The sequence below is a fragment of the Natrix helvetica genome, assembly GCF_964273705.1.
Source record: "Natrix helvetica genome assembly, chromosome: 13".
NCBI lineage: Eukaryota > Metazoa > Chordata > Lepidosauria > Squamata > Natricidae > Natrix > Natrix helvetica.
This window is the reverse complement of record NC_138557.1, coordinates 3290983-3351930: the sequence shown is the minus strand read 5'-3', so window position 1 is coordinate 3351930 and position 60948 is coordinate 3290983. Positions and strand designations below refer to the sequence as shown.

Below are 60948 nucleotides of genomic sequence, written 5' to 3'. Positions count from 1 at the left end.
TGCAAATATCATCTGCTACCAACAGATTTATTTACTAAACTACTTTTTAAAAAATAGACTCTCTTCAGATGACAAGAAGGATGTTGTTGTGCTTAAAACGGAATTGACTCATCTTTCTTTGGACTGAGGTTTCAAGCATTGCTATGGCTTCTCATTTCCATGTTTAAAATACAACCTTGGAAGAACCTTTTTCTTAGCTGGGTGCAGGAATGAAACATTGGAAGGCAAGGAAGCTTGAGTTGAGAGGATTGTGACCATTTTTCAAGAATGGAGCCATTCAGGGATGTGTTAGGACTGCGGCAGTATTTCTCAACTTCAGCAACTTTTAAGACGGGTGGACTTCAACTCCCAGAATCCCCCACTGGCTGGGGAATTGTGGGAGTTGGCATTCATGCCTCTTAGAATTGGTAAGAGTGAGAAATTGGCCTGCACCATTTGGGGTGCCCACAGGATGGCAGCACAAAGCCAAACATTTTCTGTAAGTCTCTTCTGCCACCTAGTGGCTACTCCTAATGTTTCACTCCAGATATGGTAGCTCTAATAGACAAGATTTTGGGGGTGTGACCTGCCCATCCAGTCAGATAGAATGTGAAAATTATTTCATTCCCAGAAAATAATAACAATGCAGAAGTCCCTTAATGAACATAGAGATGCAATTGACATTTAACCTCTGCATTTTGTTCTGGTTTCCAGATTTCCTCTGCTCCCATGCAAGACAGCTGGGTGGCTTTGGACCAACCTTAACCAACAGAGGCGAGGATTGCCTCTGAAATGGAAAAATAAATGGATACCAAGCGAAGATGAAATAATAAGAAAGGTTATGGACTGTGCCGAAATGGACAAATTAAGAAAAGAAATTCAGGGAAAAGAAGAGACAGAATATTATCAGATATGGGGAAAATGGTATAAGTGGATGGAGGAAAGAAACAAGGGTCAACAAAAGAAGACAATAAACCCCCAAAATAGAAGTTAAGGAGGATTACCATGTATATATGCACTCAAGAGAGTTGAAACTTATATAACTGGGTAATCACCCAGTATATCAGATAGATAAGTAAAATAAGAGGGTTTAAAAATGGTGAAACTCAAATGAAATATATTAGAAGGGGAAATAACATAAGGAGAATTGTACCGATTTGAAACTGCCATAAGAAGGGAACATGAAGATCCAATGTATTTTATGTCTAAGTTTTGTTTGTGTGTATTTTGTATGTTTGCATTTTGTTCTGGCTTCCAGATTTCCTCTGCTCCCATGCAAGACAGCTGGGTGACCTCTCTCATCCTTAAGCAACATTAAATTCTGAGGCAAGATGTCTGAAAAATAAAAACTTCCTTGTGCATCGTATCTTGATTGCTTTGCTACCTGAACTGCAGCAAGGGCCGTGACAAATAAGCAGATTCTGTAACTGTCTGTGCTTCTCCTATCACCTCCTTCTCTGTAAGTCTGTCTTGGATGAAAGAACCTGGTTTGATAGAGAATATAGGCTAGGATTTGGCTTCCCGGTGTTGTCCAAATCCTGCACCAAGCAGGCTGGAGCCCCAAGGCTTCCTGTAGCCCTCAAATCTCGTTTTTGCAGGGTGAAGTATGAGGATCTCCTTGGACCCTGGAAGAGAGGAGCGAGTAAGGACGACATTTAAGATCGCCCTGTATTGATTCTCTTCAGCATGAAAAACTAATCAGGGAGAGGAGCAACTGGAATTAAGGAGAAATTTCCTGAAACGGAGAACAACTAATCAGCGGAAGGACTTGACTCCAGAAGTTGTGGAAGCTTAGGTGCAGAAGTTAGCTGCACCTTAAATGTATTTATTTATTTATTTACTTACAGTACATACCGCTATAGAGTCCACCTGCTCTTGGTCAAACTAGTCTGGTGTGGTTAGCACCATCCCAAGTAGGAAATGTAGCAAAACACTGTTGCAGCCAAAAATGGAACACAAATAGCTTTCATAAGCATAACTCTCAAATCTACAGGAGAAGGAGAGCTTTCAAAGATTCATAGGCAACTAGTCAAGGAGAGAAGCAACCTAGAACTAAGGAGGAATTTCCTGACAGAACAATTAACCAGTGGAACAGAAGTTGCCTCCAGAAGTTGCGGGTGCTCCAACAGGAGAGGTTTTTAAGGTGAGATTGGACAGCTTTTTGTCTGAAACAGTATAAGGTATCTCCTGCTTGATCCAGGGGTTGGACTAGACAACCTCCAAGGACTCTTCCAACTCTATTATTCTGTTAAACTAGAGACAATCTCAGCCAAGCTTTCAAGATTTTATTGTTAACACTTGGCACTAACACTTTGCAACAACAAAGTAGAGTTACAGTAGTTTGTGGAGTCTGTTTCCTGCTACCTGGTTTCCTTTAAAAGGCCCGAGACACAGTTGCTTGCCATGTTGTGGTTGAGACACACAAGGAAATGATGTACAGAAATAGGCTTAAGAGAGTTTTTAAGAAGTATTTTACCTAGAAGGGAAAAAAAAACCCTTTAACACAGAAAAAAGAACTGGGGGGGACGGGGGGAACAGTCCCGTATAGTTTTATCGCTTTTTCAAGTCTGCGTTTCGATGCTTCAGTATAATTTGGGAATCCCTTCAAGGAAGCCTCTGATCTGGATGGATGGATGGATGGATCGATCGATTTGAGGGAGAGCTTGACTGCCAAAATTTGGCCGCCAACTTCGTCTCTTGTAGCGTTTGCCATTTTAACAACTCACAGAACATAGAATAACAGAATTGGGAGGGACCTTGGAGGTTTTCTAGCCCAACCCCTTGCTCAAGCAGGAGACCCTAGACCAGGGGGTCGGCAAACTTAAACACTCAAAGAGCCACTTGGACCCGTTTCCCACAGAAGAGAAAACACCGGGAGCCACAAAGGTCCTAACCGGAAGCCCCCCGTTCAATTCTGTAGCTGACTGGAAGTTCAGTTCCTGCAAACCATAGAGTCTCCTCCTAGCACAGCGTCCTTTTTCCTCTACCTGTCATAACCGAAAGCCCTATCAATGGTGGAGCCAACTGGTGTCAGGAAGCCGCAGCAGAGGGATGAAAGAGCCACATACGGCTCCAGAGCCGCATGTGGCTAATACAAACAAGCCTGGAAAACCCTCCCCTTGCCATAGAGTCTTCTCCTGGTGCACTGGGCTTCTCTCCCCCCCCCACCGGAAGCTCCTCTCAAAATTGTGGCGCCGACCAGTGCCGGAGCTGCAGCAGAGGGAGGAAAGAGCCACATGCGTCTCCAGAGCCGCCGTTTGCTGACCCCCGCCCTGCCCTTTCAGACAATTGTCTGTGGCATGCATGCCATAGGCTCGCCATCACAGGTCTATAGTCTAATAGTTTAGAGGGAAACCCCCCCCCACCCCCCGCTTTAGACTGTGAAGCATCTGAGACGACACATTTGGGATAAAAAGAAGACCACAAAAGAAATAAATTAGAAAGAAAACACGGCACAGGAGTAGAAGCAAAAGCAGCGACGGATATATTGATTTGAAACCAGCCGTCAAAACTTCAGCAGCCGTCCCCTTGTGGCATCTCATTTACCGCGGGAGAAAGACTGTGGCTTCAACCCCCCACTGCTGTTTTTGACCCCGGCTTTGGCTAAGGACAACGCTGATGGAGGGGAAGCCATTACGATGCCCTGCAAACCCAACACTGCTTTGAATTATTAATTCCTTCCTGGGGTCCATCGGCTGGGTCTTGCAGCTCTTGAATGAAAGAAGATCGGAATGCATTTTATCCCAAAATGTGCACGGCCAATGTCAGACCCCCAAGGCAGAAGAGTGCTGGCTGATTCCTTTCAATCCAATCTACTTTGGGCATTTATTTTCCGAAGCCTCCGAAGGCTTTGCAAATTGAACACACTTTTTATGAGGTTGTTTTCCTGCATTGGGAAATAGAGGAGTGTGGGAGGGGGGGAAACGGGAGGGGTAGGAGGTGTCTGGCGCTGCAGAGACCCCCATATCCTGGGGACATGAGAAAGGCAATGGCTGTGAGACTGTTCTCATTGTTTCAAGTTTGTTCCAGTTGTGCTTCCAGGAAGAACAAGGGGATGCCTTTGTTTGGTGCCTTCTCACAAATTTCTGGATCCAACTCAGAAGTAAGGAGAAATTTCCTGACAGTGTGAACAATAAATCAATGGAACAGCTTTCTCCAGAAGTTGTGGGTGCCCCATCATTGGAGATTTTAAAGAAGAGAATGGAGAGCCAGTTGACTGAGATAGTATAGGATCTTCTGCAGGGGGTTGGACTGGAAGACCTCCAAGGTCCCTTCCAACTCTGTTATTCTATTAATTAATCAGTGGAATTAATCAGTGGAATCAGCCTTTGAACTCTGGTGCTGGAGGAGACGCCTGCGAGTCCCTTGGACTGCAAGGCCATCAAACTGGTAAGTCCTGGAGGAGATCAACCCTGGCTGCTCTTCAGAAGGCCAGATCTTGAAGAGGAAACTCAAATACTTTGGCCACCTGATAAGAAGGAAGGACTCTCTGGAGAAGAGCCTAATGGTGGGAATGATTGAGGGCAAAAGAAGAAGGGGACGGCAGAGAAGGTGGTGGCTGGATGGAGTCACCGAAGCAGTTGACGTGAGCTTAAATGGACTCCAGAGGATGGGAGAGGACAGGAAGGCCTGGAGGAACGTTGTCCATGGAGTCATGATGGATCAGACATGGCTTCGCAACTAACAACAACAACAATTAGTGGAATGGCTTGCCTTCAGAGGTTGTGGATGCTCCCAACACTGGAGGTTTTCAAGAAGAGACTGGACAGGCATTTATCTGGAATGGTATAGGAGCTCCTGCTTGAGCCAGGGGGTTGGACTAGAAGACCTCCAAGATCCCTTCCAACTCTGTTATTCTATGTTCTAAATTTTGACAACTTCCAGTCCTCTTGCACTTAGCAGCAGGAGGCCCTCAGAATGCTCAACTCCCAATTTTGTAAGTTTTGGTTTGCCCGGTTAGTGGTTCTGAAAATTTGGAGCTGACCGCTTGCAACCAATTTCCAAAACACCTGGAAATCCGAAAGGGACTTTTGTGAAGAGGTGTTCCACTGAGATGCCATTCCTCTTTTCACTTCTCACCTTCTATTGGGTGTTAATTTGATTTTTCTTACCTTCAATGGGTTGTTAGTAACGGGTTTTTTTTTTGCAAAGTTCCCTCCCTCCCCTCTCCTTCGTCTGACCCTTTTTCAGATCGTTTTTTCCAGCGCAAAGGTGTACTTTTGGGGTCTGTGCGAAGAAAGAAAAAAGGAAGTTGCATTATGTTAAATGTGCAAAAAGAATTTTAAAAAAAAGTTTGAAAAAAACCCATTCGGCTGTGTCAGAGTTATTGGGGCATGAAAGAAACATCTGGTTTAGAGGAGAAAGAAAAGAACATTTTTTTAAACTCATCAGATTCAAGAGAAGGAAGAAAGGAGCAGAGCTGAATGTGTTTCATTTGGGGTATCACCTGGGAGAAGAAAGATGAATCAAATTGGGGGCGATATTGGGGTCCAGAGGCAGTTTTTGGAGAAATTCTCCCATACCACCACCTCTTACAATGCTAGACAACATAGTATCAACAGTAGAGTCCTTCAAGTTTCTAGGTTCTACCGTATCTCAAGACCTAAAATGGACACTTAACATCAAAGATGTCATCAGAAAAGCAAAACCAAGAATGTTCTTTCTGCACTAACTCAGGAAGCTCAAACTGCCCACGCGTTGCTGATTCTGTTCTACAGAGGAATGATTGAGTCTCTCATCTGCACCTCCATAACTGTCTGGTTTGGCTCTGCAACCCAACAAGACAGATGGAGACTTCAGAGGGTAATTAGAACTTGTTGTTGGGAAGTTGTTCCATGGGGCAAACCTCACTGAACCACTTTCGCGCTCAGCAACGGAAGTGTCGGGCTCCATTGTGGTCATAGATTGAGGACTACCTGTACAAAATGGGTGGGGGGAGAGGTTTCTCACAACCACGCATCAGGGTAAGGGGAGCCCGGTTTCATGTATTAACATATTATTTATTAAACACTTTTTAATAGAGGCCGCCAAGTGACACCCGGAGACTCCAGGCGGGATTGAGCACACCATTAAAAAACCCACGGTCAGGGTTCCAAATAGCATCCAAAATTAAATCAGAGCCCAAGGCAAAGTATTCCTCAAAGTTCCAATTGATGAAGAGAGACACGTTGGCACCTCTGGGAAAACCCGAATCTGAAAGCTTCCCGGGTTTTCCCACCCAGTGATCTTGCTCCCACACTCACAAACCCACCCCATGGTCCAATCTCCCACTGCCATGCTGGCAGCTTCTACCCATCCAGTTCCGGTCAGGCTCAGAGATGTAGAGAACAAAAGATGACCTTGGCTTTCTAGAAAGGAATTTTTTTTTTTCAACAACACATTCTACTCCTTGCTATTCCCCCTCCCAATCCCCCACTAATGAAACAGCATAGTAAAATAAGAGAGAGTGTGGCAGGCCAAAGATCCTAAAAGGAACCGGTTGGAGGCCTGATACCCACTTCTTTTTTTCCTACGTTTTAGTTTTTAAACTCTCCTCCTTGAGTAGGGAGTTGGACAGTGGTGAGTTGCTAAGCGCTTTACTACCGGTTTGCTCATGCTTGCACGCAACGCTTCTGCTCATGCGCAGGTGGGTGAGTGGAGCCTCCCACCAACACCACTACTGGTTTGGCTGAACTGGGCCAAACTGGGAGCAACCCACCTCTGGAGTTGGACTAGAAGACCTCCGAGGTCCCTTTGAACATATTCTATGTTGTTCTGAACTCTTTTCCCCCCCCCCTTTATGTAAAATCTTACAAACGGCTTTGGAAGAGGAAATGGCTGTTTGTTTGTTTTTGAGGGGGGATATGTGTTATTTTCAGGGTTTCTGTGGCAACAGGTCTTCTGCCTCTGACAGGTGGCTTCGTTGTTACCTGCAGAGTGTGTGATATGGCACTTTTCCTGAGCCGGCAAAAGCTACGGCTTGGCCGGCAGGGGGCGCTGTATGCCTTTGATAGACTTCTCGGCTGCAAGTTTCCTAAAAAGGCGGGTTATTTTCCTGCTGGAGTCCTGGCAACTGCCAAAGGTTTGGCCAAAACTTTGCTTTCAGAATGCAGGAGAGTTGGAATAAGATCCCGAACAGCCTGTCCCCTGATTTTGAGGCCTGGAGAGAGAGCAAAGATTCTCTTGAAGAACTCCTTTAGGCTCCTTCCGATTCTCAGCATCTCCGAAGGGTCTGTAGGATAAAGCTGTCCACAGCTTTAATGGTATAATGGAGGGAGGAACGAACAGGCATCCCAACTCCCTTTAGGAGGGGTGAGGCCTGCCACCAGGGTCCTTTTCTGCAGAGATCGTTCCCTGTGCTTTGGGGAATCTCAGAGGAAGGTGGTGGTATGGCCCGCCAGTGGCTAGCAGAGCGGGCAGCAGATTCAGACTCAGTGAGGAGGTTGGGGAGGAACATGGGCCAGTCCTGGAGTCTGTGGAAGGCTCGGACGAGGGCTCTGAGTGGGAGGCAGAGATGGGGTTCAGGGCCATCTGACAGTTAACGGCTGTCTTTGGAGTCAGAGATCAGTGGGGCAGACGAACAGCTGGAGCCTGTTCCCAGTGTGCGCACGTGCAGAGTTGCCAGACGAAGGGAACATCTAAAGAACGGGGGTCGACTTCGGAGTAAAGCCACAGCTGGACTGTGAACAGCCCCTCCCATAGGGAATAAAAGAGGAGTGACAGGGGAGTGGAGTTTGCAGGAGACAATTAGTTCGCTCAATTGGTTCATGATTCTCCAAGACTCTTTGCCAAGTTTTGCAGATATCAGCCTGGCAGCTCTCCAAGCCAGATAAGGTCTGTGACCGTAAATGCTGTTTCTTTCGTATCTCACAAAAGCTTGGAACCCAACATCTGCTCTTTCCATCAGCTTATCTTTGGTTTGCTTCTGTCAAGATTTCTCTCCTCCTCTCCGTCAATTTTTCTCTCTTTTCTTCTTCTGTGCTTTGAAGTCTGGGGTAGAATTCCCATCCATCCATCTCCCCTTTCCATGTTCCACTCTTGCCATCACCAACCACGCTCCCTTTGTTGTCAGTATCCACAGTTTTCTTATCTCTTTGCTCATTTTTTCCTTCCGTCTTCTGTCCTCCACTTTCTTCATTTGGCAAACACCCTCAGTTTCTCCGTCCGATTTTTCTGTTTTGTATTCCATGTTCTCCAATCTCTTTTCAATTCTCTCTTGCGCAGAGCAGTTTTTATTGCACTGCGCCTGCGCGCACAGCCACCCTTGAAACATAGCATCGTTGGAGAATGTTTTTTGATCTGTCCAGTTTGGGCGAAGCGATAACGGCGGCTGCTGGAGGCTCTGCCCCCCTGCCCTGACCTAATGCACGAGCACTGCACATGCGCAGACAAGGCATTGTGCGCTCACATTTGCGAGCTGGTAGAGAAGGTAAAGTGAATCCCAGCTCTGCTTTCCATTCCAAATGGCCACACTATTTGCACCATTTCTATCTGCTCCGAGATTCTTGATTTGGCCCAAAAGACATTTGGGTTTTTGAGCTCCTCAGCTTTGCACCTGTCGTAGAGTTCGAAATAACGCTATCCTGTTCCAGGGATAAAGGGGTTAAATAAGAACCTGAAGAAATGATATAGGTGGTCCTCCTTGGCATACAACCCTAACTGAGCTCAACTTTTCTGTTGCTGAGCGAGACGGCTGTTAAGTGAGTTTCGTCCCATTTTGCGACCTTCCTTGTCCCCGTTGTTAAGTGAATCACTGCAGTTTTTAAGTTAGTCCCCGTGGTTGTTAAGGGAATCTGGCTTCCCTGTGGACTTGGCCTGTGAAAAAGGTCGTTAAGAAGGAACACGTGACCCTGGGAACGCTGCAGCTGTCGTAAATACCAGTCAGTTGCCAAGTGACTGAATTTTGACCACATGACCACGGGGATGCTGCAACGGTCGTAAGTGTGAAAAACGGTCATAAATCGCTTTTTAGTGCCCTTGTAACTTTGAGCAGCCATTAAACAAACTGTTATAATTCAAGGGCTATCTGTAATTTATAAAACAAACAAACCTGGAGCTAGAATGGGAGGCCAGGAGGGAGTTTTCTCTGAAAACGAGGTCAGATGTTGGAGTTCGCTCTCGATTACAAGGGGAAGAGGCACTACTTTCATAATCTTTGCCAATAAACTCCGATGATCTTTGAGGCCTTGTTCAGCTGTAAAATCTCCTGAACTTGCAAACACGCCTCTGTGCCAACTGATCGAAAGTGGCAAATGAACTCTCTTGCCCTGGAAGAAGAAAGAAAGAAAGAAAGAAAGAAAGAAAGAAAGAAAGAAAGAAAGAAAGAAAGAAAGAAAGAAAGAAAGAAAGAAAGAAAGGAGGGAGGGAGAAGAAGAGGAAGAAAGAAGGAAAGAAAGAGAGAGGGAGGGAGGGAGAAGAAAAAGAAGAAAGAAGGAAAAAAGAGAAAGGAAGGAAGGGAGGGAGGGAGAGAGGGCTTGTTCAGCTGTAAACTCTCCTGAACTTGCAAACACGTTTATCAATGCCTCTGTGCCAACTGATCGAAAGTGGGAAATGAACTCTCTTGCCCTGGAAGAAGAAGAAAGGAAGGAAGGAAGGAAGGAAGGAAGGAAGGAAGGAAGGGAGAGGTTTCGGTGGGTGGAGAGGTTTCATTTGAAACTCCACCCACATCAGCTCACATGTCTTGCAGCCATAAACCTGGTCAGGAACTACTGTACTTTGGCTGATGAAATCCTGTAGCCATTCCCTTCCTCCGATCCCATTTGATACCTGGATATCCATTCGATACTTGAATATTTGTGGAAAAACCGGTCGGGCGAGGGAGCAGATGGGATTGAGATCATTGTGCAAAATAAATTCAATCTGAGAACGGAGATCCTGCTCGATTCCCAATACTTAACCGGCTGTTGCAGAGAAGAAGGAGGTCAACCCATTCGCCAAAGCACCTCAAGGCAGGACAAGAAGCAACAGATGGAAACTAATCAAGGAGAGAAGCAACCTAGAACTAAGGAGAAATTTCCTGACAGGGAGAACAATTAATCAGTGGAACGACTTGCCTCCAGAAGTTGTGAATGCCCCAAGACTGGAGGTTTTTCAGAAGAGATGAGACAGGCGCAGAACAATTTACAGTGAACTGCGCATGCGCAGTCACTAAAATCCAACATGGCGGCGACATCAGTGGTGGCGAGGGCATGTCAGGCCTAAGTCACTGCTCGTTCTGCGACCTAGGCCTGAATTCCACTATCGGTTCGGTCGAACCGGGCCGAACCGGCACCAACCCATGTCTGCTTTGGAGTCAAAAGTTGAGGAGCCAAGAATTTTTATGGGAACCCATCCTAGGAGTCTTACAACTTAGATCAGGGTGTCCAAACTTGGGAACTTTAAGACTTGTGGACTTCAACTCCCAGAATTCCCCAGCCAGCTGGCTGGGGAATTCTGGGAGTTGAAGTCCACAAGTCTTAAAGTTCCCAAGTTTGGACACCCCTGACTTAGATCTATTTGCTCAACTTCTTGTACCTTGATTACAACAGACACAAGATGCCTCTGCTTACATTATATTACATCAACTTTGGGAGAATCCCTGGAGCAGAAAAAATAATAATATTCTCTCTCTTTTTTTCCCCCCTTGGTCTCGTTATAAGGTTTAAAATGATACGGAGAACTTTGATTCGGTACCGTGCTGGATCTGTAAAAAAAAAAAAAAACACGATAGGGAAGGATATAGAATCCTTTAGAGATTCTATGGCTTAAAAAGGAACAGGAGAAGGGAGCTGAAAGAGGAGGATAATACTCTTGCAGTTATATACATTTGAATAAAATAATAATAATAACCAAGTTTGCATATTTCACCCCTGCTGCCGAGAACGCAGCTTATCAGGTTTTGTACAAAGGCGCCCCATCTGAGCACACTCACTGCGGGTGAATTAATTCATTTCTGGGAGAATTGAAATTTTTTTTAAAAAAATGCCCCCGGAATAGAGAAACCCAATTTTAATATTTGGTGCTGGAATTTCATTTCGTTCAGGGATGAGCATCAAACTCTTCTATACCTCCCACGACGGGTTTGTCATTTAAGGGGATGAGGAGATGAGGAGAAAAATAGCATAGTCCCTTGTAGCCTGTGTGTGTGTGTGTGTGTGTGTGTGTGTGTGTGTGTGTGTGTGTGTGTTGAAAGTTGCTCGTTGAATTTCCCACAATGCTTTGAAGGAATTCTGTAGGGGAAGATGGGCGGGAATTTACAAGGGAAGTAGAGAGCAAACCTCACTCCCTCTGGCACTGATGATGTTACCTACTTGGGTAATGAGATAACTACAAGAAAAGAATCAAGTTCAGAGAGCACCAAGGACCCCCACAGTTCTCTTCCTCCTTCTTTCTTCCCTCTCACAAACTCCCCTCCCCTCTAGCACTGATGATGTTACCTAGTTGGGTAATGAGACGTCTGCAAGAAAAACCCCAAGCTCAGAGAGTACCAAGGATCCCGCAGTCCTCCTCCTATCCCACTCCCTTCTCCTCAGTTCTAAGTTGCTTCTCTCCTTGATTAGTGTCCACCCATTGCTTCTTGTTCTACCCTCAGGTGCCTTGGAGAATAGCTTGACTCCCTCTTCTTTGTGGCAACCCCTGAGATATTGGAACACTGCTATCATGTCTCCCCTAGTCCTTCTTTCTATTAAACTAGACATACCCAGTTCCTGCAACCGTTCTTCATATGTTTTAGTCTCCAGTCCCCTAATCATCTTTGTTGCCCTTCTCTGCACTCTTTCTAGAGTCTCCACATATGCATATATACTGATAGTCACTATATAATGAAAGGGATTAATGGGCACTTTGCGACAACTTATATTTCCATGTTGCCTTTGGGCATTTCCTGGAAGCTCAGGGCTCTGGGTTATAGGCAGGGAAGTTGAAAATGCAGGCCAGAAGAAGGCAATGGGGAGCTCAACACCACAAAGCACACAGATGTTGTCACTACTGGTGACCCCAACTTGAGAACGTCTCACCTTCCTTTAATGCCAGAAGAAGTGGAGATGTTTTGAAGCTGGACTTGACTTAGGTTGGCGTGTTTGCTTTATGGATTGGTTGCAACTTGCCTTGAGTCTATATATATAGACTCAAATGGGGCTCCAGCTGAAGCCAGCCGTGATTACTTAACAAAACACACACTGATATGTGTTTGTGCGTTTTGTTAAGGAAAATAAAACCTTTCGAAGTACTTCATGTTCTTGCTAACAAAGCCGGTACCGAATGGCTCTTGCATAATAAAGCAAGCAAGTTCATCTGACTTCCCAACCTATCGTGTGTCAGTAGGAGGAGCACCAGCTCTCTACCTCTTTTGCAAATAAATATAACAGAAAGTCACATCAGGACTCACTTCTCCAGGCACAGCCAGGCTGACGAAGGATAACCAAGGAACTGTGTGGAGAAGATTGTCCCAGAATTGTCTGTTGAAGGACAGAATTCTAGCCGAAGCTCATAGAGGGATCACCAAGTTAGAAGATCCAAGAATCAAGAATCACGATGGATCTTCTTCCTACCTTATCCATGGAGACATGGCTCATCCTGGCCCTTTTGATGGGACTTCTTCTGCTGTGAGTATCCTACGTTGGCTTTCTTCCTTTCCTTTTTGTTCTTTTTCCTCATTGCTCTGAAAGAAGAAGAAAAGGGTAGCTCCTAATTTTCAACACCGATAGGAGATTTGTAGCTTGAGGTTGAACTGTGGGGTCCTTGGTGGTCTCTGAGCTTGGTGGTTTTCTTGCAGACGTCTCATAACCCCCATAGGCAACATCATCAGTGCTGAAAGAGAGCTGGGTATGCTGTTGGCACAAAGTTCCTGCGCTGATGATATTACCTTTCTGGGTAATGAAATGTCTGCAAGAAAACCTTTGGGGAGAGGGAGCGGTTTATAAATCTAAATAAAGTTAAAGTTAAAGTTAAAGTTAAAACAACCAACCTGTTTTAACATAACATCCAGATTGGGATAATGAATCAAGTCTCACCTTTGAATATAAGCCAGCTGTGTGCAGCAGCTGCTAAAAAAGCCAACACAGTTCTAGGCTGCATCAACAGAGGGATAGAATCAAGACCACGTGAAGGGTTAATACCACTTTATAAGGCCTTGGTAAGGCCACACTTGGAATACGGTATTCGGTTCTGGTCGCCACAATGTAAAAAAGATGTGGAGACTCTGGAAAGAGTGCAGAGAAGAGCAACAAAGAGGATTGGGGGACTGGAGGATAAAACATATGAAGAACGGTTGCAGGAACTGGGGATGTCTACTTTAATGAAAAGAAGGACCAGGGGAGACATGAGAGCAGTCTTCCAATGTCTCAGGGGCTGCCCCAAAGAAGAGGGAGTCAAGCTATTCTCCAAGGCACCTGAGGGCAGGACAAGAAGCAATGGGTGGAAACTAATTAAGGAGAGAAGCAACTTAGAACTGATGAGAAATTTCCTGACAGTGAGAACAATGAATCAGTGGAACAACTTGCCTCCAGAAGTTGTGAATGCTCCACCACTGGAACTTTTAAAGAAAATGTTGGATAACCATTTGTCTAAAGTGATGTAGGGTTTCCTGACTGAGCAGGGAGTTGGACTAGAAGACCTCCAAGGTCCCTTCCAACTCTGTTATTTTATTCCTATTCCTATTCCTTTCCCTTTCCCTTTCCTATTGCTATTTCTCTATTCTATTCTATTCTATTCTATTCTATTCTATTCTATTCTATTCTATTCTATTCTATTCTATTCTATTCTATTCTATTCTATCCAGAATGTTTTAATTAAACATAGTCATTAAGAGATATGTTTTCAGACCTTGAAGCTCCTGGGTCAAATCTTGCTCCAGCGCCATTAATTCTCAGGATGGGTTTCATCTCAGTCAGTTTCTCTGACCCACACTACGGTGAACAATATTTCTCACCTTGAGAATAAGGATAGAAACTGGATTAACAGAGTTCTTCAGGCTGTTTTCAAAGAAAACCCCGACTTAGAACAAATCACAGGACCCCCCCCCCACCAAAGCGGAAGGAGATAATTTAAAACATCGATGATAAGATATTTCAATTACTTTTAAGACATCTCACCCGGGTTTGCAAAAGGAAGCTGGTAAATCATTTACCAGGATAATATCAAGACATTTCACTTTAGAAGCAGGAAAAGGGTGGCTGGGTGCAGGAGATTTCAGTGGGTGGCACTTGATTGCAACCCGCACCAACCTCTCCTCCTCCTGGGTTGAGAACTGTGAGTAGCTACGCCTGGAAATTGAGTCATGGCAGCTAGATTTCTTGTCTCACTGCTTCTCCCAGGAGCTTCCTCAATCTGAGCAAGCAGGTTGGGGGAACCCTATATATGTCTTAGAGGGAGAAGTCCCTTTGGGGAGAGGGGGCGGTATAAAAGTCTTATTTAGAGACTTTTAGTAAAGTAAAGAATATTTACTGTATTGTTTGGAGTATAAGATGCACCTTTTTCCCTCAAAAAAGAGGGTGAAAATCTGGGTGCATCTTATGCACTGAATGCAGCATTTTTTGCCTCCCGAAACCCCCTTTGCAAAAATGACCATGCATAGGCTTTAGGAGGCTTTCAGACTGCTCCTGGGGGCTGGGGAAGGCAGAAATGAACGAAAAATGGGCTGTTTTTTGCTCAATTTTGCCCCCCCCCGCCCCCAGTCCCCAGGAGCACTCCATCAGCCTCCTTTTAAAGGCTATGCATGCCCTTTTTGAAAAAAAGAGGGCAAACTGCAGTGCAAACACTTTTTTTAAAAAAATTTGCCTCTTCAAAATCTTGGTGCATCTTATACTCCGAAAAATACGGTATGAGGTTTTCCTGGCCAATTTGCTCAGACTGAAGAAGCTGTTTGGAGAAGCAGCCAAACGTTTCAAACGAAGAGGGAAAGAAGAGAGGTCCAGTGGCCGTAACTCAACTTTCAAATGACTCCACCTGGGTGACCTTTAATCTTCATCAGTGCAAGAAGCTATCTTTGTTTGCACCTTTCTATTCTTGAACAGAAAACAATACCACTGATGATGTTACCTAGTTGGGTCCTGAAATGTCTGCGAGAAAACAAGCAAGTTCAGAGAGGTCCAAGTTCCCCACAGTTCCTCTTCCTCCTCCTCCTCCTCCTCCCAACCCTCCCACCCTTCTAGTACTGATGATGTTCCCTAGTTGGGTCATGAAACGTCTGCAAGAAAAACCACTAAGCTCAGAGAGTACCAAGGACCCCACAGTAGGTCCTCCTCTTCCACTTCCTCCTCCTCCTCCTCTCCACAAATTTCCCTCCTTTCTAGCACTGATGATGTTACCTCGCAGTGATTTTATTTTTTAAACTTCAGTGCGTAGCCAACCGAGTAAGATTTACTCAACCACGCGCAGTGCAGTAAACAACTCCTGGCTTTCTCTGAATCTCATTTCTTTCTCCTTCCAGATATGGAGTTTGGCCATTTCGCATTCTCAGCAATGTGGGGATTCCTGGTCCGACTTTATTGCCATTCTTTGGGACAATTTTGAATTACCGCAAAGTGAGTATTGATAGATACATAGGGGACCAACTCAACCTTTAGATTCAGGTGTGGGGAAGGATGGCCCTTTTGTGACTTGTGGACTTCAACTCCCAAAATCCATTTTTTTTCTAAACCTTTAATATCTTTTTCTCCCCCCAGGGATTTATGAAATTCGACAGGGAATGCTTTGAAAAATATGGGAAGTTCTGGAGGTGAGCCTTCCATTTATTAAACGTTTCTAATTCTCAACTCAGATCTATGGAGACAAGGAGTGGCCCAAAGAGAAAGGATCAGAAAGAAGGAAATAAAGGAAGAAAGAAAGAAAGAAGGAGAGAGAGAGAGAGAGAGAGGAAGAGAGAGAGAGAAGGAAAGGAAGGAAGGAAAGAGGAGCGAGAGAAGGAAGGAAAAAACAGAGAGGAGAAGGAAGGGAAGTGAAAAAAGAAGGAAGGAAGACAAAAACAAAAAGAAAGAAAGATAAAAAAGGAAAAAGGAAAGGAAGAAAGAAAGAGGGGGAAGGGGGAGAGAGAGAGGAGGAGGAGGAAAGAGAGAAGGAAAGGAAGGAGGAGAGAAAGAAAGGAGGAAAAAGGGAAGGGAAGAAGGAAGGAAGACTGAAAAACAAAAAGAAAGAAAGAGAAAAAAGAAAAAAGGAAAGGAGGAAAGAAAGGAAGGAAGGAAGAAAGAAAAGAAGGAAGGAAGGAAAGGAAAAAAGGAAGAAACAAATCAATAAAAACAAAAACAAACAAACCCTGAATTCGTTTCTGCTTCTCATCGGCTTGATAAAATATTCATTTAAACAGGTTGCAGTTTGAAGTTCTGAGTGAAGTGATCGCTTTTCTTTATTACGCCTATATTTACAAGGTTCTAGAATGGCCTGCGGAGGCTCTAGCCATCCCGGGGTCTTTGGCTCTCGCTTTCCCAGCTACCACAGCCCTCCCAAATGATAGCATAAACCAGAAATCCAGATGTTCCTCTCTTCTTTTCGGAGCCCTGGTGGGTATTTTCCTTCGGACGCCTTTTCCAGCTATCCATCCCCTCGCAGACCTATTGAGGGGGGAAAATCTGCACCGTTTGTACAATAGCTTCACACACAATGGCTTTTTGTCGATAAGCTCCCGGGCAGAAGAATGTTTTGTGGCTGGTGCGACAACAAAGCAAAGGGGTTTGCCCTTTTCAAATATGATTTTTCTGGGAGATTATCCTCTCCGCTGTTAAAGGAGCAGAGAAAGTAAGCAGATCTAAGCGCAGACTGTAAACAGCTTTCGCTGCCATGGAAAGCTAAGGCGGAGGGCAGGAGGGCTCATGAAATGATCCACGGCAGACATTTCTGGTCTGCACACCCCTATTTTCACTCATGAGAAAGAACAGAGTAACAAGAGTTGGAAGAGACCTTGGAGGTCTTCTAGTCCAACCCCCTGCTTAGGTAGGAAACTACACCACTTCAGACAAATGGTTCTCCAACATCTTCTTAAAAACTTCCAGTGTTGGAGCATTCACAACTTCTGGAGGCAAGTTTTTTCCACTGATTCATTGTTCTCACTGTCAGGAAATGTCTCCTCAGTTCTAAGTTGCCTCTCTCCTTGATTAGTTTCTACCTGTTGCTTCTTGTCCTGCCCTCAGGTGCCTTGGAGAATAGTTTGACTCCCTCTTCTTTAGGGCAGCCCCTAAGATATCGGAAGACTGCTATCACGTCATCCTTGATCCTTCTTTTCATTAAACGAGACATATCCAATTCCAGCAACCGTTCTTATGCTTTAGCCTCCAGTCCCCTAATCCTCTTGCTTGCATTGGAGGTTGTGTAACCTGTTAGTACCATAAAATGTAAAAATGTCCTTTGAGTCAAACGTTTTCCTGATTATGTCATGGACATATTCATTCATGGCAGCTCCTTGACAACAGGAAATAAGTGGTTTGACTTTGCCTTTGCCCAGAATGATGTCATCTTCTCTGTCTAGGTTGCAACCATACAACTTGATGACCCAATTTAGCTTTTCAACATGACCTGAGGTTGACTTGGTTCCTCTGTGGGATCTCAGTTAGATTAAATCTATTCAGAGATGGGCAACTGAATGGTTGGTACAATGGTACAAGTCTTTAGGGAAGAATTAATTATTTCCATCAACTCCATCGTCTAGAAAAGTGTAGCCGAGAACCCATCAGCAACTAGGAACTCTTCCTATTACTTGGGTTTTCTTTAACACATAACCATCGGTCATTCCATTTTAGATTCTCCATAAAGACTACCAGGACAATAAGTCCTTCCCAACTCAAGATGCTTCAGCAACATCAGTCTACACATCCCATCCTCCTCAAAAATGCTGGATGGGGATGATGGAAGATTTAGTCAACAAATCAGGGCAGGCGCCAAGTAGAAAAGGCTACACTGTAAGCTCAGAGAATATATATATATTCTCTGTCCTTCGGCTCATTACAGAGGGCCATCCAGGCAGAAAACCGTATGGGTTCGAATCCCAGTAAGGGTATGGCTAGCTGATGAGAGCTAAATAGCTTGAAATAGATCTATACTAGTCTCCCTTTATTTATTTATCAGCACAAATACAACACACACACACACACACACACACACACACACATACACACACATATGCGCTTATAGCATTTCTTTGTGCTTCTTTCTTCTGAATGCAGGCTTTATGATGGTCGTCAACCTATTATTGCTGTATTGGATCCTGCAGTTATCAAGGCTGTCCTAGTGAAAGAATGCTACAGTACTTTTACCAACCGGCGAGTGAGTCTTTTGCATCTTGTACCATCAGATAGCAAAATATATGGCTGTATGTTAAACCAGAAGATAGGAAGAAGAAGTTTGGAATCCACCCCCCCGCCCGCTCTATCGTATTTTGAAACATGTGAAATTGAGTCTGGGTTGAGATTTTTGCTTAGATCAGTTTTAAGTTGGGCCACAGTTGGGAGTAGGTGGTAGATGCCTTCAACACACACACACATACCCAAAATATGAGTGAATTTATCACTTAACCATCATGGTATCTGGTGATGTTTTGCATCCAAGAGTTTCTTCAGACATGGCTGAGTTGTTGAAATCTGAATATGGTGTAATGTTTTCTTCCTGACCTCTAGGTTTTCCCTGCCCCAGACATCTTAAAAAATGCAGTCTCTATGACCCAAGACGAACAGTGGAAGAGGATTCGCACGGTGCTTTCTCCCACCTTCACCAGCGGGAAGCTGAAGGAGGTAACAAGAAAAAAACCTTAAAAGAACAGAGGAGTAGAGAGGAGGAAGAAAAAGTGGGAGGGAGGGAGGGAGGAAGAAAGGAGGAAGGGAGGAAGGAAGGGAGGAAGGAAGGAAGAAGGAAGGAAAGAAAGAAGGAAGGAGAAAAGGAAGAAAGAAAAGGTGGGAGGAATGAATGAAGGAAGGAAGGAGTAGAGAGAAGGAAGAAAAGGTGGGAGGGAAGGAGGGAGGAAAGGAAGGAATGAAGGAAGGAGGAAGGAGTAGAGAAAAGGAAGAAAGGGTGGGAGGAAAGAAGGAAGGAAGGAAAGAAGGAAGAAAGGAGTAGGGAGAAGGAAGAAAAGGTGGGGGGGGAGGGAGGAAAGAAGGAAGGAAGGAAAAAAGGAAGGAAGGAGTAGAGAGAAGGAAGAAAAGGTGGAAGGAAGGAAGGAAGGAAGGAAGGAAGGAAGGAAGGAAGGAAGGAAGGAAGGGTCATTTGTCTGAAATGCTATAGGATCTCCTGCTTGAGCAGGGGCTGGACTAGAAGACCTGCCAGGTTCCTTCCAGCTGTATTCTGATTAAATATGGACCATGAGGGCCATACATCTCAAGAGACATTTTACTTCCACAAACAGCCCTAAAAGATCTCCAAAGAACATCAATCCAGGACCAGATTAGACGCCCTGTCCAATTTCAGCCCTAAAATGCCCCAAGGAGAAAGAGAAATAAATTTTGAGGAACCCATCAATCAAACTTAAGAAAGACGGCCACTCTCTTCATCACAGTTGAATTTGTCATTATTTATATATTAACCAGCCACTGGCTTTGTTGCAAAACATCAGCAACTCAGAAGGGGAACTGCCTATCAATGTTTAAAACTGTGGTTTTGTTTTCCAGATGTTTCCCATCATTAAACACTACGGGGATATTTTAATTCAAAACGTTCAGAAGAAAATGGAGAACGACGAGCCCATCAACGTGAAAGAGTAAGTTCTTTGGAGCAGGAAGACTGCCCAGCGCTGTCACAAGAAGGAAGGTGGGAGAGACACCCTTAGTAAGGCCGCATGGGAAAATCTGCTTCTCATTTCCTGACTGCTACCCAGAGTAAAATGCGGCTATCGTTGAAAACGTGTATCGTCGTGATACATTTCATATGCTTGGGACAAATCGGGACAAAAAGTGCATCTGTGGATGAAAATAATATAGGAAAAGGGCATATCTACCTACCTACCTACCTACCTATCTCTACAGCAGGGGTGTCCAAACTTGGGAACTTTAAGACTTGTGGACTCGGGGAGAGGGGGCGGTTTATAAATTTAATAAACTGAAAACTGAACTGAACTAAACTGGACGTCAACTCCCAGAATTCCCCAGCCAGCTGGCTGGGGAATTCTGGGAGTTGAAGTCTACAAGTCTTAAAGTTCCCAAGTTTGGACACCCCTGCTCTACAGCATCTATCTATTCATCCACCTCTATATCTTATCCTCTCTCTCTCTCTTTCTTCCTCTCCTCCCTCTCTCCATCTGTATCTAATCCTTCCTTCCTTCCTTCCTTCCTTCCTTCCTTCCTTCCTTCCTTCCTTCCTTCCTACCTACCTACCTACCTACCTACCTACCTACCTTCATATCTATCTATCTATCTATCTATCTATCTATCTATCTATCTATCTATCTATCTATCTATCTATCTATCGTCTATCTATCTATCTATCTATCTATCTATCATCTATCTATCTATCTATCTATCTATCTATCTATCTATCTATCTATCTATCTATCTATCTATCTATCTATCATCTACCTACCTACCTACCTACCTACCTACCTACCTACCTATCTATCTATCTATCTATCTATCTATCTATCTATCTATCTATCTATCTATCTATCTATCTATCTATCATCTATATAATAGCAACACTAACATATCTGTAAAGATCAGAAATAGAGAAACTGTGAAATGGCAGAAACCAGATGGATATTATTTGCTCAAAGTATCTAAGAAAGATGAGGCTGGGCAATTGAGCTGGAAAGCAAAGACATGAGAGCCATCAAGCCAATTGCAGCCTACAAAGTATTAAACAAACAGTAACAACAGGTCTTGGACATCGAATGTCTCAATTCAGTTCTGGGTCAGGCTACAATCCAGGACCCTGGAAAGCTGCAGCGGTGAAAGCAGGCCTACCTTCTTCAACTTGACGTGCTCCAGATGTGCGTGTGAGGATTCCAAGAGCCGAAACGGATGTTCAACAAAGCAACCCCCTCAGGAAACTGTGGGTGTTTGTGTTGGCTGCCCATGTTTTGATGTATCTTCTGTCAGGCTTTCCAGCCATGTCCTAAATCTTTGTCACCGATCATCTGTTCCTCTCCTTTCTCTTCTTAGTGTCTTCGGGGCCTACAGCATGGACGTGGTCACCAGCACTTCATTTGGGGTAGACATCAACTCCATGAACAATCCCAAAGACCCCTTCGTCAAGCAGATCAAGAAGCTCACCAAGTTCAAAGCTTTCGATCCGCGGATCATTATTGCATGTGAGTTCTGCTTTCTGGAATCCAGCAAAGTCTTCCCTAACTTGTCCAGAGAAATTTTGCCTCTCCGTATCATACTTTTGCTAGAGCCTTCTGCTGCATTTGAGATTAGAGGTGGGAAACCTTTCTTCTTTTAAGGCAGCCCCCCCCCCCAAACTTGGCAACTTTAAGACTTGTGGACTTCAACTCCCAGAATTCTCCAGCCACCATAGCTGGGAGTTGAAGCCCACAAGTCCACAAGCAGAGCTGGCTGGAGAATTCTGGGAGTTGATGTCCACAAGTCTTAAAGTTGCCAAGTTTGGAGGCCTCTGCGGGAATCAGCTGAGCTAGAAGAATGGACTATATCTTTATTAGGGTCATAGATCAGCAATAGGCATCACTTTATACAATATACTAAAAAAATAGTACTGACATTAATAGTGGATAATAACATCCCTGTTAAGAAAATATCTTTTTTTTATTACACATTTTTGCATCCTATACATTCTGTTTCCAAACATTATAACCGTATGTATATTTTCGATTCTTATTTCTATTGTCTATCAATTCATACCATACCGCTGAGAATATAGGAGAGGGAACGGCGGGAGTGGGAGGGCGGGGCCAGCCAGAGGTGGAATTTGCCGGTTCTCCGAACTACTCAAAATGTCCACTACCAGTTCACCAGAACCGATCCAAACCGGCTGAATACCACAGCGTAGCCCAAAGGGGAAGAGCTTTGGGTGCAATGTAATTTCATCGTTCGATAGATGTCTCTAACCGAAGCCAAAATGGCTTTTCGTCCATTCGTCCACCTCCTCCTCTGTTGCCGTTTCTCTTTCCCTTTTCCAACCAGCTTGGACTCATCTTTTGCGGAGAGCTTTTGAAAAATGAAATTAAACCGAGCAGCAGGTATGAACCTAAGGGGGCAGGTTGCCTGCTCCCAATTAATGAGGGATAATGGCACTGCTTTGAGTTTCTTGTGCTGTGATACAGACACAACCTTACATGCTTTTTCTGTAGAAAAGGACGCATTTTTGCATAATCCAGAGGTTCTTAATGCACCCGCCAAGCGGCCAGTGGCGTTTACAGAGTGTGGCCTTTTGAATAAATCTTGTTCATGTTTATTCATTGCTCACCTTGGGTACTTGAAGGAAAGAAACAAATGTGTAATGAAATATTGTTTTCCTCCAGGGACATGGCGGCGTTTTTCACAATTAATTTCTTTTTCAGTTATGTTCCCAAGACTCATGCCGCTTATGAATGCCTTGGACTTAAGTACTTTTTCGCTGGAAGCTGTGAACTTCTTCTCCAAATCTTTTTCAAAAATGAAGGAATCGCGACTGAAGGAAGGCCAAGGAGTAAGCAACAAGATAGCCATTTGTCTGAAACGGTGTAGGGTTTCTTGCCTAGGCAGGAGGGTGGACTAGAAGACCTCCAAGGTCCCTTCCAACTCTGCTATTGTATTGTATTGTATTAAGATTTTGCTGAAACGTAACGGAGAACGTCTTTGTCTCAGGCGAGAAAATCCTGACCAAAAGAGAAGGGTCCTTGGTGATCTCTGAGCTTGCTTGTTTTCTTGCAGACGTTCCATGGCCCAACTAGGTAACTTCATCAGTGCAGAAGGGAGTGCAATTTGGGAGTGATGGAGAGCAGGAGGAGGAAGAGGAAGAGGAGGAGGAATAATAGGAGGGTTTTGGGGTCCTTGGTGCTCTCTGAGTTTGCTTGCTTTCTTGCAGACGTTTCATTACCAAACTAGGCAACATCATCAGTGCTAGTTAAGGAGTGCTGCTTGCTGTCAGTTGAGCAAAGTGTTGTCCTCCAAGGAAAAGAATTTGTCCATGTACAGATAGTCCTGGACTTACGGTTAAAATTGAATCCAAAATTTCTCTGGCTAAACAAAGACATTTGTTAAGCAAGGTTTGCCCCCATTTTATGACCTTTCCTGACACCGTTGCTAAGTGAATCACACCATTGTTACACGAGTTGCTGTTGTTAAGTGAATCCGGCTTCCCCATCGACTCTGCTTGTCCGAAGGTCACAAAAGCAGGTCACACGACCCTGGGATGCTGCAACCGTCATAAATATGAGTCAGTTGCCAAGCGTCTGAATATTGATCGTGCCGTAAGTTTGAGAAATGCTCATGCTTTTTTCAGTGCTGTTGTAACTTCGAATGGTCACTAAACGGGATGGTTTTATGTTGAGGACTAGCCATATTTCCCCCCCTACCTCTGTTACCTTAATGCTTAGTGATACCCAACCTGCATTCTTGGTTTGTCTGTTTTCATGGGTCCATTCATTTGATCCACAGAGCCGGATGGATTTCCTCCAGATGATGATTGACTCCCAAAACAACAACAAGGACTCCATAAACAATGGCAAAAACTCTACAAGCAATGGACTGGATCACTCATATAAAGGTAATACCGCCCCTTCCCCGTTTTAGCATTACACATTTCCTAAGTGTTGTAGTGCATTTGTATTGATGGATTGATACGTTTTAGCTACCCCACTTTAATTTATGGTCATAAACAGTCAAGAAAGTTTGAGAGACTGAAAACCCATTTGGGGTTGGACTAGAAGACCTCCAAGGTCCCTTCCAATGCTGTTATTCCATTAAATGTGCGATGGGGTTCATTGGAAGCAATTTGCTTAAGACCCACGGTCTCAATTCTGTGGCCAATGTTGCTATTCACATACTTGAAAGGTAAAAGGTTCCCCTCCCACATACGTGGTAGTCGTTCCTGATTCTAGGGGGTGCTGCTCATCTCCATTTCAAAGCCGAAGAGCCAGCGCTGTCCGAAGACGTCTCCGTGGTCATGTGGCCGGCATGACTCAACACCGAAGGCGCACGGAACGCTGTTCCCTTCCCACCAAAGGTGGATCCTATTTTTCCACTTGCATTTTTACATGCTTTAGAACTGCTAGTTTGGCAGAAGCTGGGACAAGTAACGGGAGCTCACTCCGTTATGCGACGCTAGGGGTTCGAACTGCTGACTTTTCGTCTTAGCCACTGAGCTGCTGTGTCCCGTGTCCCTACTTGACTGATTAGGTGACATTAGCAGCCCTGTAGATCGATTTTCTCCACGATAACCCCGTCGCTGGGGTAACTCACATGCTCATTTCCACAACTAAGCATCGTGCTTTAAAGAACTTTGGACTTAGGAGACCTGGCCAGATAAGACATTTCCCTCCCCCCCCTCCCCAGTAGATCTTGCAAGTCTCAATCAACAGGACCTCCAAAGTCTATCTTGAACTCTAGCGAGAAGTTATTTTCCAAGAAACAGATCAAAGGACACACACACACACAAAAGACAGCACAGGTGATTTTTTTTTTCTTTTTAAAGCAAAGCCAGCATCACTCATTGTTGTTCTATGATGCCCTAGGAAGTTTGACACCTTTTAGCTGTGTTTCAAAGTGCATAAAAGAATATGAGGCAAGGTCCATTATTATCCTTGGTATGAAGTCATAACGACGGCCCCACAGTAAATTTTCTGTGCCTGTATCACCCAATTGGTTTTTATTTCTATTTTGCAGGCCTGACCGATAAAGAAATTCTAGCCCAGGCGTTTATCTTTGTTTTTGCTGGATATGAGCCCACCAGTAATTCCCTGGGTTACATGGCCTACAACTTGGCCACTCATCCAGATGTTCAGCAGAAGCTGCAAGAGGAAATAGATACTGTCTTACCCAACAAGGTAAAGAGTGAGGGGGTTGCTAAATGTCTACGAAGATTCTCAGTCCTCCTGGCCATGGTTGTCCCAAAGGTGCTTTTTCAAGAGGCAACTGGACTTTCTATCCACCCGGTTCCAAGAACACAAGCGAGAAGTAAGACAACTCATTGGAAGCCCCACACTCAAAGAACAAGGGGCATGCCTTCAATTTCACAGCTATTAAGATTGTTGGCCGAGCAGGTACAAAAACAGCCAGGGAAGTGATTGAAGACACATATATTTGCCATCCAGTCAGAGCTTCTTCAGCTCTTACTGGATGGTGAGGAATGGAAGGAGTTATATTCCTTGCAGACAGCTGGTCATTTTAGCCTCCACACCCATTTGCACCAATCAGGTGATCCTGAGGACACAGATAAACCTCCAAGCCGCCTCAACGACTCTCCAAAAAGGATGCAAATGACCAGCTGTCTGCAAGGAATATAAATCCTTCCATTCCCCACCATCCTAGTCAGAGCTGAAGAAGCTTCTTGGATGAGAAGTGAAACGTCTTCAGAGAAAAACCAGAATGTCTAGTTGTCTCTTGAAAAAGCACCTTTGGGAGCGAGGTGATTGTAATTCACAAAAGAAAGGCAAATATACGTGTCTTCAATCACTTCCCTCTCTGTTTTTGTACCTGCTCGGCCAACAATCTTAATAGCTGTGAAATTGAAGGCACGCCCTTGTTCTTTGCAGTGTGGGGCTTCCAATGAGTTGTCTGACCGCTCTCTTGTGTTCTTGCAACCTGGTGGATAGCTTCCCCCCCGTCTGTCCTACATAGTCACAGGAGCACTCCATGCGGGGGATCCAGTAGATTACATTAAAAGTATCTCCTCCTTCCAAACGATCTTTGGATCTTGTAATTCATAGGTCTGCAGTTCAGCAAAGTGAGCTCTTTTCACCTTGCTTGGATGGCTTAAAAGCAGTCATAATATCCGAATGATTGAATTAGTGGACACGAGGAGAAGCTCCTGATCCAAACATGCAAGACATAGAATCATGGTGTTAATGCAGAGTTCGGTTCAGGATTAAGAAACTGGGTTACTATATCTTAACCAACATTGAGTCAACGTTGTAATGGACGAGGGAGACCTTGGCCTCAATCCTGTGAGTAGAAAGGTGGAGTGGATAGGAAAGAAACATGAATTATTTTAATTCTCTTCCCAAGGCACCTCTTACCTATGACGCCATCATGCAGTTGGAATACCTTGACATGGTGCTGAACGAAAGCCAAAGGGTCTATCCCCTCGGAGGGCGTATTGAAAGAGTCTGCAAGACGGATGTCGAAATCAATGGGGTGACCATTCCCAAAGGCACCGTGGTGATGATCCCACCCTTAGTCCTGCATCAGGTCCCGGAATACTGGCCGGAGCCAGAAGAGTTCAGACCTGAGAGGTACAAAATAAAACCCATTTGGGAAGAGGAATAAAAAAGGCACAGGGGTGGGATTCAATTTTACTACTGGTTCTGTGGGCATAGCTTGGTGGGCGTGGCTTGGTGGGCATGCTGTGGCATGGTGGGTGTGGCATGGCTTGGTGGGCATGGCAGGGGAAGGATACTGCAAAATCCCCATTCCCTCGCCACTCTGGGAAGGATACTGCAAAATCCCCATTCCCTCCCCACTCCAGGGGAAGGTTACTGTAAAATTCCCATTCCCTCTCTACTCCAGGGGAAGGATACTGTAAAATCTCCATTCTCTCTCCATTCCAGGGGAAGGATACTGCAAAATCTCTATTTCCTCCCCACTCCAGGGGAAGGTTACTGTAAAATTCCCATTCTCTCTCTACTCCAGGGGAAGGTTACTGTAAAATTCCCATTCCCTCTCTACTCCAGGGGAAGGATACTGTAAAATCTCCATTCTCTCTCCATTCCAGGGGAAGGATACTGCAAAATCTCTATTTCCTCCCCACTCCAGGGGAAGGTTACTGTAAAATTCCCATTCCCTCTCTACTCCAGGGGAAGGTTACTGTAAAATTCCCATTCTCTCTCTACTCCAGGGGAAGGTTACTGTAAAATTCCCATTCTCTCTCTACTCCAGGGGAAGGATACTGTAAAATCTCCATTCCCTCCCAATCAACTGGGACTCGGGAGACAGATAATAGATGGGGGCAGGGCCAGCCAGAGGTGATATTTACCGGTTCTCCGAACTACTCAAAATTTCCGCTACAGCTCCTAACATTCTTTCCTTTCTCTGTTCACCCAGGTTCAGCAAAGAAAATAAAGAAAACATTGATCCCTACACATACCTTCCCTTTGGAGCCGGCCCCAGGAATTGCATCGGAATGAGATTTGCATTGGTCACCATGAAAGTTGCAATTGCCGTCATTATGCAGCGTTTCTCCTTTAGAGTCTGCAAAGAAACACCGGTGAGAAAGATGGATCTGAAATAGATCTGTTATCAGAGTAACAGAGTTAATCTGTTAAACGTTTTGGAGAAAAGGGGCAAGCACTTAAATTAGAGATTTCTACAGGAGTAGCCCTTCAACACAACTCTTTTACAACTTGAGCCTTGTCCCTTCTTGGTCTATTATCCCGAAACTGTTCAAAGGTGTTAGATATCAGTGGACGGTCTCCAAATCACAGAATAAGAGAGTCGGGAGGGACCTTGGGGGTCTTCTAGTCCAACCCCCTGCTCAAGCAGGACTGAGGTTGTGTTCCATGGTTCTGTTTAGAAGGTCCTAGTTGACCTTTTGTGGTGGTCCTTCAACCTTGGGAACCTGGAACTTGAGTTAGGTTATCTGTTGGCTTGCTAACTTCTTTCTCTGTTCTTTCATTCTCCTACAGATTCCTCTGGTCATGAGCAACCAAGCATTCTTAGTCCCGGAGAAACCAATTGTTCTAAAGTTAGTCCCACGATAAGGTGGCCGAGAAAATGAGGAATAAAACTTAGCAATGCCTGCATCATCCCTGCAGTGGATGCAACAGTTTTGGGCTTCACCCAGAACCTTGGAAGAAAACTATTGAATTAGTCACTAAATAAATAGCTTTGGAGAGATGGACCTGTTTGCTTTAAGTAGCTATTGTAAAGTTGTGATCATAACAATGTACTTCATAGGTGGAGGAGATGTTAATATTTGTTGTAGTAGTTGTTGTTGTTAATGATGATATATAATTTGATGTTTTGAACATTTTTGACCTATAAATTAAGCCAGTGATGAATCCAGTTAACGAATTTTTAAAATCTCTGATATCTATGTCAGGGTTCCAAATAGCAGCCAAAAGTAAAACAGAGTCCAAGGCAAAGAATTCCTCAAAGTTCCAATTTATTAAGAGAGCCATGTTGGCACATCTGGGAAAACACGAATCTGAAAGCCTCCTGAAATGTTCCTATCTTCCACTGCCATGCTGGCAGTTCCACCCATCCAGTTCCAGTCAGGTGCAGAGGTGCGAAGACAAAGGATGACCTTGGCTTTCTAGAAAGAATTTTGTTATGGCTACATTTCACACAACTCTGTATAATTTCCCCCCTCCCATTTTCCCACAATAGAATGGGAGCTTTCATTAGAAGGAGTCTGTACCACCAATGAATTTGAATGGTGTTTTAACTAATTATGAGATGGCTTGGTTTGCATTTTGTTGTACTTTTGTATAATTAGCCGTCCCTCCTTGCTTTTCCCGGCAGAAAATATCTATTTTCAAAAATACAAGCAAGCATGTAAAATACAGACACATGAGATCAATAAAGGATGTTTTTCCACTTTCTTTCACTTTCTTCTTCTTCTTGAGTTGCTTTAGGAGAAAGGTATGTTATTAAGGGGGGGCGAAAGAAAGGTTGCCCAAAGGGAAAACTTTTGTTGGTCCCCTTAGAAGAATCTGTATTCTCAGAAGCGAGTAATAAAGTAGAATAGCCAACAATGCAGAATCTGTGGTCTTCAGAACGCTTTAGAGCAGTGTTTGGTGGGGGAGTTTTGGAGTTGAAGTCCACACATCTTGAAGTTGCTGTGGTTGAGAAGCCCTGCTTTAGAACATCTGGGGAGGTTGCCATACTGCTAAAGGCAACAGAAAGACCTAGAATGCAGTACCCAATCAACACCCAATCATACGAGACCCCAATCAAGGAACTAGCAATTCAGGGATACAATCAAAGAGTAAACCACAGCATCATCAAGAAACAACCAAGGACCTCTCACCAACACTGATAGGACAAGTCACTTGTATATAAACAGAGAGTCAACCCCACTCCCTTCTAGCACTGATGAGGTTCCCTAGTTGGGTAAGGAAACATCTGCAAGAAAACAACCAAGCTGAGAGAGCACCAAGGACCCCACAGTCCTCCTTCTCCTCTCCACAAATGCCACTTCCTTCTAGCACTGATGATGTTCCCTAGTTGGGTTATGATGAAACGTCTGCAAGAAAACAATGAGGTTCAGAGAGCACTAAGGATCCCACCAAGCTCAAATAGCACCAAGGACCCCATCTTCCTCTTCCTCCCTGCAAACCCCACCCCCTTCTAGCACTGATGAGGTTCCCTAGTTGGGTAAGGAAACATCTGCAAGAAAGCAAGCAAGCTCAGAGAGTACCAAGGACCCCAAAGTCCTCCTTCTACTTTCCACAAACTCCAATCCCCCCCCCCTGCCATGGTGCAGGAAGCTGATTAGGCCATGCCCGCATGGCCACGCCCACCCAGCAACTGGGCAGAGAACTGGTTGCTAAACATTTTCAATCCCAACCCTATGAGAAATCATTAGCAGATTAATTACTAGCATTAAAGGGGGAGGGCCGTTCTGCTTAGAATAAGAGATGGTTACTCCAGCAAGGATAATCTACTCAACGTTGTCCTTGCGCGGCAAGCTGGAGTATCAAAAAGGAAGGCATTCCCCTCCGTGCAACTTTGACTTATTCTGGCAAAAGCATTAAAAATTTATTAGAGAGACAGAGGCAGCCCTACTGTGCATGTCCAATTTATACAATATCTCAGGTCTTGTAGGAATCAGCACAATTTAGAAGATTAAACAAGACGTGTGTAAAACACAGAATCCAATTTTCTAAACGCTACTGGTTTGTGGAGTCCTTACAATGAGGTAAGAGTTTGTGTTGGGACCTAGGCATCCCCCAAAAAGCAGGAGGCAGAGTCCTGGTCCCAACAAAACCCCTTTTATTAAACGAATGTGAATTCCTCTCATTCACATCCAAAAAGGGCCTGACAAACAGTCTTTCAAAGGAGTATTTATGACCACAGACCTTATCTATCTTGGAAAGCTGCCATGTGAATATTTTACAAACGAGGTGCTGTGCAAGGAAAGACTCTGGGCACAGAGTCTCTGAGATTCACAGACAGATCTTCACACTCCTGAAACGAATCTAACGACTGAACGATTGAATTGTTTACTGCAAAAGCCCCCTCCCCTTTTGCTCCTCTTTTATTTCCTATGGGAGGGGCCAATCACCTTCCACTTGTAACTTTACTCCCAAGTCTACCCTGATTTCTGAGTTGTTCTTTTCTCCTGGCAGCTCTGTGCATGCGCACACTGGGAACAGGCTCCAGCTGTTCCTCTGCCTCACTGCTGTCTAGCTCAGAAGGCAGCTGATCACTGCCAGATGGCCTTGGCGCCCTCTCTGCTTTTGACGCAAAGCCCTCGTCTGAGCTTTCCCCAGCCTCCAGGACTGGCCCATCTTCCTCCCCAACCTCCTCAGTGTCCGACTCTGCTGCCAGCTTTGCTGGTGGTCCACAACAGTTTGTGCAGAAGCCTTTTGAACAAAGTCCTGGGAACAAAGTAGAAAAAGGCTGAATTTGTTGAGAAAGCGCCATCTCGTTATAGCATCTAGACCTGATCTAGACCTAGAGGATTTTCTAGACCTAGAGAATCTAGATCGGATCAGCAATCTAGAACCGTTACTTCCTAACGGTCTTGAGTGGCAGCTCTGTGGAGGACACATCGCTCTAATCCAACCTAGGACATATCAAGGAGTAAGTGATAAGTGAAGCCGGAGTGGAGATCTGTTTGTAAATATTGTGGTGAGCCACAATTTTTTTTAAGCTTTGTTGAGCCTACCGTAGCTGGCTTCTTTCCTGTGCATAAACCACGACCGCAATGTCACAGCTGCGTTGACAAATCACACCGCACCAAACTGGGGAGGAGGATGGCCCTGACAACTTTAGCATCTTCTCAAAAGTAGCTTACTTCCAAAGCAGAGCACGAATTCTAAAAGGTTGGTTTTTTCAAGGTACGATCGTATCTGACAAATCAATTCCTCGCCATTCAGTTGAGCTTCTTTGATTGATGGATAGGCAGACAGACGTCTTTGAATGTCCCATCTGTCTCAGATACAAGCCTGATATGGAGGATGTCTCAAGACAGATGTAGCTAAAATATATCATTATTCATTATTAGACTTCCATATTGTTTATCACAGCGGTATGATCTGTATAATCCACGAGGGCCTTTTAAAATAGAAAACCGTCATGTTACAACTTGAACAAGGATGTTGGGAAAGCTATTTTTAATTTCCGAGAATTCTTTGAGGGTACGCCTATCGAAACAATTCCTTAATTTTGGAGACTGAGAAAGCATCCGTTGCCCAAGATTTCAAAGACTCCAAGTTTTGGGTGAGGATCAAATTAGAATTGGAAAGAATTACAACCTTTGAATGGCTGTAATACTTATGCGTTATTTATTTGAATGTCTCACGAGAGCGGTATTTCTCAACCTTGGCAACGTGAAGCGGGGTGGACTTCAATTCCCAGAATTCCCCTGCCAGAATTGAGGGAGGAATTCTTGGAGTTGAAGCCCACCATTCTTCACGTGGGTAAGGTTGAGAAACACTGCCCTAGAATCATTCCCCCCCCTTTTGATTGTTAACTCCAGAAGCCATCCAGAATCATAGTGAAATTGGGTGATCTTCTAAAATGAATGAATGAATGAATGAGATCAGAACCAATGTAAGAAATGCAATAACCATCCTTCAGAAGGTTCCTGCTTTGATACCATCCCTGATTTGTGTTCTTCCTATCATCCTTTGACAAGGTTTAAAAGTTACATTCTACACGTTCTCCAGATCTTGTCGACAATTAGCCTACTGCCTCCATCCAATACCGAGCATCAGTTGCACTTAAAATGCTCCTCCGGGCTGGCATCCCCAGAAGTGCTGGATTGCAAGTTCCATGATTTTCTGGCTCAGGAAGAACATGACGTTTCACGAAGAATGAGATGTGACAGATTAAACCAAAGTGTCCAGTAATCTGATTCTTTACTTTTTGTTCAAGCGATTTTGGAAGTTCAAGGCAAGGGTCGAAAGTCCTTTGATGGCCCTCGGCTGTGGCTTTAGTACAAAGTGGACTTTGCATTGGGCATGAATTCACAGTTGGCAGTCACCTCATTTGTCCAAGTAGCTTCAGAAACGTCTTTGTCTCCACTCCTGAACTTTGCTGAACTTCAAAGTTAACTTTGTGTAACTTTATGGCTACACAAACATGTTGACAAGAAAAAAGGAATGGCACTGACTCACTGGACCTTAAAATGATTCTACACAACTTTGCATGCCAAGTTAGATGAAGGACAGAGGTAAAGAGATTACATATCTACTCTCTGTTTACTTTACACACACATACCATAGGATTGCCACTATGCCGAGTAGCAGTCTTGGTGAGAACGCCTACGGAATGATAGAAAGGATATTAGAAAAAGCAATATTAATTACTGGTTGCAACATCTTGGAAGGAACTCTGCTAACCTTTTATGAAGTCTGAAAAAAACAGCAACTGCAATCGCAGTAATAATGATGTAATAAAAACTTACGAGGGAGGATATTGGTTTCAAGGAACGTCTTATCCATGCTGAGTCTTGGTTCTTCCAACCCATGGAGAAGGCAGAATTCCAGAGCCAACATTCGTCCTTCTTCTGCTTTGAAGGAATGCTTTTAGTTGCACTCATAATTTCTTCACCCCAGCATTCCATCTAGGAACTATACTGATCAAGTGTAACTAGATAATTAGTGGTTCCCATACTATTAGTTGTCTTAAAAATGTCTCAAAAGCTGTTAGACCTAGGACCAATACATTATTTTTCTTTTGTGCAATTCTTCCTTTAGCTTAACCACAACACAGATTGCTAGAAACTCTTTCAGACTGTTGGGTACCATCAGGGCCGGATTTAGATGAAAAGAGGCCCTAGGCTATTCCACTTATGGGACCCTTTCACCTCCCATGTTTAAGTTTGTAAATTACATGAGAGATAATAAAATACATCATTACTGTGATATATATCAATATATTAAATGAAACATGTTGTAATTGGTACTAACCTTTATAAAAAATGTGGCACGGATAATAAATAAAAATAAAAGGCCCCTCCTGATCTTGAGGCCCTAGGCTGAAGCTTAGTTAGCCTATAGGAAAATCCGGCCCTGGGTACCATCCTAAGCTGGGTGTCTGGGATATGTAGTATCTGTGATTTACAAAGAAATTGTAAAGTTGCAGCTTCCATCTTGCCGTATTTCAAGCTTCGCCTGACTTAAGATTCCCATCTGGTCAACTTCTCATAACTTTCATTACTACCTAAAATTTGCCAGAGGAAGAACATAAACTTAATAAATCAATTGATCTATTCTTCACTTGCAAATTCTGCAGCAATAGCTTCTGTACAATTTACTTTAGAAACCTGAAAAAGCTCCTATTTTTTTCAAGAAGATTTGAACATGTTTCTAGCTGCATTTAGGATTTCAGATCTACTAAGAGGTAAATTTGCTCCAAAGCTGTCTTTATCCCAGTTTTAGCTCCTGCATTTGGTGGTGTTTTTGAAAAACTGTATTATGTGTCTTTACTTGATCCGCAAAGACATCTACAAATATTACAAAAGTTAGCCTTTATATTATAGTGGAATATAAATTTAGAAATTATAGGCATTCACAGGAGGCAAGAGAGAAAGAATGATGATGTGCCCTACCACAAAAATTGCGTTGCTAAATAGTTGTTGGATAATATTTGTTCATGGGTGACTTAGCAGGTTATCTATCTGTCACCAGGGCATCTTATAAAGAAGGTACTATTTCTAATACTCAGTAGAAATACCTACTGTCCAGAAGCAGATGTTCTCAACTCATTTCATCAACTGGACCTTCTACCGGTTTATTCTTTGAGTTCATCTCATCACACAAAGTTCTTCCTTCTATTCAAAACGATTGTGCCTCTCTTGGGGTCTTCACGATAGATCGGTCTCAGGTTCCCACACCTGGAGAAGGAGTTGACTCTTGAAAAAACATCTTTGGGACAACCATGACCTGGATGACTGAGAATCTCCATAGACACTTGGAGAAGGACAGTCCAAAGTTGCAGAAAACTGGGTTAACACTGGGCTAATAGGTGTTTTGTGATCTGGTGCACATCGTCATTTTTTCTCCACACAAGAAATTGACATTACACCCAAATGGTACACACCTGTGTTCTCCAGAGAAATAATTTTATGGGAATAACAAAGATGTACTTATAACATTGCAAACATAGCTGAACCTTAAATGTATTTATTTACTTACAGTACATATTACTATAGAGTCCACCTGCTCTTGATCAAACCAGTCTGGTGTGGTTAGCACCATCACAAGTAGAAAACTTAGCAAAAATGGAACAGACAATAACATTCACAAGCATACCTGTAAAATATACAGGAGAAGGAGAGCTTTCAAAGATTCATAGGCAACTAATCAAGGAGAGAAGCAACCTAGAACTAAGGAGAAATTTCCTGACAGAACAATTAACCAATGGAAGAGAAGTTGCCTTCAGAAGTTGTGAATGCTCCAACAGGGGAGGTTTTAAGAAGATTTTGGACAGCTGTTTGTCTGAAAGGTCTCCTGCTTGATCCGGGGGCTGGACTAGACAATCTCCAAGATCTCTTCCAACTGTGTCATTTTGTTATAAGGTAAAAGTAAAGGTAAAGTTTCCCCTTGCACATATGGCTTAGTCATTTCCGACTCTATGGGGCAGTGCTCATCTCGTTTCAAAGCCAAAGAGCCAGCGCTGTCCGAAGAAGTCTCCGTGGTCATGTGGCCGGCATGACTTAAACGCCGAAGGCGCATGGAACGCTGTTCCCTTCCTACCAAAGGTGGCTCCTACTTTTCTACTTGCATTTTTACATGCTTTTGAATTGCTAGGTTGGCAGAAGCTGGAACAAGTAACGGAAGCTCAGTCTGTTACGCGGTGCTAGGGATTCGAACCGCCGACCTTTCTGATCGACAAGCTCAGCGTCTTAGTCACTGAGCCATCGACTTTATTTATTGCTCAGTGATATGAATGTACTAGACTCAAAAGGAAAGACACTTAGCAACTTGTTGTGTTCAAAGGGCAAGATTTTACAGTCGCAAAGGTATTTAGCCCGGCCAGACGCAGCCGTTTTCAATTAAACGGGGATATGAGATGTTGGAATAAAGCTTCAATTGAATAAGAGAAGGATCAGTTAATGCTCTCTTCCATGCCGTCCAGTTGGATCAATATTTTCCTAATAAGTCAGGAATTTCCACTTTGCATCACACAAACTTTCCTGACCCAGAGCTTTTAACTCATCCTTCTTTGATCTTTCTCCTTCTGGCATGAACTCACCTGAACGCAGCTGACAGTGTCTGTTCCTCCCACTTTCCATCTGGAAGATGGCAGAGACCCAGAACTCCTATCCAAGAAGAGCAAAGGGCTGGGACCTGATTGAATGAGCATGTTTTGCTAGAGTTAATTGCACACAATGTTCTTCCATTGCAGGCTGCAGCATTTCACATTTCATGATGTCTCTGTCCCCCCCTTTAATATTGGTTTCTAGTTTTAACTAATGTATTATTTATTTGTTTTGCTTGTTTCTCCCTCTTTTTATTGTTTTTATAAACAAAGTGGTGAACATATCCAACACACTTTCCTCCATCTTATTTTCTCCACAACAACAACCACCCTGTGAGGTAGGCTGGGCTGAGAGAAAGGGTCTGGCCCAAAGTCACCCAGTCAGTTTCATGGCTAAGGCGGGACTAGAACTCACCATCTCCCAATGATTGGCCAAGATCACCCAGCTGGCTTTTGTGACTAAGGCGGGACTAGAATTCACTGTCTCCTGGCAATTGGCCCAAGGTCACCCAGTCAACTTTCATGACTAAGGTGGGACTAGAACGCACCATCTCCCAGTGATTGGCCAAGATCACCCAGCTGGCTTTCATGACTAAGGTGGGACTACAACTCACCATCTCCCAGTGATTGGCCAAGATCACCCAGCTGGCTTTCATGACTAAGGTGGGACTAGAATTCACTGTCTCCTAGCAACTGGTCCAAGATCACCCAGTCAGCTTCCATTGCTAAGGTGGGACTAGTACTCACCATCTTTTGGTGATTGGCCCAAAATCACCCAGTTGGCCTTGATGACTAAGGCGGGACTAGAACTCACAGTGTCCCCATTTCTAGCCAGGTGCCTTAACCACTAGACCAAGATATAATTAAAAAACCCCGATATTACAATTTCATCCCAGGACAAAAATGGCATGGCAGGTGACTTAGAGATGTTTTATGTATAGCATGATATAAAAATATTAAAGTACATAAGGTGTGCAGGAAGACCATCATAGCTTAGACAAACCCAAAGCCATTTTTTAATGTCCATACAATGTAGAGTTCCGTAAACAGATCAAAAGGATTGAGTTTTCCTGCTACGATAAGTCACGAACAAAGGAATCGAGGCATTAATTACATTTTTCTTTTTCAGACCTTCAAAGGAGGCAAGGCCAGGAAACCAAGTCTCGAAATTTGACTCCAAGTTGCAGCAACAAAATTGGGAATTTCTTTCTTAGGTTGCTTTGTTTTTGGGCTTAAAACACATCAGTGTCCATGTTATTGAAAACCTCTGCCTAGTTTCTCCAAGGTCTGCTTCATGGCTGCCTACAAAATCCAGAATTTGGAGAAGTTATTTTATATTCAGTAACTTCAATTTTGTCAAGTTTTTTTCTGTAGTAGAGGCAGGTAATACCTCTCAGCTCCTGGCTGAGTAATATCTATATTTGATGTATTTTATAGATATTGTTGAAGGAACGCGGTGGCTCAGTGCCTAAGACGCTGAGCTTGTCGATCAGAAAGGTCGGCAGTTCGGAGGTTCGAATCCCTAGCACCGCGTAACAGAGGGAGCTCCCGTTATTTGTCACAGCTTCTGCCAACCTAGCAGTTGGAAAGTACGTAAAAAATGCAAGTAGGAAAATAGGAACCACCTTTGGTGGGAAGATAATAGCGTTCCGTGCGCCTTCGGCATTGAGTCATGCAGTCCACATGACCACAGAGACGTCTTCGGACAGTACTGGCTCTTCGGCTTTGAAACGGAGATGAGCACCGCCCCCTAGAATCGGGAACTGGCACATATGGGCGAGGGGAACCTTTACCTTTACCTTAGTGTGTGTGTGTGTGTGTGTGTGTGTTTGTGTGTGTGTGTGTGTGTGTGTATAACCCCTGGTATGCCCAAATATGGGAGGGACCTCACTACTCCCCCTTTCTGTCCTTCGGCTCATTACAGAGGACCGTCCAGGCAGAAAACCATATTTTTATTTTTAATGTTGCCTTTTTATATTTGTGTTGTATTTGTGCTGATAAATAAATAAAGGGAGACTAGTATAGATCTATTTCAAGCTATTTAGCTCTCATCAGCTAGCCATACCCTTACTGGGAATCGAACCAGGGCTGTATTGCATATTGTAACACAAATACATACCTATTTCCCTGGCCTAGCTGATAAGGAAGAGAGCCTGTGGCTTAGTGGCAATTACATCGGCCTAATATGCAATACAGCCCTGGTTCGATTCCCAGTAAGGGTATGGCTAGCTGATGAGAGCTAATTAGCTTGAAATAGATCTATACTAGTCTCCCTTTATTTATTTATCAGCACAAATACAACACACACACACACACACACATATTCGGGTCTTTGTTGATATTGTTGACATTATTGATATCCAGCTGTCATTTCATGTAATTCTTCTTTGTTGGTTTGTTGTAATCTCCAACGGTCATAAACTCCTATTGATGCTTGGAAGGGATTTGATAACGTTGCTGGTTTTTACAGATTTATGTCATTTCTAAACACAGTTTGTCTTCTTCTTGCTTTTTCGTTAAAAAAAGATTTGCCAACATTTAATCGGTCAATTATTTTCAAGACCTTTTCACCTTGGGAGTTTAATATTGACTTAGGTGAATCGTGATTGGGCAACTGACTTTCTCCTGTTCTGACTTTGCTCCACCTCTGGTTCATGAACTAAATAGCCCCTTCGTGCCTATTTCACATACTCTTGACTTTAAAGGCTGATAGGAGTGGCGATTCACAACATTTTGAACCAATAGTAATTTCTGTCAACTTTTTCACCCTTGGACCATCCATCTTTCCAGAAGCTGAAGGAGAAACACAGAAGTCTAGGATGGCTCCCCTTCCATATTTCTCAATAGAGACTTGGGCACTTCTGTGTTTATTCATTGGCCTTCTGATGTTGTAAGTAAAACATTGATGTTTCATCTTCCTTCCTCGTGCATGAATTTCAGCCTTGTTTACTGCTGGGCCTTGTTGAGGTCCTCCTCAAATCCCATAGCATACTGGAAGAAATAAAGCTTTGTGTGTGATAGTCCATTGAGTTACAAGAACAATGTTCTTCTAACTTCACCATGGGTTCTTCTTAACTGATGTTGTCAACCCTTCTGGGTCTCTTTCCTACTTTTAATTGAAGATGTCCAAGATTGAAGTAGGATAGTTTAGTCTCCACAGTTTCATTGTTGATCTAGAATCAATATTACTTGCCTCCAGTAGATGTAAATGCTCCAACACTGGAAGTTTTTAAGAAGATGTTGGATAACCATTTGTCTGAAGTGGTGTAGGGTTTCCTGGCAAAGCAGAGGGTTGGACTAGAAGACCTCCAAGGTCCCTTCCAACTCTGTTATTCTATTCTAAATTCCACACACACACTGATTTTGTCTATGCCACCTACTTTTTATGATGGAAAGAGAAGAACGCACTCTTTCCATATTCTAGTTGACGTGATCTACCGTTGGTGAAAAAGGGACGTGGTGGCTCAGTGGCTAAGACGCTGAGCTTGTCAATAAGAAAAGTCGGTAGTTCAGTGGTTCGAATCCCTAGCGCCGCATAATGGAGTGAGCTCCCGTTACTTGTCCCAGCTTCTGCCAAACTAGTAGTTCGAAAGCAGGTAAAAATGCAAGTAGAAAAATAGGGACCACTTTGGTGGGAAGGGAACAGCATTCCGTGTGCCTTCGGCGTTTAGTCATGCCAGCCATATGAACATGGAGGTGTCTTCGGACAGCCGCTGGTGGCGAAGAGCCAGAGGGCCTCGTTCCAGTTGGACTGCATCATGGCCTGGAACTGGCTGACCATCTCAGCCCGCTGAGCCTCCAGGCGCCGGCACCTGGCCTTGCACTCCCGCAGGTCTTCCCTCTGCTTGGATAGCCTATGCTCCTAGTCCTCAGTGAGGTGCTTCTGCTGAGCCTCCTTCTCGGCCAGATCCAATTTGAACTGAGCTGTTTCACCAGCTTTTTCTCATGGTGGCTGCTTAGCTCCAGCAACTGCTTCCTGTTAGGGCCCTTAGGAGCCCGGGTGGGCAGGCGAGGAGTGGCTGGGAGGGGAGGGGCAAGTAGAGGTCGGCGAGGCGCCCCTTGACATGAGTGACATTGAGTTGGCCATGCCCACTCAGTCACATGACCACCTAGCCACGCCCACCCAGCCGGTCATTAGGCAGATCCTATCAGTGGTCCACGGGATTTAAAATTATGAATTTAGTGGTCCCTGAGATCCGAAAGGTTGGTGACCCCCGTTTTAGATCTCCCTTGCAGGGGTGACCTACCTAAAAATGAAGTAGAAAAGATAAAGAACCAGTAAGGAAGTTTGAGAGCGAAGCCCCAGAACTTCCCCGGTCGGATACCTTTAGCATTTGTTGCCAGAAAAGCTAGCTAGCTCAGCTCTGATTTCTCAGCAAGAAATATGCCTTAAGTTGCATTTTTATTTTTTCTCTTCTCCCCACTTTCTCTTTTTGCCTTGAGCCGGTGGAAGGTCTAAAGGGAAACTTGTCTTTCTTTCTTTTTTTTAAAAAATGATTTTTTTGCTCAAGCTTTTAAGGTTTCTTTCTAGTCCGGTCCCCCTCTTTTCTTTATGAAATGATTGCTTTTACCTCGAGGTTATCTCTCTCTGAAGATTTCTGCAGAAGCAGCAGCCACCGCTCCGCTTATCAATGGCCAGTGCTTATTAAACAGCCTCACAAAGCCATTATGGCAGGAAGCATGGAGGAAGATTGTTGCGAGCGCAGACGCACAAACACACAAATATATATATATATATATATATATATATATATATATATATATATATATATATATATATATATATATATATATATATATATATATATATATATATATATATATATATATATATATATATATAATCTCCCTCGCCAGATTCAATGCTTAATTCCTGAGTTAACACGAACACGTTGGACTGCCTCTGGCGAAGATTTCGGAAGATCTCGCCTTCCAACCTGGCGTTCTGTTTTACGAAGGGCTGGCATTGTCGTTTTTATATATTTTTAAACAGCTAAGCGAATTTCTTTCAAACAGAATGCAACTTTTCTTTTTTTAACCAGCAGCCAAACCGAGAAGGTGATTCCAGCGGTGCATTGATCTGTTTGCAGATTGGCAGAACTAAAATAGATTGTTTTCCCCCTTTTCCTAGGCTTCTGTTATGATCAGGGGTGGGCTTCAAAAATTTCAGCAATGGGTCCTCCAATCGGTTGCTGGGTGGGTGTGGCCATGGCAAAAATATTTGGGAACCGAACAGGTAGTAATGCCGGCAGGAACCCACGCCTGCTTCCGGCATAACTCTGGAACACCTTGAGCAATTTCAACTAAATTTGGTACACAAATGACTTCCTCTCTGGAAAAAAAAAATACTGTGGGGGGTAAGACACCCCAAACACTCCTCGGGATGTGTGTTCTGTTAAGATACAGCCTGTTGTACCTTAAAATGGCTTCTACTGTACAGCGCAGTGGAGTTGCCATGGTAACGGCTTCACAAGGGGGCTCCCTCTGGTAAGGAGAAAAATTCAACATTAGAAATCATGTTTGGTCTGGACATTTTCCCCCTATAAATAAATAAATACCTGGGCAAAGCCGAGGTTATCAACTAGTTATATATAAATAAAATGATCCAGACAATATGCTGTTCACTAAGCACTTAGGTATGTAGTGTGAAAATATATAAACAAACTGTTAAAAAAAAGAGCCTTTCTTTGCACCCCTAACTTCTCCATCCATATTCAGACTTTTCTGAACCCTCAAAAATTATGTTCTCCTTTTACAGATACGGCATCTGGCCTTATGGAGTCTTCAGGAAGTTGGGTATCCCAGGCCCCATGCCTCTCCCATTCATTGGTACTGCTTTCTGGTTTCGTTACGTAAGTTTGCGGGTTGTTTTTATTGGCAAGAGTTCAAGGGCAGGCTTCATCTTCTGGGAGGGTTCAAATCTTGAAGATCTATCAGGGGAAGAGAGGGCTTGCACATTGGGGTTTGGGGCTTAGGGTTTTTAACATGTTGCATGGACCTGTTGTTCATGGAGCAGGAGGCATATGGAACATAGAATTGTAGGGCTGGGAGGGACCTTGGAGGCCATCAGTTCGCTTCATTGGTTCATGACTCTCCGAGGCTCCTTGCCAAGTTTTGCAGATATCAGCCTGGCAGCTCTCCAAGCCAGATAAGGTCTGTGGCTGTAAATCCTCCCTTGAAAGACTTGGCTGGATGTGAATGAGAAGACTTCACAGTAAATTAATCAAAGGGTTTTTTGTCGGGACAAGGAATTTGCTTCATGCTCCTAGGTCAGAACACAGGAGACCCTACACCACTTCAGGCAAATGGTTGTCCAACATCTTCTTAAAAACTTCCAGTGTTGGAGCATTCACAACTTCTGAAGGCAAAACATGCCACTAGCTAATTGTTCTCACTGTCAGGAAATTCCTCCTCAGTTCTACTTCAGATCTCTCTTTAACAAGTTTCCACCTATGATTTCTTGTCCTGCCCTCAGGTGCTTTGGAGAATAATTTGACTCCCATTTGAAAATTAATCCCGAGATAATGTAGTGACAGCTTTTTGGGGTGAGGACGTGAACTTTAGAATCAAAAACAAGGCAGATAATCTCGGGATTTATCTGTCACCCAGTTTTAATCCAGCCACGCGGAACAAGTGCTGAGAATTTATCTAGTAAAGCAAAAAGGAATATATAACACAGCTGCTTGCATATTTGAGCCTGGCGAGAAACCGACTTTAAATACTTGGGGGTGTGGTGTGAAAACCTATTAACTAGTTTACTCAGCAAACAAGTTGGAAAGACGCTTTAGTTTAATATTAGCTGATAACCTCGGCATTTATTTATTTACAGGGGGAAAATGTCCAGACCAAACATAATTTCTAATGTTGGATTTTCCTCCTTATCAGAGGGAGCCCCCTTGTGGAGTACTGTGAAGCCTTTACCATGCAAATCCACTGCGCTGTACAGTAGAAGCCATTTTATGGCACAATAGGTTGTATCTTAACAGAACACACACACCGAGGGGTGTTAGGGATGTTTTTCCCCCACAATATTTTTTCCAGAGAGTAAGTCATCTGTGTACCAGGTTTGGTTGAAATTGCTCAAGGCATTCCAGAGTTATGCTGGAACACACACACACATTTTTATATACGTATGTAGATTGTTGTTATTTTAGCTTTGCAAACCCTGTCCTCTTTGCAAAACTCACCTGTCTACCTAACCTCTCTGAATTTACAGGTAGTCCTTGACGTACAACCACAATTCACCTCAAAATTTCTGCTGCTCAGCGAGTCATTAGTTAAATGAGCTCTGTCCTATTTTACGACCTTTCTTGGCACAGTTGTTCAGCGCACCACTGCAGTTGTTATGTTAGTCACACGGTCGTTAAGCGAACCCCCATTGACTTGGCTCATCAGAAGGTCGCAAAATCACGGGACCCCGGGACACAGCAACCGTCATAAATATGAAATATGAATCAGGGGCCGAGGGTCTGAATTTTGACCCCAGGGATGCTGCAACGGTCCTAAGTGTGAACAAGAGTCTTAAGTCCCTTTTTTTCATTACGCTCATTAGAGTAAGCTGTAAGCTAGGGCTATTCCTTATTATCAGCGATTACAGACGATGGCAGATCTGTGCTGTGAATTTTATGGCAAGGAATGATTTACAAGAGAGTTGATCTCACCAGCTGCAAAGGGTGGATTTTGCCTTTGACACTCATTCTTGATTTTTTTTTTCCGGTTACAGGGAAGAAACAATTTTGATATAGCCTGCTTTAAAAAATATGGTAAAATTTGGGGGTGAGTATTGATTCCTTTTTATTCGACTGGCAAACTTTTTGTGTTTGTTCCCCTTGTTCACGGATATATGAATTATGTATGTATGTATGTATATATGTATGTATGTATGTATGTATGTAGAGAGAGGGTGGGACACAGTGGCTCAGTGGCTAAGACACTGAGCTTGTCAATCAGAAAGGTCAGCAGTTCAAATCCCTAGCGGCGCGTAACGGAGTGAGCTCCCGTGACTTGTCCCAGCTTCTGCCAACCTAGCAGTTCGAAAGCACGTAAAAAATGCAAGTAGATATATATATATATATAAATACATACACATATATGAATATATGTAACTCTTGCCAGACTTCAACTAACCCATTGACCATTCATTCTAGGACTTATGATGGACGACGGCCGATGCTGGCTATAACGGACCCTGAGTTAATTAAAATTGTACTGGTAAAAGAAAGCTATTCCACCTTCCTGAATCGTGGGGTGAGTTTCAACTTTGCAAACAGCAGGCCAACGTTGAGATAAATGCTTTGATTATAGACATGATCAGCATGTGGTAGTGACAAGCCAAGAGAAGGTATCTCGTAGGCACCTTCTGCCAGGGACTTACATTGGGTGAGTCCCATGAATATGGGCTTTCTCTCCAACGGGGTGGGATTCAGCCAGTTGTCTCCGGTTTGGGGGAACCGGTAGCAGCGGCTGCAGGAGGCTCTGCCTATTCGCAACGATGCAATGCCCGAGCACTGCGCATGCATAGACGAGGTACGTGCGCTTACATTGGTGAACCGGTAGGGAAGGCAAGTGAATCCCATCTCCGGTAACTTCCCCTATGGAACATTCTCCTCCCACACTTCCAAGTCAAGTTAGTGCCATCGCTGCTATCATTCCAGAAGTCCCTGCTTATGTGATCGGGATGTAATGGAATGTGTGAATGACCTTGGGGGAAAGAAGGATAGAGATGCTATTTAGGAAACAATTAGATAAGAGAAGTAGAAGCCCCTTAAAGGATGAATCTTAGGAAGGATCTGTCCTAATGCATCAACCGAGTCCCTTCGGGGAGAGGGGGCGGTCTAGAAATCAAATCAAATAAATAAATAAAATAAACCAGTTAAAAGTGGGGAAGCTTGCTTGGAAGTCGGTGTAGCTAGATTGCTTTGAAAATATAAAAATTTCACCTTGGTCACAGAACCAGCAGTGACCCAGGCTGGCCACGCCCCTGGAGCGGTTCCTTGATTTGGCATATTTTTTAGTAGTTTTTCATGTTCTTCACGCATGCGCAGAACAAATTACAGTTAACTGCACATGCACACGCAAAGCAAACTGGTACCAATGCTGTTAGGAACCCACCCCTGGTTCTGACAGGTTCTGGAGAACCGGTAGCGGACATTTTGAGTAGTTCGGAGAACCGGCAAATACCACTTCCGGCCTGCAAGCCAACATCTGTGAGAGCCTAGATAGGACTTTTTCTAGAATGGTAGAGTTTTGTTGAGTTTTATAACTTTGCTTTAATAGCTTTGCCTAGTTTTAAGGACAGTTTGTCACGATGGACTTCCCAATGGGCTGTTTAAAAAAGTGTGTTCCATTTTTCTCTCTTTCTCAAACGTGACCCTTAGGATTTTATTCCGCGGGGCAAGTTAGAGACCTCCATTGTGGCAGCCCAAGATGAGAAGTGGAAGAGGATTCGCACAGTGCTTTCGCCCACTTTCACCACTGGAAAGTTGAAAGAGGTGAGGAATAAGGGGGAGGCACAGTGTTAGGGCAGTGCCCCAAATCCTGATTTTGCTGTAGGACAAAATGAAAGTCTCCCTTCCTCCCTCACTTGCCTTTTGTGTTTCTCCATCCTCTTAAGATAGGCTTAAGGTACAGAAGGATCTGGACAAACTTGAACATTGGGCACTATCTAATAAAATGAAATTCAAGGGTGAAAAGAGTCAGGTTCTACATTTAGGCAAGAAAAACGAAATGCACAGGTACAGTATAGGTGGTACCTTGCTCAACAGTAGTAACTGTGAGAGGGATCTTGGAGTCCTAGTGGACAACCATTTAAATAGGAGCCAGCCATGTGCAGCAGCTGCCAAAAAAGCCAACACAGTCCTAGGCTGCATCAACAGAGGGATAGAATCAAGATCACATGAGGTGTTAATACCACTTTATAAGGCCTTGGTGAGGCCACACTTGGAATACTGCATTCAGTTTTGGTCACCAAGATGTTAAAAGGATGCTGAGATTCTAGAAAAAGTCTTTGTTGCTCTTCTCTAGTGCAGAGAAGAGCAACAAAGAGGATTATGGGGCTGGAGGCTAAAACATATGAAAGACGGTTACAGGAATTGGGCATGTCTAGTTTGATGAAAAGAAGGACTAGGGGTGACATGATAGTAGTCTTCCAATATCTCAGGGGCTGCCACAAAGAAGAGGGAGTCAAGCTATCCTCCAAGGCACCTGAGGGTAGAACAAGAAGCAATGGGTGGAAACTAATCAAGGAGAGAAGCAACTTAGAACGGAGGAGAAATTTCCTGACAGTTAACAATGAATCAATGCCTCCAGAAGTTGTGAATGCTCCAACACTGGAAGATTTTAAGAAGACGTTGGATAACCCTTTGTCTGAAATGGTACAGGGCTTCCTGCTAAGCAGTGGGGTGGACTAGAAGACTCCAAGGTCCCTCCCAACTCTCTTATTCTATTCTTCTCCTCTCTCAGATGTTTCCCATCATTCAGAACTATGCGAAAAATCTGTTAGTGTCTTTGCAGAAGAAAGCTGATCGAGACGAATTGGTGGATGTTAAAGAGTGAGTAACAGCCTGACTGTGTGAGCTGTGGGGTCCATTCATCTCTGGAGGACTGGTGGTCCTTTCCTTGTAAACTCACTCCCTGAGGTGACAAATAGGGATGCCTGGACCTCTAGTGGAGAAGAGGAAACCTGAGGGTGATAGCAACAGAAAACATATGGAAGGATCGCTCAGGAGGAAACAGCAGTTGACAATGGAGATCCTATAGCCGTGATGGCAAACCTATGGCACGCATGCCAGAGGTGGCATGCTGAGCCCTCTCTTTGGCCACATACACCGTCACCCCCAGCTCTGCCAGCTGATTGTTGGATTTCTGATGTGCACATGCCCGCTGGCCCACTGATCGTCAGGTTTCCCAGGCGTGCACGCGTGTCGGCCAGCTGATCGTCAGATTTTCCAGTACTCTGGCGCACATGCGCCTTCTGGTTTGGGGACTAAAAGGTTCGCCCTCACTGTCCTGTAGAATTGTGCTCTAGGATTCCAAACTATGAAGTTTGCTTTGGATAAATTGGATGGCACAGAGACAAATGGACAATGAGAGGAGACTGTGTGTCGCTCGGGGTTGAAAGGATGGGTCCTTGGTCCTCTATGAGCATGGCTCTTTTACAGCTAGCATGGATGATGTTACCTTGTTTGGTTGATGAAACATCTACGAGAAAACAACCAAGCTCCGAGAGCACCAAGGACTCCTCACAAATGGACCAAAAAGTCAGCTTAGTTGAAGATAAGCCATGATCGAACCATAGATGATCTTAATGATGATTTACAAGGCCCCGTCCAACTCTGTTAATCTGTAATCTGGCAATAGATCAAGATCCCATTTTAGAAGGGGATCACGTAGAAAGTCACCTCTGCTGAAGTAGGTCCCATAGTGCCTCATAAAGCTGACCGAGCTTAAAATCCAGGTCTCAACATTCATGTTCTACATCCAGATGTTGACCATGTAGATCAAAGAGACAACTGAACTCCAGGAGACGTTTACGAGCTGATCCAGGTCCCCTAAAGAAAATGTTCCAGGCATAAAAGTGTAGAGACATGTAGAGATGGAAGGGCCAGGCGGACACTTGAGGGCCATCTTCCTTCTTCTTCCTTATTTTGACCGCTTGTGCCTTGCATTTGTCCAGGACCTTTGGTGCCTACAGCATGGATGTGATCACAAGCACCTCTTTTGGTGTCAACACGGATTCCATAAACAATCCCAAAGACCCCTTTGTCCAACAGGCGCAGAAAATGCTGACGGGTGACTTCTTTTCTCCGCTGTTCATTTTATTATGTAGGTTGGTTCTACTTTCAGCTTTGAAACCCATTCTTTGTAACCCCTGAGAAGGTTTAGCGCTTGTAATGGTCTGCGGGAATGGCCTTGAGAGAGAGAAGGAAGAGGGGAAGACAATGGTCAGATAAGAGGCAGCTGAGCCCACGGAAGGAATGGGGAAGTGGCCAACATCTTAGAAGGGACCCGCCCAGAGGTGGGTTCCTGCCGGCATCGCTAGCAGTTCAGGACGCAAAAGAAAATATATATGCGCGTGTACATTTGCAACTAACCAGTAGGAACCCACTTCTGGACCTGCCCTAGTTTCTTAGACTGTAAAGGCGAGGAGGAGGTGGAGAGGGGTATTGTCAGACTTGCAAGATTCTGTTGGTATAAGCTTACAACAAAGTTAGTAGTAGAACGCCTGGGTGTGCTTTTTTGTCAGCATCATCTTGCATGGCTGAACCTCCCCCAACCACTTTCCCCTTTGAAATAAATAATCCCACCACTCAAGTTTCTCCTCAAATGAATGTTCCTTGGGTTGATCACCATCTCTTTCGGCCTCAGAGCAACCCCACAACCTAGTTGCTCAGGACATCTGCAGGGCTCTTCTAACACTTTCCCCCCTCTCTTTCCAGATGTTGCCCCATGGATAAAACCTCTTCTTGAGAAGATGAACATCAGTGTGTTTTCCAACGAATCCATAGACTTCTTCGAGAGGTCCATAACAAAACTGAAAGAGACAAGGGCCCAGGAGGGGGAAAAGGTATGGGAAAAACCTCAACTATTAAGTTAATTCTGGAAAAAAACCCCACCAGGAATTGGGAATGCATATCTGTAATCTGTTCCAAGCTAAGTAGCTTCCTAGTGTTGGGAGAAATGTCCTTCTGGGTTCAGTTCCAAGTGGGGGGAAAAGACCCTGGAAACATGGAGGCTGCTTGGAAGGGTGGTTTAATGGTGGACAGGATCACATGGCTTGAGCTCCTGAACAGAAAAGGGGGACCCGATGCTTCCAGATGTTGGGTGAAGAAGAAGAAAGAGGCAGAGATGCTGAAAGTGCCTGGTTTTAGGCCAGGGGTGTCCAAACTTGGGAACTTTAAGACTTGTGGACTTCAACTCCCAGAATTCCCCAGCCAGAATTCTGGGAATTGAAGTCCACAAGTCTTAAAGTTCTCAAGTTTGGACACCCCTGTTTTATGCCCTCTCTGGCCTTTGATCTTGATCTTGTCTTCTGATTGGTTGTCAGACTCCCATGGGGGCATGCAGGGGCAACTCTCTAGGCTGTGCTTTGAGTCCAAGCTTGGTTGAGCCTTGCTTCTTCCCAGGTGCCCTGTGGCGAGATGGGTAAAGGGCTAATACCTTATTATGCCTTAATCCCATCCCCCTGGAGCTGAAGGGGGGATATTTTTATTATGTAGAATAGACTGGCTCAGGCCTTTTAATGGCCCATTGACAAAGGTGGGGGCAATTCAGATTGAGTCTGTTTCCTGCCTAAAAACATGTTTCTCTTATCCAGGGGAATATAATATTCTGCCTTTTCAATATTTCCAGCTCCATTCTGTTCTGTTCTGAGGGTAAGAGAAGAAGTATTAAGTGGAAGCTAATCTAGAACTAAAGGAAAAACTTCCTGACAGTGAGAACAATTAACAAGTGGAACGACTTGCCTCCAGAAGTTGTGAATGCTCCAACACTGGAAGTTTTTAAGAAGAGATTGGATGACCATTTGTCTGAAATGGTGGAGGGTCTCCTGCTTGAGCAGGGGTTGGACTAGAAGATCTCCAAGCTCCCTTCCAACTCTGTTATTCTATTAATTAATTAATTTTCAGTTAATTAGACAAATTCCAATCCTTCCCCATATTAAATCCCTTTCAAATTAAACTGCAGTGTTCCAAGCAGTGACCTGGGAATAATTAGGAGATTGGTTCTGAACAAAATGGCATTGTTGTAACCAATACTCTGAAGTCATTGCTGTTGTGTAAATGCCACTCTTTGTTGGCCAGGTTGCCAAGGAGCAAGCATTCTGAAATGTTGCTATTATTTCAGAGAAGAGTGGATTTCTTGCAACTGATGATAGAATCTCAAAACTCGCTGACAAGCCACGAGGTGAATGGCGTGAATCACACCTATAGAGGTAATAATTTGAAATCATCGTCAACGGTCACATCTTTCAAACCAGAACCAGCATTCATTGCTAAGACTGCTAGTGTGGGAATTAATAAAACAATGCGGGTGAGACAGACAAACGTCTCAGTGAATTGGGGGGGGGGGAAGCATTGAGTCAGTTCAGGAATATTTTAAAGTAAAGTTAGTGGGTTTGAGGGAAACCTTCTCCAATGTTCATTAAGTTACGGTTTCTTTGCATCCAAAAGTGGCCTCCAACTTTTCTCTCTTCCCTTCTTTGTGTAGGTTTGACCGACGCTGAAATTTTGTCTCAAGCAACTGTCTTCATTTTAGCTGGCTATGAGACTGTCAGCAGTGCCCTCAGTTACTTGACCTATGAACTGGCCGTCCATCCTGACATACAGCAAAAACTTCAGGAGGAGGTTGACAAAGTTCTGCCCAACAAGGTAGGTGGCACTCAACTTTGATGTGATGGGGCTTTCAACTATGTCTCTTAAATGCCTGTTCTCACCCAGCAAGATCTTCAGAAATACAAACTGTTGTCTCCTACAACCACCACTCCCATTTCCTTCTATTTATTCCCCAGCCAGGGAGGCACCATTCAGCGTCCACGTGTGCCTTGCTTCCCAATTCGGCCCCTTGTCCTCAGTTGTTCTCCTCTCCTAACAGCTCTGCGCATACATGCATCTGGAACAGGCCCCAGCTGTTCTTCCTCCTCACTCGTAGCAGCCTCCAACCTCCTCAACCTCTGAGTCTGCCACCAGCTTTTCTGGCAGCTGGCAGGCCACAACGGGTCCATTTTGATTCCCATCGTCTGGAATATTAAGTATCCAGTATCCTAGATACCTAATATTCCAGATGAGTAGTATCAGAGAATCCTGCATCCAGTTTTGGTTGCCACATTACAAAAAAGTTGTTGAGGTTTTGGAAAAAGTGCAAAGAAGAGCAACTAAGATGATTAAAAGCCTGGAGACGAAAACATATGAAGAACAGTTGCAGGAACTGGGTATGCCTAGTTTAGAGAAAAGAAGGACTGGAGGATTCATGACAGCAGTCTTCCAGTATTTGAAGGGCGGCCACAAAGAAGAGGGGTTCAACTTATTTTCCAAAGTACCAGAAGGCAAGACAAGAAACCATGAATGGAAACTAATCAATAGGAGAAGCAACCTGGATTTGAGGAGAAACTTCCTAAAAGTGAGAGCAATTAAACCAGTAGAAGTCCTTGCCTTCAGAAGTTGTGGATGCTTCAGCTTTGGAGATTTTTAAGAAAAGACTGGATAGCCACTTGTCTGAAATGATAAAGGGTTGGACTAGAAGACCTCCAAAGTCCCTTCCAGCTCTATTCTGATTGATTGATTGATTGATTGATTGAAGTAGGTCTTTGAGCATAGTTAGTTTTCCTTTAGATCAGCTGCTAAACTGTGACGGACCAAGCTCTAAGCTGTCCGAATTAAAGATTGATGCTTTCTTCTGGAAAAATTGCATAAGTCCTACATCAAAGCCTTACTTCATGGTCTCCTTGAGCACATTCTAAGCATTAAGGAAAGCCTGCTAACCACGATGATGACAAGAACGATAAAACACTTTTTACATTTTGCACCTTTTGAACATGCAATCCATAGTGAGCATGTTGCTATAGTAACACTATGTCACCTCCTACAGCGGTAGGGATGTGATAACACAGCACAAAGTAAGCTCTCAAAGAGCAAGTCAGCTAACCTGGCTTGGGTGCCAGGCCTGCGGTTGGTGAATTATTGTTTGTTTAGGGTCTCTGTGTTGTTTGATTTGTGTTGATTACAAGATGGTTTCAGTCTAGGATGCTCATTTGATGTTTTTATGGATTGTCCAGTCTTGTAGGCCATCCAAAGTCCATTGGAGTTGAGTGACTAATATATTCTAAACAAACAAACAAACAAACAAGCAAAGCATTGGACCTGGTTGTTATCTAAAGAACTTCAAGGACTGTAGGCCAGACTAGAGATTTGAAACACATCCTAAGAAAGACTGTGGGAAATTGAGAGAACAACATGAAAGTATCCAGAAAGCTACATGAGTTAACTTTCTTGAGTTCATGAGTTTGTGTCAATGGAGATTCTCTGTCATCCAGGTCATGGCTGTCCCAAAATTACTTTTTCAAGAGGCAACTGGATTTCCTTGTTTTTCTTTGAAGATGTTTCGCTTCTCACCCAAGAAGCTTCTTCAGAACTTCTTCATCAATGTCTATGGATATTCTCAGTCCTCCTTTTGGTTGTCCCAAGGTTACTTTTTCAAGAGGTAACTGGACTTCCTTGTTTTTCTTTGAAGATGTTTTGCTTCTCATCCAAGAAGCTTCTTCAGCTCTGACTGGATGGTGGATGCATGGATCCAGTCAGAGCTGAAGAAGCTTTTTGGATGAGAAGTGAAGCGCCTTCAAAGAAGAACCAGAAAATTCCAGTTGCCTCTTGAAAAAAGCACCTTTGGGGCATGAGTTTGTGTTCTTCTGCTCTAGATACAGATAGTAACTTTTAAGGTTAGGTAGGGACAAAATAAGCAGGGGCAAGTTTTTTCTATGTCTCTCTCTCTCTCTCTTTCTCTCTCAGGCTCCAATCACCTATGAGGCCCTCTTGCAAATTGAGTATCTCGATATGGTCCTTAGCGAAAGTCTTCGACTGCATCCAGGCTCAGGACGACTTCTAAGAGTGTGTGAGAACACCATCGAATTAAATGGAATCACCATTCCCAAGGGGATGGGAATTATGATTCCACCTGCCATCTTGCACTTCAATCCGGAATACTGGCCTGAACCTGAGAAATTTAGGCCTGAAAGGTATCCTTTGAGATCTGGTTTTTTTTTTTAAAAAAAAATACTTCAATTTCTCACAATCAATGGCTTGATGGTAAAAACATCAACCTGGGTTGAATCTTCCAGACAGAGACCTTGTAAGGTGATCTTGGCAATGGCCAAAGCTGGCCTGCTTGTAAAGCAGAGAAATTACCATATTTTTTGGCGTATAAGGCACTCCGGAGTATAAGACGCACCTTAGCTTTTGGGGAGGAAAATAAAAAGAAGAAAGATTCTGCCTCTGCCTACCAGCATCCACGGTATTCAGTTGGCACATGGTAACAAGGTCAGCCAATGAATAGGCAGAGCAATTAACTCAGCCAACTTGGACTCCGAAATTTGCCATGTGAGCAACAAGGAGACAGGAAGGAGCCTGGCTTAGCCTAAAACTGAAAAGTGAAACTGCTTGTGTTTTGCTTGTATTTACTGCTACCTTGGAAAGCCTGCTTTTGGTAATGTATTGCATGTTATTATGATGATTTTGAATCCTGATTAATCAGCAGTTCAGAGGTTCGAACCCCTAGTACCACATAACGGAGTGAGCTCCCGTGACTTGTCCCAGCTTCTGCCAACCTAGCAGTTCAAAAGCACGTAAAAAATGCAAGTAGGAAAATAGGAGCCACCTTTGGTGGGAAGGGAACAGCGTTCCGTGCGCCTTCGGCGTTGAGTCATGTCGGCCACATGACCACGGAGACGTCTTCAGATAGCGCTGGCTCTTCGGCTTTGCAACGGAGATGAGCACCGCCCCCTAAAGTCGGGAACGACTAGCACATACGTGCAAGGGGAACCTTTACCTTTACTTAAGAGTGAAGGGAATTCGAGAGGGGTTGGACTTAGACTCTTTGTGGGCATGTAATGATTCCAGGCTAACTGCTCTCTTGACTCCACCCACCCCCAGGCTCTGCCTGTCCATTTCCTGCAGCGGTTGACAACTGCGATTGACTGAATGATGGTTTGTTCCAACAGATTCAGCAAAGAGGTCAAAGAACAGATCAATCCTTATACTTACTTGCCTTTTGGAGCTGGTCCCCGGAATTGCATTGGGATGAGATTTGGTCTCCTTACCATGAAGGCTGCTGTAGCCAGCCTGATGCAGCATTTCACCTTCCAGCCCTGCAAAGAAACTCAGGTGAGGATCAGGAAGGGAGCTGTGCTCACCTAGAGAAGAAAAACAACAGGTTGGCATCGTATCCCCCCCCCTTTTCTCTCACCGTAGCAGAGACAGGAGAGCTAATGAAAGTGTCATGTAGACAGCTATTCTGGAGAGTAAAATCTGGACAGGCAACACTTCACCTGCAGCCCACATAACACCAAGTATTGGGAAGATGCAGCCTGTCACTTTGTGGCTTAACCCTTAACTCTCCCTTCCGTAAATATATCTTGTCTGTATCTTTCCTATTGTAGATCCCATTGGTGATCTCCCCAAGTGGGATCTTCAGAAGACCTACAAAACCCATCATCTTGAAGATCATTCACAGAGCCTAAATCAAGGTAGATATTCTACACACCCCACCCCGGCAATGAAGTTTCTATGCATTTTTAAGGACTAATTTTTTTTTAACCCGTAAAAAGGATTTTACCTGGCTATTATCAACTGTCCTCTCTCTCTCTCTCTCTCTCTCTCTCTCTCTCTCTCTCTCTCTCTCTCTCTCTCTCTCTCTCTCCCTCTCTCTCTCTCTCTCTCTCTCTCTCTCTCTCTCTCTCTCTCTCTCTCTCTCTCTCTTTGTCTGCCTGCCTCTGTCTGTCTCTCTCTTTGTCTGTCTGTCTCGGCCTCTCTGTCTATGTGTGTCTGTCTGTCTGTCTCTCTGTCTCTCTGTCTCTCTGTCTCTGTCTCTGTCTCTCTCTCTCTCTGTCTCTCTCTCTCTCTCTGTCTGTCTCTCTCTGTGTCTGTCTCTCTGTCTGTCTGTCTATGTGTGTCTGTCTGTCTGTCTCTCTCTCTCTGTCTCTCTCTCTCTCTGTCCCTCTCTGTCTCTCTCTTTGTATATAATTGTAGGAGATGTAACTGCATGAAGATCTCTACTCCTGAAGATGAAATTTGCCACTTCGCTTTTTCTTGAGTTGCCTTGTTTTGCAACTCAGGTTTTCCCTCTGCCACTCCACTGAATCATGTTCTATACCTTCTATTAAGTGAAGTTAATGAAATCCTTCCTTGGTTGGACCAGCCGATGGGAGGAGGCCGGAACTGATCAAAATCCGAGTCCTGTCAGGCCAGGAGGGACCGCTGGCCTTGGAAATCATCAGGATTTCATAAGGATAACAGAGGCTATTATTCTCCTGCCTTGTGTAATCTTTGTTTGGAGTCCTGTGCAAGTATTTCATAACTGGTTACGAAATACAAGAATTTGATAAAAAGTCAACAACGTTTTCCTGTATCGTTCAAATGTAAAATCTGGAGAGGGCAGGGCAACAGCTGCTCTCTAAGAATCAGTTCTTAATAATAAAGAAACTCTAATAAAGGAAAAAAATTGGCTGAGAAACTGTTCTTCGGGCACACCCACTTATGCAATAGTTGTGGAAGTGTGAATGCCAACAAAAGCTCCGAAGCCATTGACGATGCAAAGTTTGGTGTCTGTTCTTTGTTTCTTTAAATCTCTGGTGGTGATTTTAGGAAGGTCACAGAACAATGGAGTAAAAACGATGTTTCTGAACACCCAGAAAACCGCTTACTGTCATATTTTGATGCAATAGGCAGTTACTCCAGCATAACACAAAAATCCCAAATTTTGGAATTTGGAACATTCGGTTTATAATGTCCAATATTTTAAGTCCTTGGGTTGTTGTTTTTTTTGTGGGGGGGGCTCTTATTAACTTTTAGGTAGTGTGGAAAGAAGGAAGGAAGGAAGGAAGGAGAAGGGGAAGGGAAGGGAAGGAAGGGAATGGAGGAAGGGAAGGGAAGGAGGAAAGGAAGGAAGGGGAAGGGAAGGAAGGGGAAGGGAAGGAAGGGGAAGGAAGGGAAGGAAAGGGAAGGAGAGGAGGAAAGGAAGGAAGGGGAAGGGGAGGAAGGAAGGGGAAGGGAAGGGAAGGAAGGGGAAGGGAAGGAGGGGGAAGGAAGGGGAAGGGGAGGAAAGGAGGAAATGAAGGAAGTAAAAGGGAAGGAAGGAAGGGGAAGGGAAGAAGGAAGTATGAAGGAGAAGGAAGGAAAGGAAAGGAATATTCAAATTATTTTCAGCAAAACGATGAGGGAAGCACTCTTTTTTTAAAAAAACAACCTCAGAAGAATAAAGGAGCAAGAGAGAAATATTTGCATTTAGTAATCCAAACAGGCTTTTCTAAGTAGGATATTTAAAATGAATTATTGTTAATCTAGGTGTAATACGTTGCCAACCTCTCCCTCCCCCGGTTACACGAAGCCTTCAGAAATGAAATCATTAGTGTAACTGCATATGCTGTTCATTCTCTTCAAGATAGGGGGAAAAAAACCCCTGAATAATTCTGTCGCACAAGGCCATATGCATCAAGGGGGAACAAGATAACATTAATAAGCATTTTGCGGAGAAAATTAGATCAATAATGCTTCAATGGCACAACATCTAATTTGAAAATGATACCCCCGATGAGTTGGCAGAAGGAAAGCAAGACATTTCTCGATGCCTCACCTTCATTCCACCTTCTTTTATTTTTCGCTCCGATGGAAGGCAGGGCAGGCCGTCCTCGAATTACATCCACCATGGAGCCCAAAATTTCTGTCGTTAAGTGAGACATTTGTGAAGGGAGCTTTGCCCCGTTTCCTGGCCACCGCTGTTAAGCGAATCACCACATGTCATAAGTATGAGTCAGTTGCCAAGGATCCGAATCTTGGTCCTGTGACCATGGAGATGTTGCAATGGTCATAAGTGTGAAAAACGGTCATAAATTCACTTTTAACCAACCTAAGAGAAAATTCCTAACTGCGAGAAGGATTCATGAACACAACTTGCCTCCAGAAGTTGTGAGTGCTCCATCATTGGGTCTTTTCAAGAAATTGGACAGCCCCTTTTTCCAGAATGGTAGAGGGTGTCCTGCTTGAGCAGGGGGTCGGATAAGAAGACCTCCAAGGTCCTGTCTAACTCTGTTATTCTGTTATAAAACCATTCCCTTCTGGGAGAGGGGGCGGTCTAGAAGCACAAATAAATAAATAAATAAATAAATAAATTTTTGAACCATCCCTCAGAATTAAAGTACAACAACAACAACAACAACAACAACAACAACAACAGAGTTGGAAAGGACCTTGTAAGTCATCTAGTCCAAGCAGGAGACCCTACTACACCATTTCTGACAGATGGTAGTCCAGTTTCTTCTATGCATACATGTATTTTATTTGGTGTTTTTTAATATGGACTGTACACCGCCCCGAGTCCCTTTCGGGAGAGGGGGCGGTATATAAGTGCTAATAAATGAAATGAATGAAAAATTGAAAGCTTCCAGTGATGAAGCTCCCACAACTTCTGAAGGCAACTTCTGTTCCATGGGTGGATTGCTCTCACTGTCAGGAAATTTCTCCTTATTTCCAGGTTGAATTTCTCCTTGTTCAATTTCCATCCATTATTCCTTGTTTGTCCTTCGGGTGCCTTGGAAAATAGATTGACCCCCTCCTCTCTGTGGCAGCCCCTCTAATATTGGAAGATGCTCTCCTGTCTCCCCTGGTCCTTCTCTCCACTAGACTAGCCAGGCACAGTTCCTGCATCTGTCCATCGTATGTTTTAGCCTCCAATCCCTTAATCCTCTTGGTTGCTCTTCTCTGCACTTTTTCTAGAATCTCAACCTCTTTTTTATAGCGTGGGGACCAAAACTGGATGCAGGACTCTAGGTGTGATCTTACTAAGGCTTTATAGACTGGTCTTAGTACCTCCCTTAATCTTGATTGTATCCCTCTGTTAATGCAATTTAGGATTGCATTGGCTTTTTTGGCTGCCACTGCACACTGGTGGCTCATGTTTATTAATGTGAATTAACCCCAGTAGCCTCATCATCTCGAAAGGAGAAACTTTTCTGCGTAGAATGCTTGTTTTCTTTCAACCATTTTCTCTTTCCTCCTCCACGTTAGCCATGCAGCGGGAAATTCTCAAGTTGTATTTTTAGCTTTTTGTTTGGTGTGATGCAACGTATCTCTTGACCTTCTCATGATGGCATTTACACTGTAGAGCGCAGGGGTAGACTGATGGTCTCCTTTTCAAGTCTTCCCACCTCTGAAAAGGCGAAAGGCAGATGAAAAAAAAAAAGAGAACCTAGAAGAAACTTCCCACTCGTTGGGTTTCCTCCCCTGGAATTCAGCACAGCTTGGTTGACGTTTTAAAAATGAGTTGTTATTATCTTGACAGCTCCAGAAAAACCCGAGGGGTAAATCCATTATTGCTGTATGTTATTGTTCCTAGCTGGAGTTAGAAGCTAAGGGTTTTTTTTTTCCCTTTAAAAGCAAGCTTGCCTTGCTGGGGAACCAGATCATTTTCCCCCAAGTGCCTTTCGTGGCGGGGAACATAATGGGAGTTTGCCAAGCTCAATTCCGTCGCAACTCCAGGAGCTAAAGATTTTGGGAAGAGCTGTTGCAATCATTCCCAAAGGCCGATGAGTCCTCAGGGCGCGCCAAAGTTTCAGGAGATTGCATTATACGGCCGAAAAGAATCAAAGAAGATTGCACGTGGGTGGAAATGTAAAAAAATCTGGTTTATTGATGAGAAGGTGGGAGGAGGGGAAATAGAGCAAAGTTTAGATCGTCCCGAGGTTCATAACCGTTGAAAATTAACAGACCTGTCTCGGCTTGGCACTTCTAAGGATTATTAACTCCATGGGTTGAGAAAGGTAACGTTAACGAGAAGTCAAGTGAATTACAGTCGTGTAAATTCTACTCTACTCTATTCCTATTCTACTCTACTCAACTCGACTCTATTATTCTATTCTATTCTATTCTATTCTATTCTATTCTATTCTATTCTATTCTATTCTATTCTATTCTATTCTATTCTATTCTATTCTATTCTATTCTATTCTATTCTTCCTATTCTACTCTATACTCTACTCTACTCTACTCTACTCTACTCTACTCTACTCTACTCTACTTTATTCTATTATCCTATCCTATCCTATCCTATCCTATCCTATCCTATCCTATCCTATCCTATCCTATCCTGTCCTATCCTATTCTACTTTTCTCTAGTCCCATTCCTATTCCTGTCCCTGTCCCTGTCCCTGTCCCTGTCCCTGTCCCTGTCCCTGTCCCTGTCCCTGTCCTTGTCCTACCCTACCCTACCCTACCCTACCCTACCCTACCCTACCCTATCCATAGTCCCATTTTAAAAGAAGTGCAAAGCAGGGACAGAAGGACAGACACCTTTTGTGGCTGGGGTTTCTGGATCACATTAGGAGCCCAAGGTTCGGCATGCATCCTGCCACCAGGCCATTGTGCCACACGGAAACAATTAGGGATTTTTAGAATGACAAATTGCTTCCCTTCCTGTCCAACTCCTTAGGAGATTCACACGCACAGACAACACACGCCATCCGTGTCTCCTGCTCCCTCCCTTCTAATGCACAACGTTCGGACTCACCTGAAGGAGGAGAGCTTTGTTAGTCTGCAAATTTTCAAGGAGGAGGAGGAGGAGGCGGGCAGCCCCCTTTCCAGAGTAACAAATGTTATGAAAAGGCATTAGCTTTCCCAAGTTGCAGCTGCCGCTCACAAAAAAAGGCTGGGCTTTTTAATAATAAAGAAAAACCATGTTACTTGGGGAAAAGCGCTACCACCGGTATCCTTTTTGGAGAAGGCAGGCCAAGGAGGGATAGGAGCAGGCCATGAATAATGCAGGAGAAATATTGTGCAGGTGGCTATGCCTGCTTAAGCTCATTTGGTTTGAGAATGACATTAAAAAGGAGGCTAAGTCCTCAGCTGGAAGCTCTCTTATGATACTTGAAGAACACGACAGAAGATTATTTCGGGGCTGTGTTGGATGGGTGGGAGAGAAATAATTGGAGTCGTATTCAAGGGCGGAGATCTGCTTATTTGAGCCGGGCACGGGAGGACCTGCGTTCTCCAAAGGAGAAGGTGGCAATATCAGCTTAGAGAAGGCTGGTTTAAGCTAAGATATTGCTTGGTAGACCTTCAGCAGCCACAAAGATAGACCTTCTCCATGACAATCTCTCCCTAGCCTGGTTTTTCATATCTATTCTATTCTATTCTATTCTATTCTATTCTATTCTATTCTATTCTATTCTATTCTATTCTATTCCTTCTCCTCCTCTCTTCCTTATTCTATTCTATTATCTTCTTTTCTCTTCTCTTCCCAATTCTCTTCCCTCTTTTCTGTTTCCTTATTCTCTTCTCTTCTTTTCTCTTCTTAATTCTTTTCCCTCTTTTCTCTTCCCAATTTTCTTCCCTCTTCTCTTCTTCTCTTCCTTCTTCTCTTCTCTTCCCTTGATTTTAATGGTTCTTGCAACCCCGAGGGGGAATTTTTGATAATGTCAGATGCCCGAGGCCAGAAAAAAACAGAAGCGGGCAGCGGTCACTGTTTAAATCATTAAACAAACAGGCAGAGGGTGGGGTGGGGTAGGGATACAGGAATTCAGTTGCAGCTCTCTCTGTGCCTTTCAGCTCTTCCGGTGCCAGCTGGTAGCTGGCAACAATTGTTGGCCTACTGCAATTTGGCATGTGCCTAAGGTAAATCAACTTTGCTGTTGGGCAAGGGAGGGGAAAGTCTCCTTAGGAAGAAAGAATGCAGAATTCTGCAGCTGGCACGCAAATGTTTTTGTCCTTTCACCTGTTGTTCAGTTCCTTTGGCAAAAGTTCACTTCCTTGTTTTCAGTGTGTCACCCTGGCAAGATCGGCAAACAAGCGCTGTCTTTTTTTACCACGTGTGTTGGGTGTGTGGTTTGAGGCTTGGCTTCATGAAATGGTTGACTCACGACCTGGCCTTATGAATGCAATCGGGACCGGAAACAACGGTGCGGTCGTTTAACGGTGTGGTTGTTAAGTGAGGCACCACAGGACTGGAGCTGATTTTACTCGGGGTGTTCTTTTTGGCAAGGAAACCACTGTGGTCATTAATTGACACTTTAGGGGACCACAGCCGATGACCCACTGGCTTCCCCAATGTTTTTGCTTGTCAGAAACCAGCTGGGAAGGTTGTAAAAGTTGATCCTGTGACTGCCAGAGGCTGCAATTGTCATAAATGCAACCCAGTGGCCAAGTTCCAGGTCGAACTAGAAGTAATGCCGATAGCAACCCACCCCTGGGCTGAAGGTCAGATGGGAACTGGATGTTTTCACTCCCAAGTCCTTCTTACATAATACAATACAATAGCAGAGTTGGAAGGGACCTTGGAGGTCTTCTAGTCCAACCCCCTGCCTAGACAGGAAACTCTACACCACTTCAGACAAATGCCTATCCAACATCTTCTTAAAGACTTCCAGTGTTGGGGCATTCACAACTTCTGGAGGCAACTTCTGTTCCACTGATTAATTGTTCTCACTGTCAGGAAATTTCTCCTCAGTTCTAAGTTGCTTCTCTCCTTGATTAGTTTCCACCCATTGCTTCTTGTTCTACACTCAGGTGGCTCTTAATTCTTGCACCCTCCCGGATCCATTGAGGTCACCACACCGTGCAGCTTTCCAATGCTCGTCCCCAAAATTGGACTGAGCCCCATGGGTCAATCTTTTGTGCCTTTGTGTTCGAACAGCTCACACCTTCCTGACCCCGAATCTCTTCCCAAGAACAGATTTATCTTCATCAGAAACAGCTCCATTTAAAACAGAGGAAACTTGCAAGCTCAGGTTATTGCTGACCTTATCTTGCTCTGGGGTGTTGTTCTGTCAGATAAATCCACTTTTTTTTTTATGACTATGTAATCTTTTCCGCGCATGCAA

At 44.0% G+C, this 60948-nt stretch overlaps 2 protein-coding genes across 3 annotated transcripts; both read left to right on the top strand.

The window, feature by feature from the left end:
• Positions 1–12308: 12308 nt before the first annotated feature.
• LOC309398699 (cytochrome P450 3A9-like) lies at positions 12309–28548 on the top strand. Its single transcript, XM_081965835.1, has 13 exons — positions 12309–12539; positions 15365–15458; positions 15600–15652; positions 18087–18186; positions 18537–18650; positions 19521–19609; positions 21006–21154; positions 22364–22491; positions 23442–23550; positions 24669–24829; positions 26010–26236; positions 27045–27207; positions 27626–28548. Exons 1-13 carry the CDS (start codon positions 12469–12471, stop codon positions 27698–27700), a joined length of 1533 nt encoding a protein of 510 aa, XP_081821961.1. The 5' UTR covers positions 12309–12468; the 3' UTR covers positions 27701–28548.
• A 9513-nt stretch (positions 28549–38061) lies between these two features.
• On the top strand, positions 38062–54128 carry LOC309398701 (cytochrome P450 3A9-like). Of its 2 annotated transcripts, XM_081965838.1 has the most exons (14): positions 38062–38265; positions 41134–41227; positions 43099–43151; positions 43523–43622; positions 44753–44866; positions 45837–45925; positions 47050–47198; positions 47813–47940; positions 49218–49305; positions 49581–49741; positions 51875–52101; positions 53083–53245; positions 53521–53607; positions 54110–54128. In XM_081965838.1, exons 1-13 carry the CDS (start codon positions 38195–38197, stop codon positions 53599–53601), a joined length of 1518 nt encoding a protein of 505 aa, XP_081821964.1. In that variant the 5' UTR covers positions 38062–38194; the 3' UTR covers positions 53602–53607; positions 54110–54128. The 2 variants fall into 2 exon arrangements, with proteins under 2 accessions (XP_081821964.1, XP_081821963.1); XM_081965837.1 differs by lacking the exon at positions 54110–54128 and having other exon boundaries at positions 53521–53634.
• Positions 54129–60948: the final 6820 nt, after the last annotated feature.

What these genes read in the sequence shown, in the direction of transcription:
- LOC309398699 (XM_081965835.1), top strand. Translation starts at nt 12,469, where the DNA reads ATGGATCTTCTTCCTACCTTATCCATGGAGACATGGCTCATCCTGGCC. An exon ending in GAGCCCATCAACGTGAAAGA is followed by an intron (nt 19,610 to 21,005) that starts GTAAGTTCTTTG and finishes TTCTCTTCTTAG; the next exon opens with TGTCTTCGGGGCCTACAGCA. An exon ending in TCCGCGGATCATTATTGCAT is followed by an intron (nt 21,155 to 22,363) that starts GTGAGTTCTGCT and finishes TTTCTTTTTCAG; the next exon opens with TTATGTTCCCAAGACTCATG.
- LOC309398701 (XM_081965838.1), top strand. Translation starts at nt 38,195, where the DNA reads ATGGCTCCCCTTCCATATTTCTCAATAGAGACTTGGGCACTTCTGTGT. An exon ending in TTCATTGGCCTTCTGATGTT is followed by an intron (nt 38,266 to 41,133) that starts GTAAGTAAAACA and finishes CTCCTTTTACAG; the next exon opens with ATACGGCATCTGGCCTTATG. An exon ending in ACAAAGTTCTGCCCAACAAG is followed by an intron (nt 49,742 to 51,874) that starts GTAGGTGGCACT and finishes TTTCTCTCTCAG; the next exon opens with GCTCCAATCACCTATGAGGC.